This window comes from Zea mays, chromosome 3, assembly GCF_902167145.1.
Source record: "Zea mays cultivar B73 chromosome 3, Zm-B73-REFERENCE-NAM-5.0, whole genome shotgun sequence".
In the NCBI taxonomy this organism is placed as follows: Eukaryota; Viridiplantae; Streptophyta; class Magnoliopsida; order Poales; family Poaceae; genus Zea; species Zea mays.
In genome coordinates, this window is record NC_050098.1 from 137,898,645 (window position 1) to 137,970,391 (window position 71,747).

The following is a 71,747-nucleotide window of genomic DNA, read 5'->3' on the forward strand; positions in this document are numbered from 1 at the left end:
TATTGGTAATGCCAGACATCCACAAGGGATTTGATGTGTATTGCGATGCATCACACCTTGGACTTGGATGTGTGCTAATGCAAGAAGGAAAAGTGATAGCTTATGCCTCAAGACAATTGAGAAAGCATGAGAAGAATTATCCTACGCATGATTTGGAACTAGCTGCCGTAGTGCATGCTTTGAAGATTTGGAGGCACTATATGATTGGAAACAAGTGCAAAATCTTCACGGATCACAAAAGCTTGAAATATATATTCACTCAGAAGGAACTCAACCTCAGACAGAGAAGATGGCTTGAGTTGATTAAAGATTATGATTTGGAAATACAATATCACCCCGGAAAAGCAAATGTAGTAGCTGATGCTTTGAGCCGTAAGGGTCAAGTAAACAACATCACTACTCATTTGATGTCACAGGAATTGTGCTGGGAAATGGAACGACTCAACCTTGGATTTCTCAATAATGTAGAAGCAACGGTGATGGAAGTCGAATCTACTTTGGAAGAAGAGATTCGTAAAGGACAAGAATCTGATGAGAAAATTAAGGAAATTAAAGCTTTGATTGGTTTGGGTAAAGCCCCAGATTTCACGGAAGATGAACAAGGCACAATATGGTTTAAGAAGAGAATCTGTGTACCAGAAATCGAGCACTTGCGCCAACTTATTTTGAGAGAAGCTCATGATTCAGCTTACTCTATTCACCCTGGAAGTACCAAGATGTACCAGGACCTTAAAGAAAAGTACTGGTGGTACGGATTGAAAAGAGATGTTGCTACTCATGTTGCATTATGCGACGTGTGTCAGCGAGTTAAAGCCGAACACCAAAGACCAGCAGGATTGCTACAACCTCTCAAGGTACCGGAATGGAAATGGGAAGAAATCAGTATGGATTTCATAGTTGGACTACCCCGTACTCGAGATGGCTATGATTCAATATGGGTCATAGTAGACAGGTTAACTAAGGTAGCACACTTTATACCTGTGAAGACAACACACTCGGGAGCCCAGTTAGCAGAATTATACATGTCGAGGATTGTTTGTCTGCATGGAGTACCGAAGAAGATTGTATCGGATCGAGGAACCCAGTTTACCTCGCGCTTTTGGAAAAGACTTCATGAGTCCATGGATACCAAGCTAAACTTTAGTTCAGCTTATCATCCTCAAACGGATGGGCAAACGGAAAGAACAAACCAAGTCTTGGAAGATATGCTAAGAGCTTGCGCTCTAAAGCATGGTAGAAGCTGGGATAAAAGTTTGCCTTATGCAGAATTTTCGTATAACAACAGTTATCAAGCAAGTCTCAAAATGGCACCGTTTGAAGCACTATATGGACGAAAGTGTAGAACACCGCTTTATTGGAATCAGACCGGAGAAAGTCAAGTATTTGGTCCAGAAATACTCCAAGAAGCCGAGAAACAAGTACAGATTATTAGAGAAAATTTGAAGACAGCACAGTCAAGACAGAAGAGCTATGCTGATAATAGAAGAAGAGAGTTGATGTTTGAAGTAGGAGACTTCGTATACCTTAAAGTTTCACCGATGAGAGGAATGAAAAGGTTTAAGGTTAAAGGAAAACTATCACCTCGCTATATTGGCCCGTTCAAGATTTTGGAAAGAAAAGGTGAAGTAGCCTACCAGTTAGAGCTACCCGATAGATTATCAGATGTGCATGACGTATTTCACGTGTCGCAACTCAAGAAGTGCTTAAGGGTACCAGAAGAACAGTTACCCATGGAAGAACTGAATGTTAATGAAGATTTGACTTATTCGGAGTACCCAATCAGAATTCTGGAAACATCTCGCAGAATTACACGGAGTAAAGTCATTAACATGTGCAAAGTTCAGTGGAGTCATCATTCGGAAGATGAAGCCACTTGGGAAAGAGAAGATGAACTCAAAGCAGAATTCCCTCAGCTATTCTCGGAAGTTTCTTAATCTCGAGGACGAGATTCTTTTTAAGAGGGGTAGGTTTGTAACACCACAAAAGCCATCAAATAAAGATAATGAATTTAGTTGTTATATTAATTAGCGTAATAATTTTTTTTAGGTGATTAATTATTTATTTGCATTTTTGGGTCAGTTTTCTTTGCATGTGCTTGATTGATTATCGGATGATTGTTATTAACTTCCTTTTAAAAAGAAATCCTAGTAATTAGACAATAATTAAGAAATATAATAATTATTAGTCTAAAATCAAGTACTCCATTTATAAATATTTTTGGTAATTTTTTTATGACTTTTAGAGTTCTTTAAAAATGAACTTCGGAATTGGAAAAAAAAGAAAAAAAAACTAACCTAAACCTAAGGCCCAGCTAGGGGCCCATTTTGGCGCCGCGCGCACCCCTGCTGGCTTCTCCAAGCCAGCCGCCGCCAGCCTTCTCCCTCCCCTATCTCTCTCTCTCCCCTCGCTTCTCTCTCTCGCTCGCGCAGGAGCTCCAAGCGCCGCGCCCTACGCATTCTGCGCGCGCCCCAAGACCCCAAGCCGGTCCCGCGAGCGAGCAGCCGCGGCACCGCGCGAAACCGCCCAGCCGCGCGCACCCAGGCGCCTCTGCCGCGCGCGACCGACCGAGCGCGCCGCTTCTGCCGCGCGAGCCCGATGCCGTGATACCCGCGCGTCCGTTTCCGTTTCTTCGCGATTTATTGGAGCATCAAAACCTCCGTTTCTTTCTCCCCCCATTCCTCCCTTTCTCATTACGCAGGAAACAGTTACGGCGCCATTGATGGCCGTTCATGGCGCCGGTTGCCGCGCCTCTCCCTCTCCCGGCGTCCTCCCTCTCTTCTCTCTATTTAAGGTAAGACCGAGCGCCAGTTCCCGACCACTTTGAGCTCGACACCGCCGGAGACCTCGACGTCGTTCCCCGTCCTCCCCTTGAGCGCCGTCGACCTTTCCCCGCGTCGGCGACCTCCTCTGCTGCCTTGGCCGAGCCCTGCCCGACGAACTCGACCGCGGCTGACCCCTGCTGGTCCTCTGCTCGTCGTCGCCTCTGTTCTTTGTCGCCGGCAAGCAGCTCGTCGTGACGCCCGTGGCCGCCTCGACGTCATCCTCTGCTCCGTTCGACGACCCGAGGCCGTCCCTGCCTCCCCTGGGCCTTCGTACTCGTGCTGTGCCGTGTCACGCGCCAAAGCCGTCTGGTTGTCCTTCTTCGTGCCCAAAGCCCCACGGTCGTGGCTCTCTGCTTCTCTGGTATGTACATTCCAGTGGTAGAAGAAGGCGATCTTCTAGTCTACCCCCTGAAATATAAGTTGAATAGGATATCTAACCCCTGCAGCGATTCATTACTTTTAAATTTGTATATTTTGGAATCCAAATCATGTGTATGTGGAACGATTAACTTCATGTGTATGTGATAAGATATTTTAGTTAGTGTCTCTGCTGTCTTTCGAGTTTGTGCATTTTAATTTGGTTATACCCATTGAGAATTAATTTAATTATGGTTTGTTGGAGTAAAGGACTAAGGAATAGGTAGACTACATATTAGTAACAAAAAGCGCTAGATAAATAAGTATGCGTTCACCGTTGCTTACATTATGATTCTGACTTATAGACAAGACTCGCACGCTCATGCGCAATATAATTATATTGGTTATTCGCTAAGAAATAGTAAATATTTTATTGTCGTTGAAACAATATAGTCCAACGTAATCTAAATAGTAGAGATAAAATTTGTAGTTTAATTTAGTTCTTTAATACTATGGTTATGTGATTTATAAATAATATTTTAACAATTGATATAAGTTCCTTTTTGAAAGAAAGACTAAAACTAGAATGTGACCCGTGTTTTACGATAGAGATAATTATTTAGTAAATAAACTAGATTCCCTAGAATTTGGATTAAAGTTGTATCCATGATTTTAAATGAATTTATATAGTATGCATATCCATAGTCGAATTGTCATACAAGTTTTTCTAGTAAGATAATGAAACAAAGTAGTTAGTCATAGCAAATAAATTGATCGTTGATATGGTTAAGATTTATAGGGTAGATACAAATCATGTTTTGCATTCCTTCTTATAAATGTGATTTGTTTAAATGTATGTTTTATTGTATGATGTATGCTTCACCTATGTAATGGTGTATGTTTATTTATTGGTGAATGTTTTCTTTTGTATGTACGATGTGCGACGCTATTAGAAACTGATTGTGTGGTAGAGGACCCAAATACGTTTGAAGACGACACGCAGGACGATTTTGTGCAAGGCAAGTGGATTCTCCCTCTGCATATTCTGTTTGTACCTATTCACTGCATATAATAATGTTTACCTTTTTGATATATTGCATAATTTGATGGGATGTACCTAATTAAGGATTTCCTAGATTTACTACTTGTATTCCTTGTTTAACCTGGGAAAATAATTAAGCTGTGCAAGATTCATGCTACCGCTCAACTTAATGATTCTTAATGTCACTCTTTAATTGGTTTTAATGTTCCAAAAATGATTAATTGGCAATTATGACATTAACCCGATGGTTAAGATAATTTTATTACAAATTTAATTGGAACATGGAGTGACCACCCAGGATAACAGTGCAACCACGAGTGCTATCATGGCTCTGGCTTTGGTAAATAGCTCTATATGCTTAGTGCCTAGCAACCTTACCTGAAAGATGGGCAAGAGGGGGAGCGGTAGGTGCGGGCAGCCCACGTTAACATGGGGTCGTATTCTTGGCTAAGGTACTTCACCCAGGGGGCCACCACCATCGTCTTAGAAACCTTAGCGGGTTGCTTCGTATTAAGGTATTTTGTGAAAACCTCATAATGGATCCCTAGCCATTCACCTCGGCAGTGTCTAAGGGTCCGATCAACCCGGGCTAGATGGGATACATGACTTGTGGGTAAAGTTGTACCACCTCTGCAGAGTGTAAAACTGATATATCAGCCGTGCTCCCGGTTATGAGCGACCTGGACTCCTCACATGATAATTGAACTTGAAGATGGAATTAAATTGAGATCCGATGATCTGCCAATAATTTGCTTAAGTGGTTTCACTTAAGTGTTTTTGTTATATTCATATTCCTTTGTTTAATTGGGATATTTGGGATTCACTATTATTAGTAAGACAGGTGTTGATAATAAAATGTTGACCAACTAAAATGCTTACTGCTCAACCTTAGCTTCACCTTGTTATACCTGCATTAGTTTTTCCCCCACTTGCTGAGCCCCGACCATAAGTGAGCTCACCCTTGCTTAATTTTGATCAGAGGGTGATGTTGGAGACTTTGATGGAGATTTTATCGACGACGATGATTTCTAAGTCTAACGATGCGCCGGTCAACTTCCTGTGGAAGATTGCCCAGTTGTTTATTTCCGCTTACTTTGATGTGATACTTGTTTAAGACACAATGTCTCAGATGATGTAATAAAGTTTTATACTCTCTTTACGCCTTTATTGCATTGTCTTTTGATATATTACACTTGTGACGTCAACATATGTGTGGAAATGGATTCTGGCACACATATGGTATGCGCTCGGTTCTACCCCTTGGAACCGGGTGTGACAGGGTGCCATGGGGAGGAGGACAGGGAGCACCGGTCATGGGAGAGAAGAAAGGGGCGCTGCTCTTTCCTACTGCCGAACACCGCAGAGAAGGGGAGAGCGCCATGGGCGACTGCGAGCCTGGACCAGAGAAGGCCCGCGCCATGGCTGGAGCAAAGGGCAAGGGCGCTGGCCTTAGTGCTTCTTGCACGCAGGGGAAACATCAGGGGAAAGAGAAGCTCAGCTAGGGAGGGAGCATGGAGGGGGAGCCGGCTGAAGCAGGGGTGGCGCTGGGGAAGAAAGGGAGGTCGCCATGGCTGCTGGCCGATCCTCCCTACTGACTGCCGTGGAAAACAGGGAAGAAGGAGACGACGTGAGGAGGAAGAAGGCAGGGAGGAAAATGTTGTGGCGGCTGAAGGAAATGGAGGGGTGGGAGTGCAAAATTGCCAAAAGCAAGGGGAGAGGACTCATATTTATAGGCATGTGGTAGGGTTAGGGTTTTCTTAGTGGGCCTATTGGGCTGGGTTGGGCTTGGCCCAAAATCCCAAATCGGGCTGCGCTAAATATTTTCTGGAATAAAAATGCTCCTGCGGAATTCGTTTCTATGGAGAACAGAGCAAATTAGAGTTCCGACGAACGAACGATTGAGCGATTAACTTGACCGAGAATCTAATTTGATTTCGCTCGAAAATAATTCCTTACGCGTGATTCGAAAATAAATCGTCTTGAGATATGACCGGCTTTCGGATTTTTAGTCGGAGAAGGCGAATCGTGACATTTTAAAATCGCTGTCGATACGGGGTTTTGAATTCGGTTCGGACATAAGATATTTGGCTGAGTCGAGTAAGAATTAATTAGAGGACGACATATTGAGTATTCCGTCTGAGTGTACGGACTCAGATTAAAATAGTCAGACATCGATCGAAGTTCGAGGAGTTGGATTCGGACACAGATCAAACAACAGCCGTCGAGGGTTTGATTAAATGAGCTTCAGATAAGATTTATAATTCGAGACTGACTATCGAGTTTGCATTCGTTCCGAGAATAAAAGTTTTAACAGGCTCCGAATTTGGTCTTTTGTGAGACTGAATAACTCCGAATTCGGTGATATGTGTACGAATAGTCTGGCTAATCAGAGACATACGCGAGCAAGAAATAGAAATTTTCACTGAGCATCCGAGATTAGGATAATTCTTCTGACATAACCCAAAATAGACACCTGGGGTGTCACAATTATTCCCCACAACTTATTGAGCAATGGACGTATGTGTGCTCACCCTTGTTGTACTCACATTTTCCCCCAGGTCAAGGACAGGTACCATAAGATAAGGAGCATGAAGGATGTCGTGATGAGTTCGTGAGAGGTCTAGGCCATCGTCTCCCCGTTAACTATGGTTGCTGGATCATTGTCTTCGTATGATGTAATCATTTAACTATTTTATACAGAACCCATTATATATTAAAGATGTGACATTTATTTTTGTACCATGAGTCATCATATGTGTGAGACTTGATCCTAACACACATTTGAGACGCACTCGGGTTTGACCCTTAAATTCGGGTGTGTCAGTGAATCGCTCTGCAAATACATAACAAAAGATGGAACATCAAATTATGGCATGATTTGCGTGGACTGTCGGCCCGTTCTGTTCGCATTGATCCGCTCCATAAAGCTCATTGTCCTCTTTTTTGAGTTGGCTAAAACAAGTAATTAATGTGTATTGAAAGCAACTAAAAAGGAGATAAACCTGCCTAAAACATGATTTAGATGTTCATATGTCCAAGGTCGACACATACCACGTGCATGACCAAAGGCAAAGAGATAGGCTAGAGAGCCATCAGGACTACCCACACCATACACTGAACCTAGGGCTAGATAAATGGTGAATTGTTCATAAAAACATCCTAGATCTGATCAACAATATGTATCATAAGAATGACCCTCGGAACTGTAAGGATACGTGCTAGACACATCTACCATATCACACATGAAACGTGCAAGTAAGAGATCATAGATCATTACTACTAGACGTGCAGCGCAGCGTAAGATGAGTTGGAGCAGCGGTCCAACATAGGCGCACGTTGATGAAGAGGAAGTCACTGATCACAATCGTCTCCTCTCCCGCAGTTTATTAGCGCAACAGTCGCAACTATGCCTCCACTTAGTCCACACGTACGAGGAAGGAACGTCGTGCACCAGTGTGCTAGCACCATATGTGCAGTGAGGGTCTCGTGACTAGGTATGAGGAAAATGGTGGCTTGGGTTTGCATGTGTGGTGTGATGATGTAACTCTAGACCCCTTCCCATGTATTTATAGAGTGTGTTAATGGCATGCATCCATTAAACCTCTAATCCCAGTTGGACCCTAATCCAAATTGTGTATGATTGCTTCTCAGACATATCTCTAAAAATCTCCCACTTGCACTAGAGACAATAATATAGGCAAGTTCCAATGTTCCATCCCCTTAAGTGTGTGACCCATTAGGTTCATGTGCAAATGACAGTGAATGGAAACTTTCCAAACCACAAGTCATTAGCGGTACCTAGCAGGACATACTAGCTCCCAAATGTACATAAAGATCATATCAATCAAACCTTGATACATTCACATACTAATCCCTTTGTCACACGATATTAGTCAAGCTCAAGGCAAGATAAATGTGAAAGGGAAACATGCCCTTGGGCCATTTCTAAGTATTTTGGTGATTAAGTGTCCAACACAAGTGCCTAAGTGTTAAATTGTGCCAAGGACTCAAGAAGTGCAAATCAAGATTAAAGGTATGTTTCTAGACTTAGTACATTGTTTTGAAGACTAATGTATTGTGTCTAAGTGCTAGAAACAGGAGAAACAATTATGGAGAAGTTGGTTGTGTACAACCAAAAGGCTGCTCGGTCTGGGTGCACCGGACTGTCCGGTGGTGCACCGGACAGTGTCCGGTGCGCCAGGCTGGCGTCTGTCAACTGGCTGCTCTCGGGACTTCGACGGCGGTGTACGACTATAAATCACCAGACGGTCCGGTGGTGCACCGGACTGTCCGGTGAACCAACAGTCGGCCCAGCCAACGGTCGGCCGCGTAATCCGTGCGCGACGCGTGGCAGAGCCAACGGTCAGAAGGGGGCACCGGACTGTCCGGTGTGCACCGGACAGTGTCCGGTGTGCACCGGACAGTGTCCGGTGCGCCAACGGCTCTAAATCTACAACGGTCGGCTTCGCCAAAGAAGGAAAAAAATCTGCACCGGACAGTGTTCGGTGGTGCACCGGACTGTCCGGTGCGCCAGGCGACAGAAGGCAAGAATTGCCTTCCTAGAATGCTCTCAACGGCTCCTAGCTGCCTTGGGGCTATAAAAGGGACCCCTAGGCGCATGGAGGAGCACACCAAGCATTCTCCAAGCATTTCTAAGCACCAAGACTTCAATTCCGCGCATTCGATTCTTTGTGATAGCAACTAGAGCTCCATTTGAGTAGAAAACTCTTTGAGTTGTGTTGAGAGCTTGTGTTGTGACTTGTGTGCGTATTGTTGCTCTGATTTTGTGTCTTGTGTGCGTTGCTCATCCCTCCCTTACTCCGTGCTTCTTTGTGAACATCATATTATAAGGGCGAGAGGCTCCAAGTTGTGGAGATGAAACGGGATATAGTAAAGCAAAGCAAAACACCGTGGTATTCAAGTGGGTCTTTGGACCGCTTGAGAGGGGTTGATTGCAACCCTCGTCCGTTGGGACGCCACAACATGGAGTAGGCAAGTGTTGAACTTGGCCGAACCACGGGATAAACCACTGTGTCTATCTGTGATTGATCTTCTTGTGGTTATCGTGTCTTGCAAGAACTCCTCTCTAGGCACTTGGCTTTATTGTGCTAACTCCTAATCAAGTTTTGTGGCATTAAGTTTCAAGTTTTACAGGATCACCTATTCACCCCCTCCCCTCTAGGTGCTCTCAATTGGTATCAGAGCCGTTCTCTTCAAGAAATGGACTAATCGCCTAAAGAGATGGATCCTAAGGGCAAGGGGATGGTGGTCAATGATAAGGAGAAGGAGTCCTTCATCAATGATCCAAAGGATGACAAGCCTACTGACTCAGGCTCAGGCCACAAAAGAAAAGACGGGAGGAAGAAGAAAACAAGGCGCATCAAGGAGATAGTGTACTACGACAGCGACGGATCTTCCTCTTCCCAAAAGGACGACGACAACGACTACGAGAAAAAGAAGACGGTTAATTCAAACTTTTCCTTTGATTATTGTCGTATTCCACAAAGTTCCAATGCTCATTTGCTTTCCATTCCCCTCGGTAAACCCCCCACTTTGATGGAGAGGACTACGGATTTTGGAGTCACAAAATGCGTAGCCACTTGTTCTCTCTCCATCCAAGTATATGGGAGATAGTAGAAAATGGAATGCACTTTGATAGTACGGATAGTCCCATGTTCATTAATGAGCAAATTCACAAAAATGCACAAGCTACTACTGTTCTTCTAGCTTCATTGTGCAGGGATGAATACCATAAGGTGAGCGGCTTGGATAACGCCAAGCAGATTTGGGACACCCTCAAAATCTCACATGAGGGAAACGACGTCACCATGCTCACCAAGATGGAGTTGGTGGAGGGCGAACTTGGGAGATTCGCAATGATCAGGGGCGAGGAGCCAACCCAAACGTACAACCGGCTCAAGACCCTCGTCAACAAAATAAGGAGCTATGGAAGCACGCGATGGACGGACCACGACGTCGTCCGCCTAATGCTAAGGTCTTTTACTATCCTTGATCCACATCTTGTGAACAATATTCGTGAGAATCCTAGGTACACCAAGATGACGCCCGAGGAGATACTTGAAAAGTTCGTAAGCGGGCGGATGTTGATCAAGGAGGCTAGATACGTTGATGATGCGTTGAATGGCCCAATCCAAGAGCCTCAAACCATTGCGCTCAAAGCAACGAGGAGCAAGGAGGCGCTACCTAGCAAGGTGGCACAAGTTGAGGCGGCCGGGCTTAATGATGAAGAAATGGCCCTCATCATCAAACGTTTCAAGACGGCGCTAAAGGGTCGTAAGGAGCATCCCAACAAGAACAAGACAAAAGGGAAACAATCATGCTTCAAATGTGGTAAGATTGGTCATTTTATCGCTAATTGTCCCGATAATGATAGTGACCAGGAACAAGGGAACAAGAGGGAAAAGAAGAAGACTTACAAGAAGGCTAAGGGCGAGGCACACCTTGGCAAGGAGTGGGACTCGGATTGTTCGTCGTCCGACTCCGACAACGAAGGACTCGCCGCCACCGCCTTCAACAAATCATCCCTCTTCCCCAATGAGCATCACACCTGCCTCATGGCAAGGGAAAAGAAGGTAAGCACTCGTGATACTAGTACTTACGCTTCCTCAAGTGATGAAGAATCTAGCGATGATGAAATAGACTATTCATGTTTATTCAAGGGCCTAGATAGAACTAAGGTTGATAAGATTAATGAATTAATTGATGCCTTGAATGATAAAAATAGGTTATTAGAAAAGCAAGAGGATCTTTTGTATGAAGAACATGATAAGTATGTAGAGGCACAAAAATCCCTTGCTTTAGAAATTAAAAGGAATGAAATGCTTTCTTGTGAACTGTCTACATGTCATGACTCTATTTCTAGCTTAAAGAGCATAAATGATGATTTGAGTGCTAAGTTAGAAATAGCTAATAAATCAACATCTTGTGTAGAACATGTTGTAGTTTGCAATAGGTGTAAAGATTTTAATGTTGATGCTTGTAGTGAACACCTAGTTTCAATTTCTAAATTGAATGATGAAGTGGCTAGTCTTAATGCCCAACTTAAGACTAGCAAGAGTGAATTTGACAAACTAAAATTTGCAAGGGATGCCTACACGATTGGTAGACACCCCTCAATTAAGGATGGTCTTGGCTTCAAGAGGGAAGTCAATAACTTAACAAGTCATAAGGCTTCCATCTCCGCCAAGGAGAAAGGGAAGGCCCCTATGGCTAGTAGTGCTCAACAGAACCATGCTTTCATGTATCATGATAGGAGACATTCTAGGAACGTTTATAGAAGTTGTGATGCTTTTGATTCTCATGCCATGATTGCTTCTAGTTCTTCTATTATGCATGATAGAAATTTGGCTAGGAAAAATGTTGTTCATCATATGCCTAGAAGAAATATTGTTCATGTTCCTAGGAAAGTAATGAATGAACCTTCTACAATTTATTATGCTTGCAATGCTTCCTTTGCTATTTGTAGAAAGGATAAGAAGGTAATTGCTAGGAAATTAGGGGCCAAATGTAAGGGAGACAAGACTTGCATTTGGGTCCCTAAGACTATTGTAACTAACCTTGTAGGACCCAACATGAGTTGGGTACCTAAGACCCAAGCCTAAATTTGCCTTGCAGGTTTATGCATCCGGGGGCTCAAGCTGGATTATCGACAGCGGATGCACAAACCACATGACGGGGGAAAAGAGGATGTTCTCTTCCTACGTCAAGAACAAGGATCCCCAAGATTCAATCATATTCGGTGATGGGAACCAAGGCAAGGTGAAAGGGTTAGGAAAAAATTGCTATTTCATCCGAGCACTCTATTTCTAATGTGTTCTTAGTTGAGTCGCTTGGATATAACTTGTTGTCTGTGAGTCAACTTTGTAATATGGGATATAACTGTTTATTCACAAATGTAGATGTGTCTGTCTTTAGAAGAAGTGATGGTTCATTAGCTTTTAAGGGTGTACTAGACGGCAAACTTTATTTAGTTGATTTTGCAAAAGAGGAGGCTGGTCTAGATGCATGCTTAATTGCTAAGACTAGCATGGGCTGGCTGTGGCATCGCCGTTTAGCACATGTGGGGATGAAGAACCTTCACAAGCTTCTAAAGGGAGAACACGTGATAGGTCTAACTAATGTAACTTTCGAAAAAGATAGACCTTGTGCAGCTTGTCAAGCAGGTAAACAGGTGGGAAGCTCTCATCATGCCAAAAATGTGATGACAACATCAAGACCCCTGGAGTTACTTCATATGGACCTCTTCGGACCCGTCGCCTATCTAAGCATAGGAGGAAGTAAGTATGGTGTCACACCCGGTTTTAAAAAGGCAAACCGAATGCGAACCATGTACGTGCCAGGATCAGTTATTCACGTACACAGCAGTTACATAATATGGACATCATCACACAGTGCTCAAAATAGTATTAATAAGGGGAAATAATCGATTACATCATACGTCTGAGACGTCCATATAGTTCTTACAATAAATCAAAGTGCGGAAAAGAAACGTAGATAACGCGGCCTTCACAGGCAGCCGACTGGGGGTTGCCGCTAACCCACACCTAGAACTCGTCGTAATCTTGGAACTCCTGGAAGTCTCCTTCCACAGCTTCATCTTCGCCTGAGCAGTGGTTGCAATGCTGACAACCTGGGGGGGGGGTTTGGTGTGTAGAGCAAGGGTGAGTACACATCAACATACTCAGCAAGTATCCTGTTTGGCTGTAGTGGACTAGCTTTATGTGGGGATAAGTCAAGCAGTTGCTTTTAGTTGGTCAGGTTATTACTTACTAGTAGAAAGCCAGGTTTTAACATTAACCCAAGTTATTAACCCGATGTACCCTTTCCAAACGGAAAGAATACCACTTACCAGCACCATAATCATAACCAGAACCATCAATCTCATAACCACCTGTACCACAATGTCTCTGATCAAGTACCACTAATCATTGGAGCTCCCTTGGCCGCTCATAACCGCGAGCACGGCTGATATATCAGTTTCATAACACTCTGCAGAGGTTGTGCACTTTACCCACAAGCCGTGATTCCCATTCTGCCCGGAGATCATGACTCTCCATTGATCACTACCAAGGTGATCCAGCAGGGCATCACTACGAAGCCTTTACAAAGATTCCCCGGGGCTGTAGCCACCCGTTAGGTTTCCTAAATGCACCGCACTCCTCCCCAAGGGGCGAACCCAAACTTGGCAGAGCGAGCCGCATACACCGAGCCCCATTGACGGCACGACGGCTAAGTGAACTACACCCCGGATCCTCTAATTATTCAGCTAAGGGCACCCCATTCCACCCTCATGGTTGCACTGTTTTCCCGGGCGGTCATCCATAGAACAGGTCCTTACGGAGAGGCACTCGAGAAACCGCTCGAGTCCCCTTGAAAACCACAAGTATATCATAAAGAAGAACGGGAAAACAGCGTATCATAGATAATCACATCATGTTCATTGATTAGAGTTGAGCAATAGCATCAGACTAAGTAGTAATAATCCGACCCAAATAGGTAAACAAGGACATGGATAACAAAAGCTAGTCAATCCTTAGGTATAAATGTGTAATGCGGGAGGTGAATTAAAGAATGAATAGGACATAGATAGGTCAAAGGACACTTGCCTCCACCAAACGACTGCTGCTCAGGGGCTTCTCCGGCGAATTCCTCGGGCTCTTCGACCGGATCGTTCTCTATGCGAGCGCAAACATACATACATACATCCACATATTTAATACAAAAGAACAGTACACCATACAAGATAACAAATAAAGCGAATATGCATCAAGTATGACATTCGATAACGCATTTGTTATGGCTAGAAAGAAACGGGAAAGGTCTCGCAGGGGGGGGTTAAATCTTATGCACTAATGACACAATTGGTTCTTAACAAAATAATTCTGTTGCATATTTATATCTACTAATGGAAACCTAATCACTTTTAGTTGATCAACATTGCACAGGGTAAACAATTAACTACGTGAATCAATAACATAACGGAATTTTAAATTAAACTTCCTATTTTCCCATAGCATGAACAGTGATTAGCCTATTTAAAATACAGTAATTATGATCACAGAAAGTAAATAAAATAAAATAAAAAAAAAAAAAAAATAAAAAACAGAGGGGGGGGGGGCGGTTGAACCGGCCCTAGGGCGGTTGAACCGGCCCTAGGCGGTTGAACCGGCCGGGCAGGGGGCGGCTCAGGGGCGGGGCGGCCGAGCCGCTGGGCGCGCAGGGGCGCGGGGCAGGGCGCGGGGGCGGCCGAGCGGCCGAGCCGGCCAAGCCGGGGGCGCGCGCGGGGGGGGTGGGGCGGGCGGCCGAACCGGCCATGGGGCCGAGCGGCGAGGGGTGGGGCGGGCGGCCGAACCGGCCATGGGGCCGAGCGGCGAGGGGAAGGGGAGGGAGGAGAGGGGGAGGGAGGAGAGGGAGGAGGGGGGGGGGCTCACCGGTGACGGGGACGGGGCGGCCGAGCGGGGCGGCCGATCGGCGACGGGGAGGGGCGGCGGCCTAGGCAGGGGCGGCGGCTAGGGCAGGGGGCGGGTAGGGGGCGGCGGCTTGGGTGGGGAGGGAGAAAATGAGGGGGGAGAGGGAGAGGGTTAGGGGATAAGGGAAAGAGGGGGGGGGGCGGCTGGGCCTACTAGGCCCAAGAGGGGGGCGCCAGGGGGCGGCTGGGCCGGCCGGGGTCGGCCCACGGCGCGGGAGAGAGAGAAAAAAAAGGAGAGAGAAAGAGAGAGAGAAAAAAGAAAGAAAAGAGAAAGAAAACATTTTCGAAATCCGATCTTTCTACATGAATGCATTTGCACTTTCAAAGCAATCAAAAGAAATGCAAGGTTCGGCATGGTGCATCAAACAACATAAAGTATTTAGGGTTTTTATACGTACGGGAATTCCAAACCGAATCCCGCTAGAACTTTGGAAAAGGTCAAGGTTTAGCGAGGGAAAAAGAAAAAAAAAGGTAACGCCCGAATTTTGGCGAGTAAAGAAAAGAAAAAATTCAACTGCAAAATTCGGGGCGTTACAAACCTATCCCCCTTAAAAGAATCTCGCCCTCGAGATTCAGGGCTGGCTAGCAAAGAGCTCCGGGTACTTGGCCATCAGATCATCTTCACGCTCCCAGGTTGCTTCTTCCTCAGAGTGGTGACTCCATCTGACTTTGCACATTCTGACGGTCTTCCTTCGGGTGACTCTATCTGCAATCTCAAGGATCTGAGCTGGCTTCTCAACGTAGGTCAAGTCCTCCTGGACTTCAAGACCTTCCACTGGCAACTGCTCTTCCGGCACACGCAAGCACTTCTTCAACTGAGACACATGAAAGACATCATGCACAGCAGACAAATTCTCTGGCAAACTGAGCTGATAAGCCACTTCTCCTCGTCTTGCAAGAACCTGATACGGACCAATGTAGCGGGGTGCCAGCTTGCCTTTCACTCCGAATCTTCTGACTCCTCTGATCGGTGACACTTTCAGATAAACAAAGTCTCCGACTTCGAAACTCAGCTCTCTTCTTCTTGTGTCTGCATAGCTTCGCTGCCTTGATTGCGCTATCTTCAGATTCTCTCGAACCATCTTGATGTTCTCTTCGGCTTCAAGCAAAATGTCTGGCCCAAACACTTGCTTCTCTCCAGGCTGATCCCATTGCAACGGAGTTCTACAACTCCTTCCATAGAGCGCCTGAAATGGTGACATCTTCAAACTGGCCTGGTAACTGTTGTTATAGGAAAACTCTGCATAAGGCAATCGCTTGTCCCATCCGGACTGATCTTGCAACGCACAGGCTCTCAACATATCTTCAAGGATTTGATTGGTTCTTTCAGTCTGACCATCTGTCTGCGGGTGATAAGCTGAACTGAAATTCAGATGCGTGCCCAAGGCTTCATGCAACTGCTGCCAGAAATGAGAGGTGAACTGCGTTCCTCTGTCTGACACTATCTTCTTTGGCACACCATGAAGACAAACGATCCGAGACATATACAATTCTGCCAATACTGCACTGTTGTAGTTGGTCTTGACAGGTATGAAGTGGGCTGACTTGGTCAAGCGGTCCACTACTACCCAAATGGAATCGTAGCCGGCTCGAGTGCGAGGCAATCCGACTATGAAATCCATACCAATTTCATCCCATTTCCACTGAGGGATCTGCAACGGTTGCAACAATCCAGCAGGTCTCTGGTGTTCTGCCTTAATTCTTCGACAACTATCGCACATAGCCACATGCTCTGCGATTTCTCTTTTCATTCCGTACCACCAGAATTTCTTCTTCAGATCCTGATACATCTTCTCACTGCCAGGGTGAATCGAATAAGCTGTCTCATGAGCTTCCTTAAGAATCAACTCCCGAATGGACTGGACATTGGGAACACACAAGCGATCTTTGAACCATATCACGCCTTCTGCATCTTCTCGAAAGTCTTTGCCTTTGCCATCTAGAATCAATCGCCGAATCTCACTGATCTTCTCATCATTTTTCTGCGCTTCTTTGATTTCGCGCTCCAAGGTAGGTTCCAATTCAACTGTGACTCCTCGAGAATTGTTCAGAAATCCGAGACTCAACCTGTCAAACTCCTTGGCCAACTCATAAGGCATCGGACGAGCGACCATCAGATTGACTTGACTCTTTCTGCTCAAAGCATCTGCCACTACGTTTGCTTTGCCTGGATGGTAATGAATCTCCAACTCATAGTCTTTGATCAATTCTAACCATCTTCGTTGCCTCATGTTCAATTCTGACTGAGTGAATATGTACTTCAGACTCTTGTGGTCTGTGTAAACATCGCATTTCTGTCCATACAGATAGTGCCTCCATGTCTTCAGTGCGTGAACCACTGCTGCCAACTCTAGATCATGGATTGGGTAGTTCTTCTCATGAACCTTCAGCTGTCGGGACGAGTAAGCCACAACTCTTCCCTCTTGCATCAACACACATCCCAAACCTGTGTAACAAGCATCACAATACACCGAGAAGGGCTTGTGCACATCAGGCAAGACTAGGACAGGCGCTGTAGTCAACTTCTCTTTCAGCGCTTCAAAGGCCTCTTGGCATTTCTGGGTCCACTTGAACTCAACCTTGTTGCCTAGCAACGCTGTCATTGGCTTCGCAATCTTCGAAAACCCTTCAATGAATCGCCGATAATATCCGGCCATTCCAATGAAGCTCTTGATTCCTCGAGCATCCGTTGGCGCTTTCCAGTTTAGAATGTCTGCCACTTTCTTCGGATCCACAGCCAATCCTTCTTTGTTGATTATGTGACCCAAGAACAGGACTTCACTGATCCAGAACTCACACTTGCTCAACTTTGCATACAACTGGTGCTCTCGCAATCTCTGCAATACCATCCTCAAATGATCTGCATGCTCTTCTTCACTTTGAGAATAAACCAGAATGTCATCAATGAATACCACTACGAACTTATCAAGATAATCCATGAATACACTATTCATCAAGTTCATGAAGAATGCTGGCGCATTGGTCAAACCAAAAGACATCACTGTGAACTCATACAACCCATACTTGGTAATGAATGCCGTCTTCGGAATGTCCGAAGGTCGGATCCTGAGCTGATGATAACCTGACCTCAGATCGATCTTGGAGAACACACTGGCTCCTCTCAACTGGTCGAACAGATCTTCTATTCTGGGCAAAGGATACTTGTTCTTGATCGTGACCTCATTCAAAGCTCGATAGTCGATACACATCCTCTTATCACAACTGATAACTGCCTGATACTTATCTAGCCAATTCATCCCTAGGATGACATCTATTCCCTGAGTACCCATTACTATAAGGTTGGCGGGAAACGCTATCCCCCTTATTTCCACACTTACATTTAAACAAATGCTATCAGCTCGAATTCTACCACCGGCTGAATCAATTTGAATGGGGGTTGACATGGTAGTTATTGGAAGATTATGTGCTTCTACCCATGATGCAGTAATGAAAGAATGTGTTGCTCCAGTATCAAATAACACTTCTGCAATATGGGAATCGACTGGGAACATACCTACTGTCATGCCGGGGGTCTCCTGAACTGCTTCAGCTTCCAAGTGATTCAATCTTCCATGATTATAGCGCTGCTGAGAGCGATTGCCTGCTCCAGGCTGAGGCACATTCTGCTTTGCTGGGGCATTGGGGCCTGACTGCTGCTGGGCTGCCTTCTTCGGACATTGCATCACCCAGTGGCCTTGCTCTCCACAGTGGAAACATGCCCTGTTTCCAACTTGAGCTGGTGCTGCCTGACTGTTCTGCTGATTTGCTGGGGCAGGAAGACGAGGTGCTTGCTGATTCTGCTTCTGAAACTGACCTCCTGACTGATTGCTCTGACGGTTCTGGTACTGATTCTGAGGGTACTGCCTTTGGAACTGCTGATACTGCTGACGCTGCTGATGCTGCTGAGGTGGACGCTGGTTCTGCCTGAACTGCTGAGGTTGATTGCCTGAGAAACGGGGACGGCTGCTGCTTCCAGGCTGGGGTCCACTGATCTTGCGCTTACGATCTTCCATCTCCTTACGCTTCCTTTCTGTCATGATTGCTCTGTCAATCAGGTGCTGGAATGTCGGGAAGGTGTGATTCATCAGCTGATACTGCAGAGGGTCAACCAAGCCTCTCAGGAAACGGTACTGTCGCTTGGCGTCGGTGTTGACATCTTCGGGAGCGTAGCGAGACAATTGCAGAAACCTGTCCCGATACTCACTGACAGACGATGACCCTTGCTTAAGGGCCAGGAACTCCTCCTTCTTCACTGTCATCAGACCTGCAGGCACATGGTACTGACGAAAGCTACATCTGAATTCTTCCCAGGTGATGGTGTCGGGGTTGGCATGGGTGGCGAGGTAAGACTCCCACCATGACTGGGCTGCTCCTCTCAACAGACGGGGACCATACAGAACTTTCTCCCTGTCATCGCACTGAGCGGTATGCAACTCCCGCTCCACAGTGCGCAGCCAATCTTCAGCATCCATGGGGTCAGAAGAATGAGCGAACGTTGGTGGATGACCTCTCATGAATTCAGCACGCTTATCTCTAGGCATCTGAGGCATCTGAGGCTGGGGTGGTGCTTGCTGCTGCTGCTGCTGCTGCTGCTGAATGGCGGCCAGAGTCTGACCGATAGCTTGAACTGCCTGAGTCTGCATCAGAAACATCTGCTCAATCGACATCGGGGGCGGGGGCGGCAGGTGCTGCTGCTGGGGCACCTCATCCTGCGGAGCGGCTCGCTCCTGCTGAGCACGCCTTCCTCCTCTACGCCTGTTCTCTGACATCTGCAGAACGCAACCACACATCAGAACTGATCTGGCAAAGCTTGCAGCATAAGAAAAGAGTATAGAATTCTCCAACAGCACTGAACAGATGAGCATCTTCACTGATCTCCAACACAGACCACACAGCTTCTCAGATAAAGAGGAAAGGAGAATAGTGGGTTTCCCAACTATATAACTAACTTTATTGACATAGTACGTAAACCAAAATGCAGGGGATACCCACACTCTGGTGACAATCATTACAAAGATCCAAACCAAACATAGTTCATCATGACAAACATAGGTGCACAGGATATAGCAAACTACCCTGTCTAACTAAAACTAACTAAGATCGAGACTAACGCTAAGACTGAAGCTTCCATGTATATATTTATTTCGTATTAATTACAAGATCCAACTCTAACGATCTATGGTTCTAGAGTTATCTTGGTCTTGCAGGCGGGATTGCCATAAGACTGGTGTCCACGCTGAGGTGAGCGGTACGGGTGCTGAGTCCCAACGGGAGCGGGGGAACCACCATCCAGAAAACGACGTTCCGCGCGCTCAGCCCGCAGCAGGGCGATCTCAGCACGAGCCCTACTCAGCTCGTCTAATGCATGGTCCAGCTCCGTGTTTAGCACGGCGGCTAGGTTGACTGTGCTGCTCAACCTAGGATTGCCCTCACCGACAGGTGAGACAATCACGCCTCCTGTGCTGCCAGATGGACGGCGGGGGTAATACTTCAGGTCAAGACCGTCAGCTGCCCCACCGAAAACCGAGCAGTAGTGCGAAAGCGCACGCCGTGCAGCATCTTGCATGGCTGCCTCAGCTGAGTCCCGCTCAGAGATAGAATAGTGCTCTGAACAGGCCTCTGCACCCTGGAGACTGTCCTCCGGGCAGCGCACCAAGCAAGTCGCCTCCCAGCGGTCCGGGTAGACCCCGCGACTATGCTGGTAGACCACACAGCGATACTCGACGGACCAAGTATGCCGGTCAAATGCCCGACGTAGCAGGGTGTCGAGCGCATCATGGAAGTGACACCCGCGAGCAGCGTCGCGAGTGATGGGTCGAGCAACCCATCCTTCCGGCTCAGGGTTGGCAGAGAAGTCGGTGTCGTGGCTCGAGCTGTCGTCGCCTCCTCCGTCGTCTGGGTCTCCTCCAGCAGCTACTCCAGAAGCTGGGGCGCCCAGTGGTGGTGCAGGGGGCGGCTCCAGAGAAAGCACAGGGGAGCAGCTCCTCACAGACTCTATCTCCTGGTGGAGCGAGAGGGAAGAGCTCCGCTGCTCCTGTCGTCGACGCTCCTGCTCCTCACGCAGGCGGTGGTGTAGTCTCTCCAAGTGGCTGGACTGTCCGGCCACGGGACGGCGAAGCGGACGCTCAGCAAGGCGGGAGGGTAAGAAGGGGATGACTGACTTTCGTGCAGTGTGTCTAAGTCGAGCCATCTACAAAAGACATCGCAAGCAAAAGGGTGAGAACAGAATTAATATGACCAGCAAGTAATAAGTAAATGAAGGATCAGAATGAAACATAATTTTCAGCAAGGTATAATATGTAGTAGAACATAGGTTTGGTCAGTAGGACCAACTTTTGAAGGGATATCAAAGTCAAGGAAGAGACGGAGGTCTATAGTCCTTAGAACGACCATTCTACTCTAGGTTAGCGGTCCTACAGTCAGCACGGCTTTGATACCACTTATGTCACACCCGGTTTTAAAAAGGCAAACCGAATGCGAACCATGTACGTGCCAGGATCAGTTATTCACGTACACAGCAGTTACATAATATGGACATCATCACACAGTGCTCAAAATAGTATTAATAAGGGGAAATAATCGATTACATCATACGTCTGAGACGTCCATATAGTTCTTACAATAAATCAAAGTGCGGAAAAGAAACGTAGATAACGCGGCCTTCACAGGCAGCCGACTGGGGGTTGCCGCTAACCCACACCTAGAACTCGTCGTAATCTTGGAACTCCTGGAAGTCTCCTTCCACAGCTTCATCTTCGCCTGAGCAGTGGTTGCAATGCTGACAACCTGGGGGGGGGGTTTGGTGTGTAGAGCAAGGGTGAGTACACATCAACATACTCAGCAAGTATCCTGTTTGGCTGTAGTGGACTAGCTTTATGTGGGGATAAGTCAAGCAGTTGCTTTTAGTTGGTCAGGTTATTACTTACTAGTAGAAAGCCAGGTTTTAACATTAACCCAAGTTATTAACCCGATGTACCCTTTCCAAACGGAAAGAATACCACTTACCAGCACCATAATCATAACCAGAACCATCAATCTCATAACCACCTGTACCACAATGTCTCTGATCAAGTACCACTAATCATTGGAGCTCCCTTGGCCGCTCATAACCGCGAGCACGGCTGATATATCAGTTTCATAACACTCTGCAGAGGTTGTGCACTTTACCCACAAGCCGTGATTCCCATTCTGCCCGGAGATCATGACTCTCCATTGATCACTACCAAGGTGATCCAGCAGGGCATCACTACGAAGCCTTTACAAAGATTCCCCGGGGCTGTAGCCACCCGTTAGGTTTCCTAAATGCACCGCACTCCTCCCCAAGGGGCGAACCCAAACTTGGCAGAGCGAGCCGCATACACCGAGCCCCATTGACGGCACGACGGCTAAGTGAACTACACCCCGGATCCTCTAATTATTCAGCTAAGGGCACCCCATTCCACCCTCATGGTTGCACTGTTTTCCCGGGCGGTCATCCATAGAACAGGTCCTTACGGAGAGGCACTCGAGAAACCGCTCGAGTCCCCTTGAAAACCACAAGTATATCATAAAGAAGAACGGGAAAACAGCGTATCATAGATAATCACATCATGTTCATTGATTAGAGTTGAGCAATAGCATCAGACTAAGTAGTAATAATCCGACCCAAATAGGTAAACAAGGACATGGATAACAAAAGCTAGTCAATCCTTAGGTATAAATGTGTAATGCGGGAGGTGAATTAAAGAATGAATAGGACATAGATAGGTCAAAGGACACTTGCCTCCACCAAACGACTGCTGCTCAGGGGCTTCTCCGGCGAATTCCTCGGGCTCTTCGACCGGATCGTTCTCTATGCGAGCGCAAACATACATACATACATCCACATATTTAATACAAAAGAACAGTACACCATACAAGATAACAAATAAAGCGAATATGCATCAAGTATGACATTCGATAACGCATTTGTTATGGCTAGAAAGAAACGGGAAAGGTCTCGCAGGGGGGGGTTAAATCTTATGCACTAATGACACAATTGGTTCTTAACAAAATAATTCTGTTGCATATTTATATCTACTAATGGAAACCTAATCACTTTTAGTTGATCAACATTGCACAGGGTAAACAATTAACTACGTGAATCAATAACATAACGGAATTTTAAATTAAACTTCCTATTTTCCCATAGCATGAACAGTGATTAGCCTATTTAAAATACAGTAATTATGATCACAGAAAGTAAATAAAATAAAATAAAAAAAAAATAAAAAATAAAAAACAGAGGGGGGGGGGGCGGTTGAACCGGCCCTAGGGCGGTTGAACCGGCCCTAGGCGGTTGAACCGGCCGGGCAGGGGGCGGCTCAGGGGCGGGGCGGCCGAGCCGCTGGGCGCGCAGGGGCGCGGGGCAGGGCGCGGGGGCGGCCGAGCGGCCGAGCCGGCCAAGCCGGGGGCGCGCGCGGGGGGGGGGTGGGGCGGGCGGCCGAACCGGCCATGGGGCCGAGCGGCGAGGGGTGGGGCGGGCGGCCGAACCGGCCATGGGGCCGAGCGGCGAGGGGAAGGGGAGGGAGGAGAGGGGGAGGGAGGAGAGGGAGGAGGGGGGGGGCTCACCGGTGACGGGGACGGGGCGGCCGAGCGGGGCGGCCGATCGGCGACGGGGAGGGGCGGCGGCCTAGGCAGGGGCGGCGGCTAGGGCAGGGGGCGGGTAGGGGGCGGCGGCTTGGGTGGGGAGGGAGAAAATGAGGGGGGAGAGGGAGAGGGTTAGGGGATAAGGGAAAGAGGGGGGGGGGCGGCTGGGCCTACTAGGCCCAAGAGGGGGGCGCCAGGGGGCGGCTGGGCCGGCCGGGGTCGGCCCACGGCGCGGGAGAGAGAGAAAAAAAAGGAGAGAGAAAGAGAGAGAGAAAAAAGAAAGAAAAGAGAAAGAAAACATTTTCGAAATCCGATCTTTCTACATGAATGCATTTGCACTTTCAAAGCAATCAAAAGAAATGCAAGGTTCGGCATGGTGCATCAAACAACATAAAGTATTTAGGGTTTTTATACGTACGGGAATTCCAAACCGAATCCCGCTAGAACTTTGGAAAAGGTCAAGGTTTAGCGAGGGAAAAAGAAAAAAAAAGGTAACGCCCGAATTTTGGCGAGTAAAGAAAAGAAAAAATTCAACTGCAAAATTCGGGGCGTTACATATGGTCTTGTTATAGTTGATGATTTTTCCCGCTTCACTTGGGTATTCTTTTTGCAGGATAAATCTGAAACCCAAGGGGCCCTCAAACGCTTCCTAAGGAGAGCCCAAAACGAGTTTGAGCTCAAAGTGAAGAAGGTAAGAAGCGACAATGGGTCCGAGTTCAAGAACCTTCAAGTGGAGGAGTATCTTGAGGAGGAAGGAATCAAGCACGAGTTCTCCGCTCCCTATACACCACAGCAAAATGGTGTGGTAGAGAGGAAGAACAGGACGCTACTAGACATGGCGAGGACGATGCTTGGTGAATTCAAGACGCCCGAACGGTTTTGGACGGAAGCCGTGAGCACGGCGTGCCATGCCATAAACCGGGTCTACCTTCATCGCCTCCTCAAGAAGACTTCATATGAGCTTCTAACCGGTAACAAACCCAATGTGTCTTACTTTCGTGTATTTGGGAGCAAATGTTACATTCTAGTGAAGAAAGGTAGGAATTCTAAGTTTGCTCCCAAAGCTGTAGAAGGGTTTTTGTTAGGTTATGACTCAAATACAAAGGCGTATAGGGTCTTCAACAAATCATCGGGTTTGGTTGAAGTCTCTAGCGACATTGTATTTGATGAGACTAATGGCTCTCCAAGAGAGCAAGTTGTTGATCTTGATGATGTAGATGAAGAAGACGTTCCAACGGCAGCAATGCGCACCATGGCGATTGGAGATTTGAGGCCACTAGAACAAAAGGAGCAAGATCAACCTTCTTCCTCAACAACGGTGCATCCCCCAACTCAAGAAGATGAACAGGTTCATCAAGAGGAGGCGTGTGATCAAGGGGGAGCACAAGATGATCATTTAATGGAGGAAGAAGCACAACCGGCACCGCCAACCCAAGTTCGAGCGACGATTCAAAGGAATCATCCCGTCGACCAAATATTGGGTGACATAAGCAAGGGAGTAACTACTTGTTCTAGATTAGTTAATTTTTGTGAGCATTACTCCTTTGTCTCTTCTATTGAGCCTTTCAGGGTAGAAGAGGCCTTGCTAGATCCGGATTGGGTATTGGCCATGCAAGAGGAGCTCAACAACTTCAAGAGAAATGAAGTTTGGACACTGGTGCCTCGTCCCAAGCAAAACGTTGTGGGAACCAAGTGGGTGTTCCGCAACAAACAAGACGAGCACGGGGTGGTGACAAGGAACAAGGCACGACTTGTGGCAAAAGGTTATGCCCAAGTCGCAGGTTTGGACTTTGAGGAGACTTTTGCTCCTGTGGCTAGGCTAGAGTCAATTCGCATATTGTTAGCCTATGTTACTCACCATTCTTTTAGGCTGTTCCAAATGGATGTGAAGAGCGCTTTCCTCAACGGGCCAATCAAGGAGGAGGTGTACGTGGAGCAACCCCCTGGCTTTGAGGATGAACGGTACCCCGACCACGTGTGTAAGCTCTCTAAGGCGCTCTATGGACTTAAGCAAGCCCCAAGAGCATGGTATGAATGCCTTAGAGACTTTCTAATTGCTAATGCTTTCAAGGTTGGGAAAGTCGATCCAACTCTTTTTACTAAGACTTGTGATGGTGATCTTTTTGTGTGCCAAATTTATGTCGATGACATAATATTTGGTTCTACTAACCAAAAGTCTTGTGAAGAGTTTAGCAGGGTGATGACTCAGAAATTCGAGATGTCGATGATGGGCGAGTTGAACTACTTCCTTAGGTTCCAAGTGAAGCAACTCAAGGACGGCACCTTCATCTCCCAAACAAAGTACACGCAAGACTTGCTAAAGCGGTTTGGGATGAAGGACGCCAAGCCCGCAAAGACTCCAATGGGAACCGACGGACACACCGACCTCAACAAAGGAGGTAAGTCTATTGATCAAAAGGCATACCGGTCTATGATAGGGTCTTTACTTTATTTATGTGCTAGTAGACCGGATATTATGCTTAGTGTATGCATGTGTGCTAGATTTCAATCCGATCCAAGGGAGTGTCATTTAGTGGCAGTGAAGCGAATACTTAGATATTTAGTCGCTATGCCTTGCTTCGGGATCTGGTATCCAAAGGGGTCTACCTTTGACTTGATTGGATATTCAGACTCCGATTATGCTGGATGTAAGGTCGATAGGAAGAGTACATCGGGGACGTGCCAATTCTTAGGAAGGTCCCTGGTGTCATGGAATTCTAAGAAACAAACTTCTGTTGCCCTATCCACCGCTGAGGCCGAGTATGTTGCCGCAGGACAGTGTTGCGCGCAACTACTTTGGATGAGGCAAACCCTCAGGGACTTTGGCTACAATCTGAGCAAAGTCCCACTCCTATGTGATAATGAGAGTGCTATCCGCATGGCGGATAATCCTGTTGAACACAGCCGCACAAAGCACATTGACATCCGGCATCACTTTTTGAGAGACCACCAGCAAAAGGGAGATATCGAAGTGTTTTATGTTAGCACCGAGAACCAGCTAGGCAATATCTTTACCAAGCCTCTAGATGAGAAGACCTTTTGCAGGCTGCGTAGTGAGCTAAATGTCTTAGATTCGCAGAACTTGGATTGATTTGTAGCATACATGTGTCTTATGCTTTGATCATGTTCCTTATGCATTTTGTTGTTTATCTATGGTGCTCGAGTTGTACAAGCACTCCCCGGACCTCACAAGTCCATTTGCAAATGATGCACATATTAAGGGGGAGATGTGCTACAACTTGACTCTTTGAGACTAACCATGTGCTTGAGTATTCGTAAGATTAGTCTCAAAGGTGGATTGAAAGGGAAAGGTGGACTTGGACCATGCAAGACTTCCACTACACTCCGATGAGAGGGTAACTTATTCCAAGTTCATCTCCATGCTCTTATTGCCTTTCTATTCTTAATTGAAGATTTTGGTGAGGCAATGGGGTTCAAGGGCCAAGATTGATCCCGTTTTGGTGTTTGATGCCAAAGGGGGAGAAAATAAGGCCAAAGCAATAAATGGATCAGCTACCACTTGAGAATTTTCAAAATAGTAGAATAGAGCTTGTTGGTTGGTCAAAAATCTCTTATTGTCTCTTTTGTCAAAAATTGGCCTCTTGTGGGGAGAATGGTTAATTATGGGAAAAAGGGGGAGTTTTTGAAATCTTTGATCAATTTCTCTTAGAACAACTCTCTTTATGTCTCAACAAGTGTGTTTGACTTAGAGATAGGAAATTGAGGTTGATTTGCAAAAACAAACCAAGTGCTGGCAAAGAATGATCCAAATATGCCAAATTTGAATCAAAACAAATTTGAGTTTTCATGTGCATTGATGTTGCACTTCTTTTAGTTGCTTTTTATTGTGGTGGCATAAATCACCAAAAAGGGGGAGATTGAAAGGGAAATATGCCCTTGGGCCATTTCTAAGTATTTTGGTGATTAAGTGTCCAACACAAGTGCCTAAGTGTTAAATTGTGCCAAGGACTCAAGAAGTGCAAATCAAGATTAAAGGTATGTTTCTAGACTTAGTACATTGTTTTGAAGACTAATGTATTGTGTCTAAGTGCTAGAAACAGAAGAAACAATTATGGAGAAGTTGGCTGTGTACAACCAAAAGGCTGCTCGGTCTGGATGCACCGGACTGTCCGGTGGTGCACCGGACAGTGTCCGGTGCGCCAGGCTGGCGTCTGTCAACTGGCTGCTCTCGGGACTTCGACGGCGGTGTACGGCTATAAATCACCGGACTGTCCGGTGGTGCACCGGACTGTCCGGTGAACCAACAGTCGGCCCAGCCAACGGTCGGCTGCGTAATCCGTGCGCGACGCGTGGCAGAGCCAACGGTCAGAAGGGGGCACCGGACTGTCCGGTGTGCACCGGACAGTGTCCGGTGCGCCAACGGCTCTGAATCTCCAACGGTCGGCTTCGCCAAAGAAGGAAAGAAATCCGCACCGGACAGTGTCCGGTGGTGCACCGGACTGTCCGGTGCGCCAGGCGATAGAAGGCAAGAATTGCCTTCCTGGAATGCTCTCAACGGCTCCTAGCTGCCTTGGGGATATAAAAGGGACCCCTAGGCGCATGGAGGAGCACACCAAGCATTCTCCAAGCATTCCTAAGCACCAAGACTTCAATTCCGCGCATTCGATTCTTTGTGATAGCAACTAGAGCTCCATTTGAGTAGAAAACACTTTGAGTTGTGTTGAGAGCTTGTGTTGTGACTTGTGTGCGTATTGTTGCTCTGATTTTGTGTCTTGTGTGCGTTGCTCATCCCTCCCTTACTCCGTGCTTCTTTGTGAACATCATATTGTAAGGGCGAGAGGCTCCAAGTTGTGGAGATTCCTCGCAAACAGGATATAGTAAAGCAAAGCAAAACACCGTGGTATTCAAGTGGGTCTTTGGACCGCTTGAGAGGGGTTGATTGAAACCCTCGTCCGTTGGGACGCCACAACGTGGAGTAGGCAAGTGTTGAACTTGGCCGAACCACGGGATAAACCACCATGTCTATCTGTGATTGATCTTCTTGTGGTTATCGTGTCTTGCAAGAACTCCTCTCTAGCCACTTGGCTTTATTGTTCTAACCCCTAATCAAGTTTTGTGGCATTAAGTTTCAAGTTTTACAGGATCACCTATTCACCCCCCCTCTATGTGCTCTCAAAATGTCATCCTTTTTACCGCTTAACCATTCGGTCGATCAAATAGTGGATTCAATTCATGACTAACATTTAGTCATTCTGATTAACTATTTAACCATATTAGCATGACCATGCACTTTCCAATCCAACTATCTGGAGGCGGTGATGCAAAAGTTGGAGGCGGCGTCCCTAAGGCGAGCATCTGGATGCTCGTTTGTTGTGCCACTTCCTATAAATGAGATGCAAAACAGTATTTAGGAAATACTAAATGACACAAGTTTCTAGTTGTTATTAATAAGGTAGTAGTTCAACTTACTGAGAGGAAAGCCTGGGGCGGATATATTCCCATAATACTAGTGTTAGGGGTCCTCTTTGGGCTAAAGGTCCTCAAAACATTAATTTGTCAATTACTTTTAAGTTTGTTCCAGGTATAACAGAGCGATTATCGTAGGCTACCTTCATTTGGGAACGACACACAACCAACACACAAAGAGAAAGCTACGAGCTTCACCTCCATGGTGTGAGCATGCGACGAGGAATCAACAAGAATGCAAGATGAAATCCTCAATACTTTCTCAACACGACTATGGAGGAAAAGACGACAATGTCCTTAGTTGACCTTGTAGTTCACGTGTATAGGACTGAGGGCATGATTGTAAATTTTACAAAATACGTTGAGATTTAAAATACACTGGTTACGGTCGGTACAAATTGCAACATATACCCTTAACTTCAAAAATTCAGACAAGTCGTACATCCTCATAGAAATTAGTAATAATATATAAATATTTATAAATTCATGAAGGATTAAAGCATATTTCACAAAGCATCAAAGCAATATCTCAAAAATATAAGTGATAAACATTGTGCATATATACATATAGTTAGAAAGTCACAACGCAATACATTACAAAACAAAACTATCCAATCGAAAATATGTTGATAACCATAATAAACACTGAACAATTATCATACATCAAACTATGGAGCATAAGAAGTCACAATCAAAATAAGACAATGTAATATAGCAATATAATCATTATCATGTATTTAAATAAAGCACTAGCAAATCTAGTAGCATATGACTATATAATCAAGGTATATATGATGACATGACACTTGCATTCAAAGCTTACTCCTACTACTTAACATAGTCAACATAGTTGGCGTCCTCCTGGTCCTTCTCAAATTACCAAGCAAATTATGAATATGTGTCAAGGATAATAATTGGTAAGAGACTATAAATAAGAACAATACCGTTTTTAAACAGCTCTAAACTATATACAATAATAAGATATATCTTGATTTTAGGAAAATAATAAAATTAGTTTCATATTTTCTAAATTAAGATGAATTTATTATCAATTTACAAAGATCGACTTAGAATTAATATTTTTCTAAAAAATACCAAATTCGTTACCACGTCAAAGTACTGAAATACAATTTTTTTAACGATTTAGTTTTCTATTTTCGGTAATTGTTTCCATTTCCATTTAACCCTTAATTTTGGTAAAATTTCGAAAACCATTCTCAAAAAATAATGTTTTCATTTTCAACCCTGTCTATACCTCCAGACTTTGATTATGTGGCTCCTGTGGTATCCAAAATAGAAGAACCTCTGTTCCTCTTTGCACAAGAGAGGCCAACAATAGTTCTAGTTCTAGTTAGGGATGGTAATTGGACCCATGGGTATGGATACCTACGGGTTTCGTACCCGGTGGACATGGATACGAGTTGGAAAACTCACCCGTGGATCCTATCGGGTCGAGTACCCGAAATACGTCGGGTAGGGTACGGATAGTATATTTTATCCATGGATATCCACTAGCTAGATACCCGAAAGATTTATTCACAATTTTACATGTTATGTTTTTGGCCCATGAAGCAAAGAAAAAAGCCCACCCGCCAGCAACCTGCGCCTAGCCGGCGGCCCGGCACTCGGCAGTCGCCACCCGCCACCCTAAATCTCTAATTCCCACTTCCCAGTTCCCAGCCGCCAGGCCGCCAGCGCCCCACCCAGCCCCAGCCACCGCCCGCCAGCAGCGCAGGCGCACAGCCCGCTGGCGCTGCCCCGCTCCCGCGGTCCCGCCCGCCCCGAGCTGCGCGGCTAAGCCACCAAGCTGTGCGCCCGGCCTGCGGCGTCCCTTGTCCCTGTCGGCCGTCCCCGAGCTGTGCCCTGCACACCTGCGCCGTCCGCCGTCCCCGAGGCCCGAGCTGCGCCCGCGCCGTCCCCGAGGCCCAAGCTGCGCGCCTGCGCCATCCCCGAGATGTGCCGTCCATCGGCCGCCCGCCCGCTGCCCCGCTCCCGCCCGAGCTGCGCGGCTGCGCCTCCGAGCTGGTGGGTATGGATATATTTTACATGCAGATTTATATTTTACAGTAGCATATCCACCGGATATCCGATACTCGACGAATACCCGGTGGGTACGGGTACAGGTCCATTTTTTTACCCGATTGACTTGGTGGGTATGGATATTTGTATAAGGGCCGAGTATGATATCGGGTCGGATATTATCATACCCAAACACAACCCGACCTGCTGCCATCCCTAGTTCTAGTACGTCTCTCTGTAAGTTACCTGTGCAAACCTTCTACTCAAAACCAGATCATACTTCCATAACCAAATAGTCCAACAAATAGTTGCAGCAGCAATATCTAATATTTAAGTTCCTTAGTAAAACATTAAGCCAAGACCCAAAAAAATGGATATATTGTTTGCAGGTTCAACATCGAAGCAATGAAATATTGAATTATGTCCATGCAACTACATAAGAAACACTTTAGTGTCCCCTTTCTATTTTCTTTTAACTAAGTTCCGTTTCATGAGAATTACCCCATTTCTTAGGTTTCATAAGAAAATTTTCTATTTTAAAAAGGATTTTCTGTTTCCATATCATTGAATTATTTGACAAAGATCTGCTTTATTTGCATCAAGTTATTATAGAAAGATTGCACGAGTAGGAGCTCCTTTGTTCACATCCCATATTCCCATCTAAACTTGTCACTTTCTTCAACTAGAGATATATTAGCCACCTTTGAACCTAGCTTAAGCCAAGACATCAAAATAGCCCCTACTAACATGCTTCCAAAGGAGATGTTGAGATGGATGCTATTCAAAACACTTGCCCTTTTTCGAATAAAAGGCTTACTTTCTTTCCACTTATCGTCCTAGGATCTCACGCGTTGACCATTTTGTGTTCTAAAAGAACAAAAAGAGAATAACTACAATCCTAATCCATGTAGCCTCGGGCAGGTTTTGTAGATGGGCCGAGGCCCGGGTCTAATTGAGATGGTGCTAATTGAGATGGGGCGGCTAAATAATAAGATATTATTGGACCAGGGTTCGTCTAGTTATTAGAAAACAAATGCTCCTAATATACAATCTCTATATATAAACATATAAACAAATTACATTAGAAGATACTTATTGGGTATTTTATTTTTCTGATGAAAATTTAGTTTGTATCATATCAAATGATTAAATGGCAATTACGACTATTTTTAACTAGGTTCTTCTCACTAAAGTTTAGTATTTCTAATTAGCATCCAAATATTTAATGTGACAGAGACTAAAATTTAACCCATGTAAACAACCTTTTACTATATTCTCTTTGTTTTATAAATTCTTCATATAATTTTTTTTACATAAAATTTCTTGTATCGTATTTGATCTATATTTAACGTCCGTGCGTGAGCACTGACGTATGTACAAATCAAAATACAAGCATATTACGACCAACGATAACATGTCATCCTCGAAATTGGCTCCTTGTAGCCACCCCCGAGAAGCCGATACTTTCTGGATAGCTCCATCTTCTATATTCTACTCAAGGCAAGGAATTAGGAGCAGACCGAAGACCTGGGGCTCACCTGCTACTCAAAGTCAAGAATCCACATGATTTTGGCTTCACTGCGCCTAGTGCTGTATCTCTAGAGCTGAAAAAAAAAACTTAAAGCTCGTGAGCCGAACTAGGTCAGCCACCAAGTCGCACCGAGTCGAGCTCGGCTCGGTTTGTTTCCAGCTCTATGTATCGGGTTGCCGTTGATTGAGGAGGAGCTGAGGGCCCTAGCAGCCGAGAAGCCCATCCTGTACAACGGCTGTCTCAGCTCCTGCTCTCAGTAGAGATGACAATAGATACCCGAAATTCGATAGGTTTTTACCCCATTAGTGTATGGGTTTGATCAAGTTTCATATCTATAAATTTATTAATGGACATAAATCTATACTCGATGATTTTATGGTACGACCATACGAGTTTGTTCCTATAGTACCCAAACCGTGGTGAACCCGTATTTACATTGTACTTAATCTCAAAGTCTGTCTCTTATATTTTTTCACTTAACTTAATATCTCGGAACCCCTACAACTAATTTTAGTAATTAATTATTAGGTTTAGAGATTGTAACTTGAGTTTTATTTGTCTCTTCCTATGTTGTCCTCTGCAACCAGACTCCCCATCACACCCACCCCCGAGAAGTCGAGACTTTCTGGATAGCTTATGGGTCCCAGCTGGGAGTCACGCAGACTTGGCAAAGAACCGTCTTTCTGTTGAATTCAACTCTGCTCTAGCTAGCAGTGCAGCTCCATCTTCTATATTATACTCAAGGCAAGGAATTAGGAGCAGACCGGAGACTTGGGGGCTTCACCTGCTGTATCTCATTACCATCTGCATCTGGTTGCCCGTTGATTGAGAAGGAGGAGCTGAGGGCCATGGCGACCGAGAAGCCCATCCTGTACAACGCCTGGATCAGCTCCTGCTCCCACCGTGTTCGCATCGCACTCAACCTCAAAGGTGACTGGTTAGATTGCTCTTTTGGTTGGTTTTTAGGGATAACCGAGCTTGCTCTACTTGATGCTAACCTCGAGGGTCTATCCTCTTTTTTTTAGTCTAAGATGTTTCGCAAGAATCACATCCAGGCTCGTCTATTTCTGGACAATTTCTGAAGTTCGCTCAGCTAGGGATTAGCGATGACTACCGATGCTAGCAATTCTGTTGTATTTCTTGGTCTGTTAACTGTGGCTAGTTAATTGTCCCAAGAATATTTTGCTTTCAAGTCCTTGTCGCTTGACAGAACAAGAACCACTATATGCAACCTTTTTGTTTTCACTACAGTAAACGACAAAATTTCCGACGGCTAAAGCCGTCGGACATAAGAGCTAAACCGTCGGACATAAGCTATGTCCGACGGCAGTGTCTTATCTCCGACGGTTTTAAGCGGTCGGCGTTAAAGCGTCGGAAATAACATTATGTCCGACGGCTGCCGTCGGACATAGTTTATGTCCGACGGCCCCATCCGACCGTCGGCGATAAGGCGGAGTAACGGTTTTAACCGCTGCCTGGGCCCACAACTGCTATGTCCGACGGCTTAAAGCCGTCGGACATAACGTAGAGCCTATGTCCGACGGCTTTAAGCCGTCGGACATAACTTACAGCATATGTCCGACGGTTTACACAAAAGCCGTCGGACATAACGTTTTTCAGAATTTGCAGAAAAATCTGAATTTTAAAAAATCTGACATTTGCAAATACAAAACAGAATTCATACACATATACACATTCACATTAACAAATATACTCACATAAGTATACACATTCACAAATATAATCACATAAGCATTCACATTCACAAAATTTAACATAACAACATAGTTCCAAATGGTTGCAATAAGTGTTTACATAAACATAGTTGTCCAAACTCCAAAATGAACATTATTCGACGGGTAGGCTTTCACATGAAAGGTTTCAACAAGTGTTTTACATCAGTATCACTCATATCCATCGCCACCTCCTCCGGCTGGACTATGCGTGCTGAAAAGATTGTTCACCCACGAATGTGTTGGGTCGTCCTGACCAGACCCATCTCCAGGTGCGGCAACTGAAGCGGGTGGTGTCTGAAATCCCTATAACACAAGCACATGAAATAGTAACCACTCAGTTGTTCATTTAAACACATAAGACATCTATGAACATGTCACACACGCATATGTGTACATACCATAGGGAATTGTGACGGAGGCGGAGGCGGTGGTGGAGGCGCCAACATTGGCATTGGCAGTGCAAACTCCGGAGGCGGCATCCCATATGTCGGCATCGGGACGCCCGCTTGTTGGGCTAGTTGCTACAAATTATATACAAGTCATTGTTGAGCTAATAAGATACACATCAAGTGTTTTACAAAATAAGCTACAAAATGTTACTTCAGCTTACCGAGAGAAGAGCTTGATTTTGGGCCTGGAGGTTTGCATAATACTCGTCCCTCTTCTTCTGGTACTCGGCTTGTTGCCTCTGGTACTCAGATTGTTGCCTCTGGTACTCCAATTGTTCCCTCAAGACTGATTGATGGTACTCTGCCTGTTGACGCAACACTGCCATCTCCATGTCGTGGGCGGATGATCGTGAACGGGACGACTGTGAAGACGACGATGTGGACTGTCGTCCACGGCGTCTTAGCTCTCTGGAATCAATCGTAGAATCAAAAATACCCAACCTACAAGAGTGAACCATGCACTTAGTATAGTAACTCATGCCTCAGTTGAATCGCAAGCATATGATGCCAATTTTGTAATCCAAATTAAATAATCTCACCGTCCGTGGGCTTGTCCTCCTCCGCTAGCATATGCTGCCTGAGGGTCGATTGGCTGGCTCCTCCAATCGTACTCCTGCCCATGGCGTTGAACCATCTCCTCCCCATACGAAGCCTGGAGGCAAACAATATCAAATATAAGTGCATAACCCCTATATATGCCATTGCAAACAATATCAAACACATAATAGAGTATCAAAAACTCACTAGACGGTCGGTGGCTGTCTGAGTGCATAACACATCAGGATTCTGAGGATCAGAACCCCTATGCCCTTGCATATACACCTCCACATCCGTGGGCGTACGACCGAATTTGACTTCCTGTACATAAAAGTTACAATGACACATTTCTATGTAATTCAAAAGTTACAACAAACTGTGACTTACCATTCGCTTAGCCAAGCGCACATGACCATCACCACCGTAGTTGTGGAACGACTCGGTCCCACGGTTTCCCCTGTTCCTTTCGGAAATGGCACGAAACTCAGGGGAAGCCCACCATCTGCACAATGCCCGATAACCCTCCGATCGGGTGGCCATCCACGGCACCGACACCTACATGAAATTTTTTAAATAAAGCAAGCAAATACATGGCTTCGTGCGATTTGAGAGGCAAGAACCTGTTTACCTCTAGGTATTGCTCCTCCGTCAAGTAAATTGATGACCACTCGGCCTTGGTATTTGGCATCGGTCGATCATCAGCATTTGCTCTGTACCATGCCTTTATAGCCTGAATTCGTGCATAGTACATTGCATCTGCAACGACATCGTTCGCGTTATACTCAAACACGTAACGAGCGTTCATATCATATGATCCATCGTCCGGCAACTTGTACCGTTTCTGCAAAAAAAATTAGTGTTATCATAAAAGCAAACATGTATGGAATAACTAAAATAGTATAAATAATTCATACCCAGAATGCATCCCAAACTAGTGCCTGTGTGTTGCCAAACGTTCTACAGACACCATAGCGATAATGCTCCCAAGTGGTGGCGGGGACAGACTCGCCAGTAGGCAAAGTCACAACACCAGGCCAGTGCAGACGAACAAGATTACCAAGCACCATGTTCACCTGCCTGTAGTGTCCTGTGCCTGTGAACGAGTCGTCGATCCAAGACCTGGAAATAGTATACACAATGTGGAAATTAAAACATAACTTTCAATAACATTTAAGCAAAGACATGTCACTCACTTTCCACTAGGCTTTATCAAAACCCGAGATTCGGGTGGAAGCTCTGGAGGTGGTCCAACAAAATGCAGCTTCCTCATTCTCCTAACTCGAGAAGTTCCAGACCCAGCTGCGGAATCTCCACCAGCCCCAGAATCCCCAGCATCGTCTCCAGCATCATCTCCACCATCATCTCCACCATCATCTTCAACATCATCTCTTGCATGATCCTCTACCACTGGTTCCTCAATTTCAGCATCCTATGAAACAAATACCGTACATCATACAATATTAAGTAACTCAAATAATGTAATTTAACAACTAACTTACATCTTGTGGAGGCAAATGTTCTGCCAGCGCTCTCCGTCTGCTCATGGTAGAACCTGAGCCCTGAAAAACTGAATCCTCACCCCTCGAGCTACTCCTCGTCCCAAGCAAACTACGAGCAAAAGACTTCATTTTCTTTGACATCCTATTTTAACAACAACAAGTTAGTACATAAATCGACAATAAAATATGCAACAAAATCATAAAATATGCAATAAAATAATAAAATATGCAATAAAATCATGTTCCATACTCGTCAATCGTAATCGTAATCAAAATCAGGATCTAGTTGCTTTCGTCGATTTAATGGACGCCAAGTAGCTTTCTTCTTTCTCGTCACTCGTTTTCGTTTTGGAGGAACCTCTACATCATTTTGATCACCTAATAAAGATTCTTCCAACATTTCAGTTTGTACATTAAACGTGCTTGTAAGTTCTTCGTCTTGGAAAATCTCAGCAGCCCCCACTTCGTGCTCGATTTGACTTTCAACATAACCAGCATCACCAGGAGCATATAGTCGTTCACGAGGATTAACTTTGTACACTACCCTCCAATCAACCAAACCCTTTTTCTTAGATGGATATGTCATATAATACACCTGCTCGCATTGGTGGGCAAGGATTATAGTGTCGTGGCCTTTTAATCTGTCGTTGTGTTTGACTTCCACCATGCCATATTGATTTTCTCGCGTTGAGTTTGGAGAAAACCAATCACAATCAAAGAACACCACTTTGAGTTGTTTATCTCCAAAAAACTTGTACTCGATTATATCATTAATGACTCCATAATAATTAGTCACCTTCCCTTCATCATCGACAGCTCTAGTTACAACTCCGGAATTTGTCGTGGCTGCTAGAGGATGATCATCTTCGAACCTTGTGGAACGGAATCTAAAACCATTGACATCATACCGACCATAACATCTGCCAGTTACTGCTCCTAGGGATAATTGTCGAAGGTCCGGGTGTATATTGTCATTTTTATCTACATAATCTCGAAACCAACACAAGAAATTAAGTCCCCCATCTTTTCCCTCTCGACGAATCTGGTCACGTTCACAGCCAGAGATGCAATTTTCAGAATCAAATTCCCTGTTAGTACAAGGAAACAAACATTTTAGTCTCACAACAAAAATTCTAGCGGCAATGACTAAAATAAAGTTTACACTTACAGGAGAAACTGACTCATCTCTTCCATGTTGTTATACATGTAGAGTAAAGCAGTCTTCCATTCGTCGTTGGTGAAACAGTATGTTGTGCTGGGTCCTACAGTTTTGCCCCTCCATTGAAAAATTTCAATATCACTGATAGGGGGCTCGTCGACATGATACCGCAACGTATGGGCATTGACATTGTGTTCCTCTGCAAAGTACAGGCCCGTGAACGATGCTATCTCTTTATATTTGAATTCTTCAGCGATGCACCCTTCAACTCGTCTCTTATTACCAACCATTGCACGTAGCTTCTTTAGTGTCCTTTCGATGTGATACATCCATCTATATTGCACAGGACCTCCTACCTTAGCTTCGTATGGTAGGTGAACAAGTAGATGTTGCATCGGATTGAAGAAACCTGGTGGAAATAGTTTTTCAAGTTTGCATACCAAAATCGGTATTTGTTGCTCAAGCTTCTCCATCATCTCTTTCTTTATTTCTTTGGCACAAAGATGTCTATAAAAGTAGCTTAGCTCCGCTAATGCTTTCCATACATCATTTTTTACAAAACCACGAAACATAACAGGAAGGAGTCTTTCCATTATTATGTGGTAGTCATGACTCTTCAACCCAGAAAACTTGCCCGTCTTCAAATTCACAGACCTTCTAAAGCCCGCGGCGTAACCATCTGGGAACTTTAAGTTTTTCAACCATTTCATCAATTGTTTCTTCCTTTTAGGTTTAATACTGAAAGGAGCACGTGGCTTCTTCTGATTCTCTCCTATCTCCATAGTTGGTCTTCTACAGATTAAGGCCAAGTCTTTCCTTGCCTTAGGGTTGTCTTTTGTTTTGTCAGTGATATTCATGCAAGTGCTGATAATGCTTTCACCCATATTTCGTTCCTGGTGCATGACATCAATGTTATGCATTAGAATCAAGGCTTTCATATAAGGGAGTTCCCATAGACCACATTTGTGAGTCCAATTATGCTCGGTTCCATAACCTTCAAAACGATTTCCATGTTCGTTTAGTTTCAAATCATTAAGTCTCGCGAGAATCTCTGGACCACTTAGACGCTTGGGTGGTCCCCTCGTCACAATCGTGTCCTTTTTAAAAGCGTTCCTATCGAACCTGAACGGGTGATCCTCTGGCAAAAAACATCTATGGCAATCGAAGTAACATATCTTTCCACCAAACTTTAGTCGAAAGCATGAAGTGTCTTCAACGCATATCGGACATGTCAAAATCCCATGACAACTCCATCCAGCAAAGATACCATAAGCCATAAAATCATGAATAGACCATAAAAACGCGGCTCTCAGGTTGAACTTCTGTTTCTTGTAACAATCGTACGCCTCGACTCCTGCCCACAAAATTTTCAATTCTTCAATCAGGGGCCTCATCATCACATCGATCTTTGTTCCAGGATGATCCGGACCAGGTATTACAAGACACAAGAAAATAAATTCATATTTCATGCAAAGAGCTGGTGGAAGGTTGTATGGAACAGCAAAGACGGGCCAACATGAGTACGACGTTGCAGTTAGATTGAATGGCGAGAAACCATCTGTTGCCAAACCGAAGTGAACATTCCTCACTTCATCAGCAAAGCTGGAATCAAAAGCATCTAGTGCCTTCCATGCATCTGTATCAGCTGGGTGCACCATGACATTTCGATTCTCACGTACCCCTTCTTTGTGCCACCTCATGTGTCTGGCTGTATTCTTGGAGATGAACAAACGTTTCAACCGAGGTATAAGAGGCATGTAACGAAGCTGCTTACGTGCAATCTTCGTAGTCACGGTCAAACCATCGTCGTTTTCAACCTCAACGAATCTACGCTCACCACATACAGTACACTCCTTCTCACCTGCGGTCTCCTTCCAGAAAAGCATACAATTATTTTCACAGACATCGATTTTTTCGTAGTCCATACCGAGGCCAGATAACAGCTTTTTAGACTGATACATGTCCTTTGGCATCTTGTGATTCTCCGGAAGTACATCACTGATCAAGTTCAAAAGTTCCTTGTAACAGTTGTTTGAGAATGCAAACTTAGACTTAATAGCCATAAGTCGAGTCACAAATACAAGGACGGTCACTTTTGTGTGCTCATGCAATGGCTCTTCGGCAGCTTTAAGGAGCTCGAAGAACTTCTGAACCTCAGGTGTAGCTGGATCCTCAAACTCGGTGGGTTGACCGGGGTTCTCCGAATCGACGATTAGAAGCTCATGGCGTACATCGTCAAGCATCTCTTCCATCCTATCGTAGTCCTCCTCTTCATGTGACTGAACTTCCGATACAGTACGAGGAGGTGGGTCCTCACCGTGGTGCACCCACACCTCATAGCCTGGCATATAACCGTTCTTGCAAATATGTATAGACATAGTCCTCCTGTCAAGGAAATTAATGTTCCGACACTTGCTACAAGGGCACCTAACATCGGTTCCAGTCTCTGACCGAGCAAAAGCATGGTCGAGAAAAGCATCAGTCTTGGCAACCCACTCACTTGATAGAGCACCTCTTTTCTTCCAACCTTCATACATCCATCGACGATTCTCCTCCATACTAGATACGAGACGTTAACTTAATTAGATAAGTAATGCACGGACAATCCGTTTTTACGAAGAAATCACGCCCCTACATCTGTAGGAAAGGATAGGTCCTAAACCCACCCAAGCGTGACCGACGAGCCCGTATTTATGACAAGACATGTGGTCGTGCGAAATTTCGGCAGCATAACCCCGCTGTTCTCCAATCGCACGCCTAAAAATGGTGCAATTGGAGAACACAGGGGTTATGCTGCCGAAACTAAGCAGGAGCACATGCCTTTGTCATAAACACGGACTCTGTCGGTCACCCCGAGGCTGTCCAATAAAGGGACAATTCCGGCCCAACATACCTCACATGTGTCGCATGTAAGGTGTGTTGGGCCGAAACGGGTGACGTCTAGGTTTCGTTAACTTAATTAGTTATGATTACTAATTAACCACACTAATACAATAGCCACTAATTAACCAAACTAATACAATAGCACTACAAAAAATCATTTCACGGGAACCTAAATCAAATAAAACAACCTTATTTCCGAGGGCTTAATAATTACCCTCGGAAATTAAGAGTTTAAATTATATAGACACCACTACATAACATTATTACGGGTGACAAATCATATAAACTGACCTTAATTCCGAGGGCATAATAATTACCGTCGGAAATTAAAAATTAAAATTATCTAAGCACCACTAATTAAATTTAGGCCCTCGGATATAATAAAATAAACTACAAAACAATATTAATATATACAAAATATTAATAATACATCAATACCTTACGGCGGGCGGGCGGGGCGGGCGTCGACGGCGGGCTGTGCGTGGCGGCCGACGGCGGGGCGGCGGGCGGCGGGCGGCGGGCGGCCGCGGCGGGGCGGCGGACGGCCGCGGCGGGGCGGCGGGTGGCCGGGCGGCGGGCCTCGACGGCGGCGGCGGCGAGCGTCGACGGCGGCGGCGGGGCGGCGGGTGGCCGGGCGGCGGGGCGGCGGGCCTCGACGGCGGCGGCGGCGAGCGTCGACGGCGGCGGCGGTGAGCGGGCAGAGAGAGAGAAGCGAGAAGCGAGCGCGCGCGCGTGAAAATGAACCGCGCCGGGACGGTCCGTGTGTTAAAAAACCTTATGTCCGACGGCTAGTCACGCGGCCGTCGGATATAAGCTTATGTCCGACGGCCTCGTGACTAGCCGTCGGACATAAGTCTTTATGTCCGAGAGCCCCTGTTGGCCGTCGGACATAAGATAATATCCGACGGCCTCGTAGGAAGCCGTCGGAGATAGCGTGACCGTCGGAACTTTCTTCGTTTACTGTAGTGTTTAGTGTATGTGCTCCCATTGCTCTTGTCAGTCGTGCTAGATCTTTTTTTTTGTTTAACGAACCTGATGCTATGTCAATTTGTTCAAACCTCTTTCCAGAACTGACTAACTCAAGCTGTGATATGCTTTATTATTACTCTAAATCTTGCAAGCTGAATTTCTTGGGGTTTTTTTTCTTAATCATGAAGGTGTGGATTACGAGTACAAGTCGGTAAACCCTAGGACAGATCCAGGTAATTGCAACAACTTGAAACAATTCGTGTATTGTGGTTGGCATCTCAATTCTCGCGTTTACAATCAATAATCAGGACACAAATGTGTTCTAGAAACTTTTGATGTTACTTTTTGTGGAAAGTTTATGGTTTAATGGGAATTCCATCACTATGTCTTCCTCTTCATAGATTATGGAAAAATCAATCCAATTAAATATATTCCAGCATTAGTAGATGGGGGCATAGTCGTTTCTGATTCTCTTGCCATCTCACTGGTGAGTTCCAAATGTTGCTTCAGCAGATTTTCATTTTGCAATTATGTAAATGTTCTTTTGGAATGCCATTGCATGCATTTCATTGACAAGCTATCGGATTGAGCAGTATTTGGAAGATAAGTATCCTGAGCATCCACTCCTGCCTAAAGATCTCAAGAGGAAAGCTCTTAATCTTCAGGTCATGTCCAGATCAAAGTCTCTCGTAGTATCTTGTTCGCAGAAGTAAAATTGAAATCTAACCAACAATTTATATGTGGGGGAATTCCATCAAAACATTGCATGCCAGGAACCTACATTGGTTTCTTGCATTTACCTTTGTTATCGTATCTATACTTGCTAAATATATTGATGATGTTGCCAACTGAAGAGGTCAACACTCTCTTATCATCATTTGGCATGTCATTTCCAATGAGTCTTTCACTTTCTTGGTACAGATTGCAAACATTGTTTGTTCAAGCATTCAACCTCTTCAAGGCTATGCTGTTATTGTGGGTATCACTAGTACCTAGCTACAGCTGATGAGACTTTGAGCATGCACAACATCTATTTACATAACTACTTTACAGGGTCTGCATGAGGGTAGGATGAGCCCAGATGAGGGCCTTCATATTGTTCAAAGTTATATTGACAAGGGATTCAGAGGTGTGATTTTCTGCAACTTGATCTTTGCAAACAAAAATTGTCTCTTCCTTTTCCAATACATAGACTCAAGTTTTGTTTTCAAATCTAGCAATGCAATTTTGGGGGAAATTAAGCTACTTGTTGAAGGTTGAGCACTATAATGCACCTTCAATCCGAAACAAGCAAAAATGTACATTATGTCAGGTTCATTCTTTCAATATTACTTACAATGGTGATTTCGCTTCAACTGCTTCTGTCAGCGATCGAAAAGCTGTTGGAAGGATGTGAGAGTAAATATGCTACTGGAGATGATGTCCAATTGGTTTGCTTTTCTACCCAACCCTTCAATATTACACTGTTTTTTGCTTTGATCAATCACATAGAAATCGTCTACATAGTGGCATCATCATATCAATCGTGCATAGTTTTTTTTTCTCCAAACTACATTTCGACAAAATTTCTCATTAGTCTCTTGACGTCCAACTTTGAGAAAGTGTCATCTTACTTGAATTTTATTAAGAATTAATGTGCTGCAAAACAATTTGGCATAATTTGTGTTTCCTCTGTTAAGTGGTCTGACTGAGCTAGTCTGAAGTTTTCATATTTTATGCTCATGGACAGGCAGATGTGTTCCTTGAACCACAGATACATGCCGGCATAAATCGCTTCCAAATCGATATGGTAGTTAACGTTTCATCTGCTATTCCATGTAGAAAAAAATGGATATTGGATTGAGAGTGGGCCACGGCCACCCAATTTATTCAGAAACTAGCTTCAATAAGTTCTTGCTTTCTTGCAGTCGATGTACCCAATCTTGGAGAGGCTCCATGATGCATACATGCAAATTCCCGCATTCCAAGCCGCGCTTCCTAAAAATCAACCAGACGCACCTTCATCATAATCATCAAGATTATCTCAATAATTTGCATGTCATTTTGTAATAATTTGGATAGGGAGCCACTGCTTCCTCCATCCCGTTGTGGATCAAAAGGGTGAACGATTGGCACTTACCTGCATGGTCCAATACCTATTATATTTCTTAAACAGATACTATTTACGGCTATTGTAATTTAAGCCCAATACCTGCATGGTCCGTTTTCTACCACGCATAAGATATATCAGTTGTAGGGAACAATGACGTCTAACGGTCTAAGAGGTAGAGTAAATTAGGCAGTATAATTTATTTCTAATCATATAGCATCCATTTTCTCCTAGTCAAAATCTAGTCAAAATGTATGCAAAAAACAAGTCATCTTATCTGCAAAAATGGTTTTGATTAACTATTGCTATCTTAAAAACTAGATCGGGAGTGAAAGATCATTCTCCTGGTATTATTATTAGAGCAACTCCAATAGTTATGTATAATTATACTACCTAAATCTTAGATTTAACAAGTCCTTAAATAATATAGGAAACAAAAAAAAACCCATCTCCTCCAACAGTTCTCTATATATTACTTTCTAAATATGTTAAAATTTAACATGTCACCTATTTGAGTGGGGCCATCATCGATGACATATTCAATTTGGTAAGTTGTGTTGACCTTTTGATTTACGGTTGCAATTGTTTATTTATTTATTTCCGATATGTGCACGTGCGGCTATTGTATTAGCAATTATTTAATCTCTATCTGACTATCGTTGTCCGACGCATGGGCTCTGTTAATATATCTTTACTACAAAGTGAAAAGGCAGCGAAATACAAAAAATACCGTCACATTTTTTGTTTAGGGAGTTGGTAAATGGTTGCTAAATGTAGAGAGAAAATAAGATTAAATGAGAAGTAGCTAAATTTATGAAGTTCATTTAGAGAACTGTTGGAGACGAGTTTTTAGTTTAGTTACCTAAATTATTGATTTAGGGAGTTTTTTAGAGAACTATTGGAGTTGCTCTTAGGAAGAAAACGAAACATAGTCTCGGGCGAACCCAGAACCTAGAGATGCTACTCGGAAATCTTAACCATTACACTAGAGGTCTTTTCGCAATTGTTGCTATTTTACCACAAAAATTATAAAACCTAAGTTTTAAACATATCCACTAGTCTACAACTAAGATATGAAGATAAAACACATAAATAATTGGACACAATATAAATTTAGAAGCTTAAATACGATAAACTCTCCTTGATGCACTGGTATTTTATTAGCCGATCCAGGAGTAGAGAGACAGCTTTCCTTTTTATTATTATTTTTTTTATTTTCAGTTTTCAAATATTTACCAAATCAAATATCTCTTCAAACAAGCAAAATACCGCTCCAACATACAGTGCACATCATAATTGTATTTATTTTTATTTTTGCCACATTATTTATTTTAGGAAAATATATATTAAATGCACAAAAGTACTCCACTTTCAATAACTCGTTTGGAGAACTTTATTTAAGGCATATTTGGTTCACTACCTCAGTTGCCACACTTTGCCTAACTTTTCTGTCTAAGTTTAGTTATTCAATTTGAACGACTAACCTTAGGCAAAGTGTGGCACATTTAGCCATAAACCAAACAGGCCCTTAGTTTTCAAATTATGAAGTTTGGGTATTGCACAAGAAAGTTCCACTTGTAAGAAAATGCATAAATGTAAATGCACAACAGTAGTAGACAAAACCAATCTGGGCAAGGGAGATGACAACCATTTTTTTACGCGAGGTTCGGTTACTTGCCAACAACTTAATCCCCGTTGCGGAGAATCTTTAGGTGAGTGATTCATGCACTAACAATCCTCTCAAGCTTGACCCGTAACTTTGGTGTTGCAAGAATCAATCTTAAAAAAAAACTCTAACTAGCCATGGGCATTCCACTCGAGTTGTGCTTCATGATTTTGCATGGGGTGAGAACAAGACCCCTCACCAATTAATTGAATCAAGACATCAAACAATCACCAACGTAGTCCTTGAGTTCCTCTCCAAGGCCATATAGGTCGTGGCAACCACAAAAAAAATAACAAGAATTCATAGTCCGAACAATGAACTAGTGACACTAGATGCAAATCAACCAAGCAAAAGCACTAGATCTCTCTCTACCTCGATGAGAAAACAAGCAAGGGAGTGAGTAGGAGGTGTCCTCAAGGGCTAACAAGTGTTGGTTTAGTTAGAATGCCAAGAGAGAGCCCAAAGGGTCAACAAACACATATTTATAACATCCCACAAAAACTAGCCGTTGGAAAGGCAGAAAAAAGCTTATGTGGTGTAAATAGAAAATTCTAGTAACCATAGAAGAAGCAGCACCAGAGAAAGGACCATGAGGATCTAATGAGCAAGCAATTATTGCCCAAATCATCACTAATGGCGCTCATGATCACTTAGGTCATGTTTGAATGCATTAGAGCTAATAGTTAGCTGCTAAACTATTAGCTCTAGTGCATTCAACCCCCCCCCTTAATGTTAAAACACAACTTTCCTATCTGTAGAATAATGAAGTGCTTGATATATTGATAAGAGATGGGGAACAATATATAGACTCACATGAAACCTTAACCCTAATGGGCCGACAGCCCAACAGTGGCGCCGACCCACACACACATAGTCTAACATCCCCCCAGTCGCAACGGGGGCACCACACACGATGAGACTGGAGTAGAAGTCGCAGGTAGAAGCCGACGGGTTGAATCCCCCCACAGTCGCAGCGTCGTGAGGATGTGAATGTTGTGGCTAGAGCAGAGACCGGTGTGTGCGCCAAGGAGGCGATAGCCCCTAGATGCCGAGGTAGCCGAAGTCAAAGTGGTCGCGGTCGGGAGACACGCAGCAGAAGCTTGTTCTTCGGGAGGGGTCGACGTTCGAGCGTCAACGATCGGCGAGGGCGACACAACAAAAGGGCACTACCAGGTCGACCTTCTTGCTTCTTTGATCGTTCTGATGTCGAGGAGCCCAGGGAGGCCCGACGGTAGCGCACGCATTTGCGCCGGTCATGGTGCAGTGACGGATCCGAACGTGATGGCCACGGCAGTGACGGATCCGACCGGGAAGACGCGTTCTGGCCAAAGGGATGGTAGATCGAGCCGGGAAGGCCGCGGTAGAGACGGATCCAACATATGGGATGAAGGGGAGGGCGACGGGGCGGTTCCAGTCAAGCAGGAGCCTGTGCCGGTCCTAGGAAGAAAGGTTGACGCCGACGACGGGAGAGGCGCGAAGAGATAGGCGTTGCTAGGCGGCTCAGGCGAGGGCAGGGGGCGAGTTGATGGCGCCGCCGATCCTAGAACTGGCCAGCCAAGGGGGAGATGAAAGAGAGCCGCGACTAGGAAGGTGGCGCCGCGGGCCTAGACTAGGTAAAGGCCCTCGACGGCAGCGCGACTTGCAGTCGGGCGGCGCTTCTGCGGGCAAGGGGGGGGAGGGGGCTAGGGCGACAACCTCCATGGCCAGCGAGGAGAGGAGCTCAGTGGAGGCCGGCGAGGAGGCCGACGGAGGATGCAGTCGAGCCTAGCTGCCACCGCTGTTGGCCGAGGATGTGCGCGCACGCCGGGGCCAAGGCCGCCGCACCCATGCTTGGGTTGCGCGTGGTCGGCGCATGGCTGCCCGCTCCAGAGTGCTCCTCGCATGTGGCCCCCGCGCCCGTACGCCGCCGGGGCCGGGCAGATGCGCCTGCGTCGTGGCCAGGCCGCCGCATCACGCGTCGGGTCGGGATGGCCGCGTCCGCGCCGCTGTGCCGCCGGTGGGTCCGCGCGCTGGGACGCCGCGCCGTCTGGGCCCCCCCACGCCACCGAGGCCGGGGGCTGCACCCACCATCGGGGCCGCCGGCTATTGAGGGAAGGGGGACGGGCATGGGGGAGCCACCTCCGAGAGGGAAGGATGAGCCTCCTGGGCGGCGCCGTGAAAGCATGTGGCTGATGTTGGCCTAGGAGCAGAGGTGGCCAGTGGCTAGGGTGGGAGGAAGGAAAACCTGATCCTCTAATACCATGTAGAATAATGAAGTGCTTTATGTATTGATAAGAGATGGCGTACGATGTATAGATTCATATGAAACCCTAACCCTAATGAACTGGCAGCCCAACTGTGGTGCCGGCCCACACACACATATAGTCTAACACTATCATCACCCTCGACAACCTTGTAAATTTGGAGATAGATAGATATAAGTTATATCAAGCTATTTGAAAACATTGGTCTGAACTTTGGTGCTCTCTCCATTCTTTTTTATTTGTCGTGATTTAGTTTAAAAATGAACTACCGGAAGACAAATATTGGAGAATGGAGTTAATACTATTTTCTTCTCTGAAGAAGTCTGAAATCGGATATCTAAAATATCGTATTTGGCAAATTATAGCTCACCAACAACTGCATAACTACATCCTTGATCTTGATATAATGAACAACCCAGAGTCAACTGGCAAACGTGCAATTTGTCATGGACCGTAGCTATCCATTTTTATTTTTTTTGTCACTCATGGCGTAACATGATACCAATTCTGTCCACAGCTATTGGCCATTTCTTGGCGTGACATCGTACCCAATCCCATTTGACAGTAACATGTTTAGGCTGACTTCACAGCCGAAATGTCCGAACTGCTCCAAGAGAAGAGAAGAAAAGGCACCGGACATTGGAAAAACTTCTCTGTTTACTGCTTAAAAATACATAATTATTTCACTAGAAAGCTTCAAGCGTTGAACTTCCGAGAAGTTATCCAATTTGAAGCACAATCACCACAAAATATAACAAGACTAGTTGAATAGCACTAACAAAGTACAAAAATGGAGCCCATTAAAAATTAACCACTGAACCACTTAGCGGTAAAAAATCCAAGTGCTGCAGGCTAAAGTGTGAATCATGGATCAATTTCTTATTCCAGTTACATTGTAGGGATGACGCAATTGACTTTGACTTTTGTACTACATCCCATGAAGGAGTAGCGGTCGGGTTGGAGAAGAGGAACACGAGATTGCATCTTTCCTAAATGCATGATGCATGCAAAGCCTTTGGAAAAATGATACTAAATGGGGCTGTATACGTGGCCGGCACGGCACATACTCACAAACGCACGGCTTACAAAAGCACATCTAATTATGGTTATATCGTGTCAGCACGTAAGCCCAGCCATCGACCCACGACACGCCATCGACCCACGACACGGCCCACAATTAATTATGTGTATCAGGTCAATCTAAATAGTCTAGAATATTTTAGTGTGCTAGACCGACTCATATACATACAACAATAATACATAGACAGAAAGTACATAATATATATATGGCCAAACTAAAACTAAGCTGTTTTATTTGGTCAGAAAGAAAAAAGTACAACTAGGTCAGAAATAATATCCAGTTCTCTGTTCGGTGTTTAGTTGAGTACTATACAGACATACAGAATACATATACAATGATCATCATCACTATTCTCATCTAGGTACTGGTTCTCGAAGGCCTGTTGAAGCTCTGAATTCTCCAAGTTGTGCTGGTTCTATGGACTTTGAGTACCTTAGTTAAGTGTTGAGTCTGTTTAGTGGGCTTCAATGAACTTTAGTTAAATGGGTCGTGCTAGACCGACACGTTGGCTTGACTTGAGGTCCAGACACGGCTCACACGTTGGGCCGTGTTGATCCAAGTCCACAATTAGGTTAGGCCATTTCTAAAATTGTGTGTTTTGGATCGGCCTATTAGACACAACACAAATATACACCTATATATAAGAGGATACAAAAGTATGAAGTATCTTTCCATATTTTGTAAGACGATCATAGAAGAAGCTTGAATATGGGGAAGGAAAAGCTGATAACAGACTGAGTCTAACAAAAAAAGAAGGTTGATAGCACATATTTATATTTGGGCAGATTATCACGGTGTTCTAGGCCCGCCCATTTGATAAAAGAAAAGAAATTACTCCACCCACAAGTAGGGGTGGGCGTTCGGGTTATCCGAAAATTTCGGGTCGGGTAATTCGGGTATTTAAAATTTCGGGTTTTGAAAATCGATACCCGAAATTACAACGGGTTTTACAATACCCGAAACTTTGGTTACCCGGAATTTCGGGTTCGGGTATTCCCGAACTACCCGAACTGTTGTCTCAACTTCATAAAACACATGCACCCTATTAAATTAGTATAAAAATATAGTTTGATTAATGATATACATGAACATAAAAAACACAAGCAATCTACAATCACAAGTTATGCACAGTTATACATAATTATAGATGCACAAATTAATAATTAAGAATGACATGAGTACATGACACATGAAAGTTCGGGTAATTCGGGTATCCGATTATGATACCCGTATTACCCAAGATAATTTCGGGTTTTGCAAGTTGGTACCCGAAATTCTTAAACCAAATTCGGGTTTCGGGTTCGGGTATTCCAGATTCAGGTTACGGGTTTTTGTCCACCCCTACCACAAGGCGAACTCGGAACTCCAGAGCGCCGAGATCCGCTGACTCAGCCCCCCCATTTCCCACCCTCGTGGATGACGCCGGTATTTTTACCGAGGTATCCGGAACCACGCAAGGTTCTGACTAATCCTCGTTGGTGCTCCTACGCAAAGGGAAGCCCACGCGAGGGCCAAGCACCTCGGTCGAGTATCTCCGTAGAGAGCCACAGGCCTTCTCCACGCGCAAGTGGTGCTCTTCTTCCGGCTCCTCTCGGACGCTCCCTGCCGTCTCCACTATCGAGCTTCCGGCTAAAAACGCTGCGGACCACGTTCCCTTCGATACACGGTGGCGGCCGTGACACAAACGCGGTTGTCACGGTCTCGCAAGACTCTCGCCCCACTCGATACAATTGCTATGGCTCGCGCAAGAGCCGAAGGGTTGGTGGTTTATCTAAACTCACTCAACTAACTAAGATTCACCTAGAGCAAGCGCTAGAGTGGTCTAACTAACCTAAGCACTTCGCAAAGAACCTACGCTAATCACTGAGTGATTCTATTAAGCACTTGGGTGTAAGAGCACTTGAGAATGTCTACTATATCCCTTGATATGTCTCCTGGGCTCCCACACTTGGAAATGGCCGGTTGGGGGTGTATTTATAGCCCCAACACAAAACTAGCCGTTGGAGGAAAGCTGCTGCTTTCTGTGGTGCACCGGACAGTCTAGTGGGTTCATCGGACAGTCCGATGATCCTGTCCGGTGCGCCTAGCCGTTAGGTTTGTCAGAGCAGGTGATCGTTGGCACGCAGGCTTTATGCACCGGACAGTCCAGACTTCACATCGGACAATCCGGTGGTCTTTCCTCCACGGTGCCACCTGGAACTAGTCGTTAGGGCTACTGTTCCTGGTACACCGGATAGTTTGGTGCTCCTCGCACACACAGTCTGTAGGAAACACATCTTCTTTTCTTGGACTTTACTTGATCTTCATAATGTCTTCTTTTGAGGTGTTGCTTTTCTCAATGTCTTGGTCCATGTTACTTTAGCATCCTGTGAACTACAAACACAAACACTAGCAAACACATTAGTCCATAGGTTATGTTGATCATTAAACACCAAACTCTATTAAGCCAAATGGCCCGGGGTCCATTTTCCTTACAATCTCCCCCTTTTTGGTGATTGATGACAACACAACCAAAGCAAGCAAATATTATAAAAATTTGATTGAAAAATATGCAATCTACTTGCTAGGATGCATGATTGTCCCCACAATGTGATATTACAGACTTAAGTCTCCCCTAACTCCATAGTTCACTTACTTCCTTTTTTAGACCAAAGAACCAAAACCATTTGAAGAATTAAAATTTTAAATTGGTGATGTTTGGTGTTTGGTACAAATTTCATTGCTTTGGTCCCTAAACATCTCCCCCTTTGACATCAACCACCGAAAAGAATGACATTAAAGACATATAGGAAGCAAATAAGACTTGCCCTCATAACGAATTGTCAATTAATACCAGTTTAAGTACTAAATTGTTACTCCCCCTAAATGAGTGTTCTCCTTTAGAAAGAATTTTCTCCCCCTTTAGAGACAAAGAAATACTCCCCCTGACAGAGAACTTCTACTTAGGAAAAAGCATGTGAGAAATCGAGGTGCAAGACATGATTTGAATAGACTAACTTCCCTTATGCATAGGTAATAAAATATGAGTCAACAATATATGCATTTTAGCAACATGGGAAGTATAAGATATGAAATATAGTCTAATCAAATATTGGAGAAGACATGTAAATTATACTGAATGTAGTCTCAAAGATACCAATTGAAAGTCAATGGCGAACCAATTGAAGACCAATGGCAGACTTATGAGACATGAAAGTTCTTTGAGATTTTGGAGTGGAAGTTTGTTGTCTTTCTCCGGGGACTTTATTTTCCTTACAATGAGACTACTACATGAAATAGACTCGAAAACGGTATTAGTCTCAAAGTCTTAGATTATAGATTAACCTTCTCCTGAAAGTGTGCATACAAGTTTTGAATACTTGTAGGAGACATGCACTTTGATTTGATATCAAGAGGGATAGATTATCCATAACCCGAGCTTTGGCACATATAAGTTAAATGATACTAATTGTAGGATATAAGATTTTGAAGCATTAGTGTCATTTACTTAGGGATGTTAAATAAGCTATGTGCCATGCTTAATTAAACAATTTTAAACCATGCAGGTTTGCTCAAAAATATGAAATGAGAACGAGCAATCCTACCATGTGATTTACCTAGTATGCATGCATTGTTAATCTAAAGTACAAAATGAAATACTAGGCATGAAATGGTAAGCTAGATATAAGAAAATGAGATGTAAATCTAAAAATAAGGAAAACAATAAATATAGTTACCTTAGTTATGGGTGGGGAAGTTTGGGTCCAAAATATTTGCTAACCCACTTGGCAATAAACTTGATCCAATATGATGTGTCCCATGATATACATCCCATCTTTGCCAAGTCTCCAAATTTCCCGTTATTTTTCGGACTACTCACTTCCCTTTCGGGATCCAAACCTTCATGGTGCTTTTCATGGTTGAAATTATTTCCTTTGGCACCCAGATGCGTTTGGCCCCCTTTCTTTTGTTGGCTTGCTTGTTGGCCTTGATTGCTATCACTTTTCTATTTTTTTATTCTTGATCAAATATGGTGTAGCAGCCTTTTTGTTCACCTTGTTGATGTAGGTGTTGGAGATTTTGCTTGATGGCTTTTGCTTGAGCTTTTGCTTTTGCTTATCCCCGGTCATCGCCTTGCATTGGAAAGACTTATAACCTTCCTTGTGGCATAACCTACAAATCACAGTTTCGTCCTCCACAGGCTTGTTCACTCCCGCATTTATATGGTATTCAGAAACCATATAAATCTTCCACTAAGACTCGTCTAACCCATTATTCAGATTATTATAACCTCTTAAATTTTCCACTAAGGCTTATTCAGATTATTATACAACTGAAATACTATTCACCATATAAGAGAAAAACAAAACAAAACAAAACATAGCGTGGAATACCTACAACATCCAAAATATTCCACCAGTCTATACGCTGAACATAACTGCATGTGCCTGCAATTCTTTTGCTCTTTTGTCTGGGCCGAAGACTGAGTGAGTGCACATGCGTTTGCACCCTTTCCCCTACCAGAAACAAAAGTAAGAGCTAAAATTGCGCAAATTGAGAGCTATTTAGAAACTTGTCGCATTGAATAATTGCGACCCAGCACCCAACCATTAAATTAAGAGCTAAAATTATTGCAAATCCTGTCATTTTCTTGTTGCAAGTTGCATGCTGTTGACTCCATCTGGTCGTCCCCTATTTTCTTTTTTTTTTCTCAAATCTGATTCAAAGACTTCGTACGCTTGCTACTTATTGGATGAGCTGGGACGACATGTTCATTGAATTCATACATGTAGGAGATGATGAACTATATGGATGGATATCTTGACCAGTTCAATGAATATACAATTCAAGGCTCATTTCCTACCTTACATGCCTGCCAACTAATATGACCTACTGCACTTCTGCCAAAGCTTCTTGCCTTCGAAGGAGGAAGAAGAAGATGATGAGCAGCTAAGAAGAATTCGGCAACATCTCCATGAACTCTCCAAAAATGGAGCTTTCTCCATGGCTTGTGTTCTCCTTGGGTTTCCTTGCGCAGGCTCTCGTCATCTTGGCTGACACGAATGCACAAGACGGTATGTTCCAGTTTTTCCGTCCCTTGTGTCCTTGTTATTTCTGTGCTCACTTGCTCATTCTGTTGCTCTTCTGTGCAGCTTCTGGGCTGAATGGGATTCAAGATTCCTGGAACAAGAAGCCATCAAACTGGAGGGTGGGCACTGACCCATGTGGAGATAAATGGAACGGGATAAGCTGCACCACAAGCCGGGTCACGGCTATGTTAGTATCAGCAGCTAGAAGATATTATCACATACGGTCGTTTCCTTCTAGTCATCCATTTTATAGATGAGCAATTCATCACTCATTCTGCTGCTGTTGTTGTTGTTGTTTCGTGGTGGCTGTTCCTGCAGAAGACTCTCGAGTTTAGGATTGTCAGGATCCCTTTCAGGCGACATCCAGTCCCTGTCCGAATTGCAGACCTTGTATGAAACATTCCGACTTTTACAGTCTGATTTGATTTGATTTGATTTGAGTCTCCATACAAGCACATGAATTGGAATTTTTAGCATTTGTTTCAAGCATGTGAGGTGATTGCTTCCTGTTTTTGTTTTTTGGCAGGGATTTCTCCTACAACAAGGACTTGGGCGGTCCTCTTCCTGCGTCCATCGGAAGCCTGAGTAACCTCGAAAACCTGTGCGCAACCAAACTTTTTAAGGAGTTCCAATCGTCCACTGATTTCAATATTTTCACTGCCTGGATTGTTCCTTGACTTATTTGCTCTCCGACTCCTCCGCAGGATTCTTGTCGGTTGCAGCTTTTCTGGAGAAATACCGAAAGAACTCGGACAGCTCACCAAGCTTAGATTTTTGTAAGGAGACCAAACCAACCTGAAACCTTTGTGTCTATGCCTTTGATCTATTAGCAACCATAAACAAACAAGGATATAATCATTTTTTGGGATTGTATCTTCTGTTGAACAAAAAGCTTTTACCTATCTATATCTATCCAACTGTCACTTGGGAAATCAACTTTAGTTTGTCCTCTTTGGTCAGAACAGAAAGGAAGTAAAATTGAGGTCTTACGTTCTGTATATGCTTGAAAATCAAACAAGTTTATGCGCTTAGGTCCAGGCAGCACAATGTGATCTTTAGCTTTTTGACTGCCACTACAATAGGGTAAAAAAAAGAAAAGAAAAGAAAGATTTGGTCATTGTATTCCATCGCTGCAGATCTTTGAACTCAAACAAGTTCAGCGGTTCCATTCCGGCATCACTCGGAAGGCTCTCGAATCTATACTGGTTTGATCTGGCTGACAATAAGCTCTCCGGAGGACTCCCGGTGTTCGACGGCACGAATCCCGGGCTGGATAACCTGACAAATACAAAGCACTTGTATGTACCAGTTCCAGTCCCCAGAATTAAGTTCATTGACATTATATTGGGATCTGACATTTTGATCCCCTTGAAGAGTTGTGGTTCATTTGATGGCCGTTTCTTCGCAGCCACTTCGGGGTCAATCAGCTCTCAGGAACAATACCGAGCCAGATTTTCAACTCAAATATGACGCTGATACATGTGTAAGTGAGAGGAAACTCATACGACTTGGTCGTTTTTTGTTATGAAGGCTAGCTCAGGCTTGTGTTCTGTATGTATGCAGGCTTCTTGACAACAACAACTTCACCGGACGCATTCCTCCTACTCTGGGCCTTCTCAATACACTAGAAGTCATGTGAGTACAAAACCTGCATGGCATGGCATGGCATGGAAAAGAAAATCTACAAAACTTGAGCCCAACAACCTCACAAAACTTGCAGGCGTTTTGATAACAACTACCAGCTGACTGGGCCGGTTCCTAGCAACATCAACAACCTCACAAAACTTGCAGAGCTGTGAGTGTTGTTGTTTCATTCACTTCTGTCAGTATCAGTAGGACTAGTAGCAGGAAGCTATAACGATTTGTCATCTCTTTCGATCGATTCTTTCTGTCGGTCCACACTAGCCATCTGGAAAACAACCAGCTGACTGGTCCACTGCCAGACCTCACAGGGATGATCGCGCTCAGTTTTGTGTAAGTGAATTCGCTCGAGAGCTAGTTTCTCCTTTTCTTGAGCCCAAGACATGAGTAGCTTGTGAAGCTGTTGCAACTCTGTGGCAGGGACATGAGCAACAACAGCTTCAATGCATCTGGTGTTCCTTCCTGGTTCACCACTCTGCCATCTTTGACCTCACTGTAATTCTGTCTCTCTGCACTCCTCCTACTCAAGTCCAGAACCTGTGTCTGAATCTTTGTTTGTCGGTTACATTACATACAGGTACCTTGAAAACCTGCGTGTCACAGGGCAGCTGCCCCAAGCCCTGTTCAGCCTTCCTGCAGTTCAGACACTGTGAGTCAGTAGTGTTTCCTTCTCCAAAAAAAACGAGCTGACCATGTAGAAAACGATCGATCATATATAGAGTTTGCAGGAGGCTCCGGGGAAACCGTTTCAACGGCACGCTAACTATCGGATCAGACTACAGCACTCAGCTCCAGCTAATCGATCTGCGAGACAACCAAATCAGCCAGATAACTGTCGGCGGATCACAGTACAACAAGCAGCTCATGTAGGAAGAGAGGAACCGAGCTCATCATGTAGCAAGCAACAGCTTATTTTGCAGTTCATCGTTCGTTCCTCACAAATCGCACGCGTGCATCTGCTGTCTTCTTCCACAGACTAGTCGGGAACCCCATCTGCAGCCCGGGGACGGGGAGCAGCGAGAAATACTGCGCGTCGCCGGGGCAGTCCAACCAGGCGGCGCCGCCGCCGTACAGCACCCCGATGAACTGCTCGGGGCTGCCGCCGCCGTGCCTCTCGGACCAGCTCGTGAGCCCAGGCTGCGTCTGCGCCGTGCCCTACAGGGGCACCCTGTTCTTCAGGTCGCCGTCCTTCTCTGACCTCAGCAACGGCTCGTACTGGGGCCAGCTGGAGACCGGCATCAGAGCCAAGTTCCGGAGTCTCAGCGTCCCCGTCGACTCGGTTGCGCTCCACGATCCGTCCGTCAACTCGGTCAACAACCTGCAGCTCGCGCTGGAGGTGTTCCCCAGCGGCAAGACCCAGTTTAGTGAGCAGGACATCTCTGACATCGGGTTCATACTCAGCAACCAGACGTATAAGCCACCCTCAGTATTCGGTCCGTACTATTTTCTTGGCCAGCCGTACAGCTTTGCCAATGGTAACAACAAGATCATTCATTTTCATTCACGAAAGGAAAGTAGTTACACCTCCTGCTGCTTTTTTTACTATTTACTGCTTTTTTTTCATGGACGTAGTGGTGCTAATACCTTCCAAATCGAAGGCGAACAACCGCTTACCTCTGATCGTCGGAGCCTCGGTGGGTGGAGCGGTTCTTGTTGCAATAGTTCTTGCTCTTGTTACCATCGTCGCAAGGAGGAAGAAGAGACCAAAGCAGAACGAAGAGAGGAGCCAGTCTTTTGGTTCGTACTTCGTAGTACTGTACCCTTGTTGCCATTTTGCCTTTATTTGGTTCACAGTTTCTCTGTAGTGCTTGTTACTGACAGGAGTAGAGTTCTATCTATAATGTAACCACAAGTCCACAACCATGAACCATCTCTGCTGCTGCTACAGTTTCTTGGGACATGAAGAGCACGAGCGGCAGCAGCGTCCCCCAGCTGCGCGGCGCGCGCACGTTCAACTTCGACGAGCTGAGGAAGATCACCAGCAACTTCTCGGAGGCGAACGACATCGGCAACGGCGGCTACGGGAAGGTGTACAGAGGGACCCTGCCTAGCGGGCAGCTGGTGGCCGTGAAGAGGTGCCAGCAGGGGTCCCTGCAGGGGAGCCTCGAATTCAGGACGGAGATCGAGCTGCTCTCCCGGGTGCACCACAAGAACGTGGTCAGCCTAGTGGGCTTCTGCCTGGACCAGGCGGAGCAGATCCTCGTCTACGAGTACGTCCCCAACGGCACGCTCAAGGAGAGCCTCACGGGCAAGTCCGGCGTGCGTCTGGACTGGCGGCGGCGCCTCCGGGTGCTGCTCGGCGCCGCCAAGGGCATCGCCTACCTCCACGAGCTAGCCGACCCGCCTATCGTGCACCGCGACATCAAGTCCAGCAACGTCCTCCTTGACGAGCGCCTCAACGCCAAGGTCTCCGACTTCGGCCTCTCCAAGCCCCTCGGAGAGGACGGCAGGGGACAAGTCACCACGCAAGTCAAGGGCACGATGGTCAGGCTGGCATTGCCTGCTTCATTCATCAGTCATCACACACACACACACAACGAACTAATTCACTCGTTCAGACAAGCTAACGTTGATGGATGTGATGTTGCAGGGCTACCTTGATCCTGAGTACTACATGACGCAGCAGCTTACGGACAAGAGCGACGTGTACAGCTTCGGCGTGCTGATGCTGGAGATGGCCACGGCGAGGAAGCCGCTGGAGCGCGGCCGGTACATTGTCAGGGAGATGAAGGTGGCGCTGGACCGTACCAAGGACCTGTACGGCCTGCACGACCTGCTGGACCCGGTGCTGGGCTCGTCGCCGTCCGCGCTGGCCGGGCTGGAGCAGTACGTGGATCTGGCGCTGCGCTGCGTCGAGGAGGCCGGCGCCGACCGGCCATCGATGGGCGAGGTGGTCGGCGAGATCGAGCGGGTGCTCAAGATGGCCGGCGGCCCGGGGCCCGAGTCCGCGTCCAACTCCATGAGCTACGCCAGCCGGACGCCGCGTCACCCCTACGGCGGCGACAGCCCCTTCGACCACAGCAACAGCGGGTTGCCGTCCGCGAGGGTTGAGCCCAAGTGAATCTACAGCGCGCGCCGCGAGTACATGCGGAAAAGCTTCACTCTTCAACAAAAGCTAGCTCTGAATGTACAGGGTATTGTAATTATTAGTGTTATAATTTTGGTTACTATGATAGGTGTGCGATTGGATTAAGAACTGATTTCTTGATAACGATTGTTTACATGATAATTTTGGTTGCTATGTATTTAAGATAGATATGCAATTGGATTGTTGACATGCTAATATATTTCATGTATGTCATCAAATACACAAATGATTATTTATGTTCAAATATTAGACAATTTCACAACTAATTTTGAAAGAGTAAAATACGTTGGTGGTCCCTAATCTTATACCGTTGTACCATCTCGTCCCCTAAACTCTCAAAGCGCACATCTAAAGTTCATAAAGTTGTAAAGTTGTATCGTCTTGTCCCTAAACTTGTAGTGTTGTATCGTCTCGGTATCTAAACTCTCAACATACATATTCTTGTCCTTCTATTTGTATGGTTGTGTGTCATCTGTGTCTCTACACTTGTTTTGGTGTCATCAAAGGTCTAAACTATTTGGACATGTGATGACACAAAAAACAAGTCTATGGACCCAGATGACACAACCATACACGTATAGGGACTACAAATGTGCATGTTGAAAGTTTAGGGACAGGGATGATATAACTTCACAAGTTTAGGGACCTTAGATGTGCACTTTGAGAGTTCATGGCCCGTGATGATACAACGCTATAAGTTTAGGGTCCGCTAGTGTATTTTACTCATTTTGAAATGTAGATACATTATGACAGTATAGCATATCTCTACTCCTATATAGCATCAGTTTCCATTGTTTCCACTATCATCGTGTTTCACACGTGAAGCGCGTAGATTTGTTTCATTGGTCGTGTCTCGCGTAATAAACATGGAGGGATAATAATGTTGGTACCTAGATAAGCCTTATATCTCGCCAGATCCATGCTCCTACCTAGACGTGTTCTCCAACTGACCGCTCGTCGTCGCGGTGCTCGCTTTCGCCATCTCACAATCCATCAAGGTCCTCACCACCTGGTATACTCTCTCCCCCTCTCCACGCAGGCTTGGTCAGTGTCTGGTGAAAGGGAAATGTGCCCTTGGGCCTTTTCTATAAATGTTTTAGTGATTAGATGCCCAACACATAGTATTTTGGTTCATATGTGCTAAGTGCTAAAGAGATGAAAATCAAAGAATCAAGGTATGACTCTGGCCTTAGTGAATTGTTTTTTGGTACTAACATATTTCTCTAAGTGCTAGGAACCTTGACAAATCAAATGAAATTGGATTGGAGAAGTTTGGCTAAGTCTAGCCAAACTTGCACCAGCCTTCGGTGCACCGGACTGTCCGGTGTGCACTGGACAGTTGCTCTCGGGAAATCGTCGAGGGCGCTGCGGCTAAAATTCACTGGACTGTCCGGTGAGCCAACAGCGCCCGCGCCAACGGTCGGCAACGCGATCAGCGGGCAACGCGTGGCCAGAGCCAACGGTCACCAGGCCGCACCGGACTGTCCGGTGTGCACCGGACAGTGTCCGGTGCGCCAAGGGGACCAAAGGCTCAACAGTCGGCTTCGCCAAAAAAGGAAAGAAATCAGACACTGTTCATATTCGGTGGTGCACCGGACTGTCCGGTGCGCCAACCGACAGAAGGCAAGAATTGCCTACCAAATGGAGATCTAACGGCTCCTAGCTGCCTTGGGGCTATAAAAGGGACCCCTAGGCACATGGAGCAACACACCAAGCCTCCATTGAACATTCTAAGACGCCTAGACTCCGCAAACATGCATCCGGATCATCGTGACTGAGATTTGAGCACTTGTTGTGTTGTGAGCTTGTTGCACTGTTTTTGTGTGCTCAATTCTTGACTTGTGTGTGTGTCATTGCTGCGACTAGCTCTTGCGTGTGTTTTTTCCCTCCCTTACTCTTGTGGTTTTCATTGAGATCAATCTTGTAAGGGTGAGAGGCTCCAACTTGTGGAGATTCCTCACAAACGGGAAACATCTACTAAGAAAGAAAACGTGGTACTCAAGTTTGTTCATTGGATCACTGGAGAGGGATTGAGTGCAATCCTTGAACGAAGGAGGTCACCACAATGTGGAGTAGGCATTGGCTGAACCACGGGATAAAATCACCGTATCTCTTGTGTCACTTTTTATTGTGATTGGTTTCTCTTCTTGAGTTCACGCTATAGCATCTTGGTTTAATATTACTAACATTTTCATAACCAAGTTTGGACTGTTTAGTTTTGTAATTTATAGGATCACCTATTCACCCCACCCCCCTCTAGGTGATCTCACCTGGACCTGAGCTACCTCCCTAAAAGGATATGCCCCTCCCCTGCACGTGAAGGTATAAGGAGAACCGATGGGACACGAAGCAGTTGGTGAGCTCCTCAGGATGCCGTCCTCACACTCGGCCATTGTCACTGTGCTCGTCATTGTCAACGACCTGCAGGAGGGTTTTGCCAGCTCAATATTCGCCACCACCACCATCTTTGTCAATGCGCTCTGCTTTGCCTACCACACCATCATTGTGCTCGCCTTCGTCGGCCTCCTTATCGCAGAGGACAATGGGTCCAGCATCGCAGGCCTGCCTGCCTTCCTCCTAGAGTACTATAAATGGGAGTCGTCACAATTAACCCTAGGCACCTATTACATCAGGCTACCAGTCTATGACATCTCACTATCATCTTGTGCTAGGGCATGATGACTTCTGTTGTTTGGCCTTATTGACTAGAGGTTTTAGTTGTTGCTTCTCTACAAGCATATTCAACAAGTTGAACTGGAAAGGGATGAAGCTATGCTTCCTCTGAATGTTTTCAGCCATCCAATTCTTGAACTTCTCTTATTCCTTGATGATTCTCTATGACGGTTTCAATTGCTGATATCACCTCGTAAGCGACTTGTTCAAGGATTATGTGGCAGAATTCCTATTCATCTTCTAAGAAATTTGATCCCTTCACTTCTCCAGTTCCTCTAGCTCTGCACTACACACCTCTTTTATATTCTTGATGACGGCCATGAGATTGAACTTGATCTCACTATTTGAGTACCACACGATTCTTTCTTGAATAATTGGCTGCACCATCCATAGACAATCAAGGTTATCAACACCACCACACTGCTCAAGTTTTATAGGCGCTTCCTTCGACCCATCCAGCTCATACAAGACACCTTTAAAAGGTAAATAGCTTATGAAATGATAAATATCATCATCCTTAGTCGTGGCACTATGCTCATTAGAAATAAATGGCTCTGACCTTGCAAAGCTAAAAGTCGCCTAGAGGAGGGGTGAGTAGGGAAAACCTAAAATTTATCACTTCAACCAATTCTCAAACCTCGGTTAGGCATTAGTGTTGGGGGCCTTTGTCTTTCGAAGGTCCTCAAAAAACACACTTAACAAATTCTCAAATCCATCCAGCATGCTTTTAAGTGTTACAGGAGCTTCGACATTAAGTACCTTCAGAACAGGATGAGGACAAGGACGAAGATGTTTAGCTTCGTCACAACATCATATGGAAACGAAGGTGAACAATGCCAGGAGAAGGTGTTTATGATTCTATACGCAAGACGATATGGGCAGAAGTCGATATAGCCCTCTCATCATTTTGTATATCATATGTGCAAATCTTGTGGGCATATTTGTAATTTCATACAAAGTTGTATGATCCCCTATAAATAGATGAAAAGTGTCCTGCATAAAGTACCTTTTGATGGGCTGGATAATTGCCACGTGTAATCTCTTTCCTAGAACACATTCGTTCTTATTCACTTTGTAGAACCGAAGGTACGATTGTAAATTTATTATATGAAAGGGGAGAAGTGTGATGTTGAAATTTCTAAGATGAGTCAACATGTTTAACTTCTTTATATTCCTTGTATATTCATTTACATACTCTATTAAAAAATTATTCTATTAAAGTCTCAACCTTCATCTTCAAAGGAGTTATTTCGAAGGAATAGTTGTTTAAAGGCGAAGGATGTTTACCTTTTTAACATTGTGTTGCCTTGTTTTCAACTGTGTACATCAATTGAGAATAAGTGACCAATAGTTAGAACGATAAATAAGGCGACCCGAACCACAAGTTGAGTAGGGTATTACGCTCCAACGGCCCAAACCACTCTAAACCCGTGTGTGTTCTTGTGTTCATCCATCTCATCAGGCTAACCCTAGGCTGCCCTGTTCTTAGGATAAGGCGGGTGCAGTCCACCACTTAGCTGAAGTTTTCTCTCCGATAATGCCTATTAAACAAATATGTTAGTATTGCAGATGTTGTTTTCAAATCTACGAACACGACACACTAACAAGCACCAGATTACAAATAACATTCTCATCCTAATCCTAAATATTGGTCCTAATGCTGACGTTGCCGATGCGATCACATAGTTTCTAGAACTTCATGTGTCCCAGCAGCTTCATCAAAATGTCACCAAGTTGATTCTTTATTGAGATCTAATCGATGACAATCTACCCACTATCCACACGACCTCTTATATAATGTAATTTAGTATTTATATGTTTGGAACGATCATGATGGATGGGGTTCTTACTTAGATTGATGGAAGAGCATCGACACTCTAGATTATGAACTAATGAGGTATTTTAGGAGTCGAGCCAACTAGAAGACCTAACAAGCACACAGAGCTTTGGTAATGTATTCGGCCTCACACAAAGAAAGAGCCACCACCTTTTGCTTACATTGCCGGTAGGCTGGACCATGGTGTGTTTTATGGGAGAAGAGGTTCCCGACATTTGATCGACTTTAGTGACAAGGATTAGGTCAGTGATAAGGATGACAGAAAGAGCACCAGCGACATTCTATACTACCACGATGATAGTTCCAACACATGGCAATCAAGCAAGCATGAGGTGGTGGCCCTTTTTCATGTGATGCTGAATACATTGCTGCAACTCTGGGTGCCGATGTCTGGCCGACTTGACTATAGAAGGACCTCATTGGTTTAGTCTAGAGCACCAATGCCTGAGGTGGACAACAAGTCTGTCATTGATCTGAGTAAGAACCTTGTCCAACATGATCATTCCAACATATGCACACCAAATTCTATTAGACCAACTCCAATAGACATCGTAAATGTCTCTATATCCGTAATTTACCCACCCACATGAACTGTTCAGGTTCCCGGCAGACTCCATATCAGACGACGCAAAATAGGTGAAGCTCGATTCGCTCCCTTTTCCTGTGCTTTCTCTCTCCTCTCCCAACCAATTTGTCGTCTTCCTCATGTAGCAGGTGCCACCAATGGGTGCGAATGATTCCAACCACAGTCTCCAGCAGCGGACGCCACCGACGAGCTCCAGAGGTGGGAACAGGCACAGCACCTCTGGTGCCCCTTGGTGAAGAGGAGGCATCGCTGTCATAGTAGATGATCTTCTTAATGCGCCTCTTCTTCTTCCCCTCCTTTCTCTTGTTGTTTGAGCCTAAGTCAGTGGGCCTATTACCTTTTGGTTCATCAACATAGAGGGTCTCCTTCTCATTGTCGTTGATCAATATCCCCTTTCCTTTAGGATCCATCTCTTCAGGCGGTTAGTCCCTAAATGAATAGTACGACTCTGATACCAATTGAGAGCACCTAGAGGGCGGTGAATAGGTGACCCTGTAAAAATAAAGTCTAAACAACACAAACTTGGTTTATAATAAATGTTAGTGAGACCAAAACCAAGATGTTGTGAATAGAGAGGAGAGAACTCTTCACTTGATTGTCCCTTTAGAATATGTATTGAACTTAGGAATAATAGCGCAAGTGAATATATGAGAACTCTATGGAAGAAAACAATCACAAAGAAAGATGCCCAAGTGACACGGTGATTTTATCTCGTGGTTCGGCCAATGCCTACTCTACGTTGTGGTGACCTCCTTCGATCAAGGATTGCACTCAATCCCTCTCAAGTGATCCAACGATCAACTTGAGTATCACAGTTTTCTTCCTTTTATCAAGTGTTTCCCTTTGTGAGGAATCTCCATAAGTTTGGAGCCTCTCACCTTGAAGATTGATCACAATTAAACCACAAGAGTAAGGGAGGGAATAGAAACACACACAAGAGCTAGAGTCGCAGCAATGACACACACACAAGTCAAGAAACGAGCACACAATACAACACACTGAAGTCGCAGCTCAGAGAAATGCTCAAATATCAAACACAATGAACCGAATGCGAGCTTGCGGAGTCTAGGCGTCCTAGGATGTTCAATGAAGGCTTGGTGTACTTCTCCATACGCCTAGGGGTCCCTTTTATAGTCCCAAGGCAGCTAGGAGCCGTTGGAGCTCCATTTGGAAGGCCATTGTCGCCTTCTATCCGTGGACGCACCGGTCCGGTGCACCACAGGACAGTGAACAGTGCGTGATTTACTTCTTTTTCTGACGAAGCCGACCGTTGCAGCCACCAGCCCCGTGGCACATCTGACAGTCCGGTGGCACACTGGACAGTCCCGTGGCACACCGGACAGTCCGGTGCGATCTGGTGATCGTTGGTGAAGTCCATGTGTCGCCCACTGATCGCGCAACCGACCATTGGAGTGGGCACGTCTACCACACTGGACAGTCCAGTGAATTATAGCTGCGGCTCTCCCAACTTTTTTCGAGAGCAGCCAGTTCGTCGAGCGCGGGACACTATCCGATGCACACTGGACAGTCCGATGCGCCATAGGCTGGTGCAGGTTTGGCTGGACTTGGCTAAACTTCTCCAATCCGATTTCTCTCGATTTGACAAGGTTCCTAGCACTAAGTAGAATATGTTAGTACCAAAAACAATTTATGGAGGCTAGAATCATACCTTGATTTTCCATTTGCATCTCTTTGACATTTAGCACAAAACAATATGTGTTGAGCATCTAATCACCAAAACATTTATAGAAATGTCCCAAGGGCACATTTCCCTTTCACATAGCTCTATTCGTACTTTCTTGAGTATTGTTGCTATGCAAGATCTTGAGCTTGAACAGTTAGATGTGAAGACTGCTTTCTTACATGGAGAGTTGGAGGAAGAAATTTATATGGATCAGCCTCAAGGTTTTATGGTTCATGGTAAGGAGAAGTTTGTTTGCAAATTGAAGAAGTCACTTTATGGTTTGAAGCAGTCTCCAAGGCAGTGTTACAAGGATTCATGCTTCACCTATCTATTTGTTGTTATATGTTGATGACATGTTGATTGCTGCCAAGAGCAAGAAGGAGATCGCTATCTTAAAGGCACATTTAAGTAACGAGTTTGAGATGAAGGACCTAGGAGCGCTAGAAAATTTTTTAGCATGGAGATTGGGAGAGACAGGAAATCTGGTTTGTTGTTCCTCAGTCAGCGCAATTATATTTAGAAAGTTTTGCGTCGTTTGAATATGCATGATTCTAATCCAGTAAGTACTCCCATTGCTCCTGACTTCGAGTGGTCATCTGCTCAATGTCCAACCAAAGATGAAGATTTAAAGTATGTCAAAGGTGCCTTATTCTAGTGTCGTTGGTTCTTTGATGTATGTTATGGTTTGCTCATGTCCTGATTTGTTATATGCTATGAGTTAGGTTAGCAGATACATGGCTAATCCTAGTAGAACATATTTGGAAGTTCTTAAGTGGATTTTCATGTACTCATGTGGTACGTCTAATGCTTGTTTGTAGTTTGGCAAGGTCAAAGAGGAACTTGTTGGATATGTTGATTCAGATTATGGAGCAGATTTGGACAAGAGAAGATCATTGACAGGTTATGTATTCACAGTTGGTGGATGTTGAGAGCACCTAGAGGGGGGTGAATAGGTGATCCTGTAAAAACTTGAAACTTAAAGCCACAAACTTGATTAAGTGTTAGCACAATGAAATCAAGTGGCTAAGGAGAGCTCTTGTGAACCACAATTGACACAGTGAGAACAAGCACAAGAGACACAGAGATTTATCCCGTGGTTCGGCCAAGTACAACACTTGCCTAGTCCACGTTGTGGCGTCCCAATGGACGAGAGTTTCACTCAACTCCTTTCAAGCGATCCAATGATCAACTTGAATACCACGGTGTTCTTTTTCCTTTACTCTTTCCCGTTTGCGAGGAATCTCCACAACTTGGAGCCTCTCGCCCTTACAATGAGATGATCACAAAGAAGCACAGATGTAAGAGTGGGAAGAGCAACACACACAAGCCTCAAAGCACGAGCACAAACATGCACACAAGTCACAACTTGAGCTCTAAGATCACACACGGAGTTCTCAACTCAAGAGGAGCTCAAATTGCTATCACAACGAATCAAATGAGCTAGAGAGATGTCTTGGTGCTAAGAGATGATCAAAGAATGCTTGATGTACTCCTTCATGCGCCTAGGGGTCCCTTTTATAGCCCCAAGGCAGCTAGGAGCCGTTGAGAGCAATCCAGGAAGGCAATTCTTGCCTTCTGTCGACTGGTGCACCGGACAGTCCGGTGCAGATTTCTTTCCTATTCTGGCGCAGCCGACCGTTGAAAAATTTGAGCCGTTGGCACACCGGACAGTCCGGTGCCCCCATCAGACCGTTGGCCCGGCCACGCGTCACGCGCGGATTGCGCGGCCGACCGTTGGCTCGGCCGATCGTTGGCTCACCGGACAGTCCGGTGAATTTTAGCCGTACGCTGTTGACTTGATTCCCGAGAGCGGCGACTTCGCCGCAGTCGACTCACCGAACAGTCCGGTGATTTATATCCGTACGCCGCCGTCGAGACCCGAGAGCAGGCAGTTCACCAGACGCCAGCCTGACGCACCGGACACTGTCTGGTGCACGACCGGACAGTCCGGTGCACCCAGACTGAGCAGAGTCTTGGCTGCTCGAGCTAAGTCTTTTCCATTTGTCTTTTCTCTGATTCTAGCACTTAGACAAATATGTTAGTACACAAAAACCAATGTACTAAGTCTAGAATCATACCTTTGTATTGATTTGCACTTTGTCCACCATTTGACATAGTTTAACACATAACCATTTGTGTTGGACACTTAATCACCAAAATACTTAGAAATAGCCCAAGAGCACATTTCCCTTTCAATCTCCCCCTTTTTGGTGATTTATGCCAACACAACAAAGAGCAACATATAGAAGTGCAACATCAATGCAAATGAGAACAAGAATTTGTTTTGATTCAAATTTGGCATATTTGGATCATTCTTTGCCACCACTTGGTTTGTTTTTGCAAATCAAACTCAATTTCCTATCTCTAAGTCAAATTCACTTGTTGAGGCATAGAGAAAGGTATTCCAAGAGAAATTGATCAAAGATTCAAAAACTCCCCCTTTTCCCATAATCAAACATTCTCCCCACAAGAGACCAACTTTTGACAAAAAGAGATACTTAGAGTATTTTGACAAAACAAAAGTTCTAACTCTACTATTTTTGAAAATTCTCAAGTGGTAGCTGATCCATTTGCTTTAGCCTTAATTTCTCCCCCTTTGGCATCAAGCACCAAAACAGGATCATTTTTGGCCCTTAAACCCCATTGCCTCACCAAAATCTTCAAATAAGAGTAAAAGGCAATAAGAGTATGGAGATGAACTTGGAGTAAGTTACCCTCTCATCAGAGTGCAGTGGAAGTCTTTCATGGTCCAAGTCCACCTTTCCCTTTCAATATATCTTTGAGACTAATTTAAGAAAACTCAAGCACATGGTTAGTCTCAAAGGATCAAGTTGTAGCACATCTCCCCCTAAATATGTGCATCACTCACACATGGACTTTTGAGATCCGGGGATTGCGTTGTACAACTTGATCACCATAATTAAGTAAGAAAATGCATAAAGGAACATGATCAAAGGCATAAAACACATGAATGCTATAAATCAATCCAAGTTCCGCGAATCTAAGACATTTAGCTCACTACACAGCCTGCAAAAGGTCTTCTCATCTAAAGGCTTGGTAAAGATATCGGCTAGCTGGTTCTCGGTGCTAACATAAAACACTTCGATATCTCCCTTTTGCTGGTGGTCTCTCAAAAAGTGATGCCAGATGTCTATGTGCTTTGTGCGGCTGTGTTCAACACGATTATCCGCCATGCGGATAGCACTCTCATTATCACATAGGAGTGGGACTTTGCTCAGATTGTAGCCAAAGTCCCGGAGGGTTTGCCTCATCCAAAGTAGTTGCGCGCAACACTGTCCTGCGACAACATACTCGGCCTTAGCGGTGGATAGGGCAACGGAAGTTTGTTTCTTAGAACTCCAAGACACCAGGGACCTTCCTAAGAATTGGCACGTCCCTGATGTACTCTTCCTATCAACCTTACATCCAACATAATAAATGGTCGGGGTACCGTTCATCCTCAAAGCCAGGGGGTTGCTCTACGTACACCTCCTCCTTGATTGGCCCGTTGAGGAAAGCGCTCTTCACATCCATTTGGAACAACCTGAAGAATGGTGAGCGGCATAGGCTAACAATATGCGAATTGACTCTAGCCTAGCCACAGGAGCAAAAGTCTCCTTAAAGTCCAAACCTGCGACTTAGGCATAACCTTTTGCCACAAGTCGTACCTTGTTTCTTGTCACCACCCCGTGCTTGTCCTATTTGTTGCGGAACACCCACTTGGTTCCCACAACGTTTTGCTTGGGACATGGCACCAGTGTCCAAACTTCATTTCTCTTGAAATTGTTGAGCTCCTCCTGCATGGCCAACACCCAGTCCGGATCTAGCAAGGCCTCTTCTACCCTGAAAGGCTCAATAGAAGAGACAAAAGAGTAATGCTCACAGAAATTAACTAATCTAGAGTGAGTAGTTACTCCCTTGCTAATATCACCCAATATCTGGTCGACGGGATGATTCCTTTGAATTGTCCCTCGAACTTGAGTTGGAGGGGCATGTTGTGCTTCTTCCTCCATAACATGATCATCTTGTGGTCCCCCTTGATCACACGCCTCTTCTTGATGAACCTGTTCATCGTCTTGAGTTGGGGGTTGCACCATTGTTGAGGAAGAAGGTTGATCTTGCTCCTTTTGTTCCTGTGGCCGCACATCTCCAATTACCATGGTGCGTATTGCGGTTGTTGGAACGTCTTCTTCATCTATATCATCAAGATCAACAACTTGCTCTCTTAGAGAGCCATTAGTCTCATCAAATACAACGTCGCTAGAGACTTCAACCAAACCCGATGATTTGTTGAAGACCCTATACGCCTTTGTATTTGAGTCATAATCTAACAAAAACCCTTCTACAGCTTTGGGAGCAAACTTAGAATTTCTACCTTTCTTCACTAGAGTATAACATTTGCTCCCAAAAACACGAAACTATGACACATTGGGTTTGTTACCGGTTAGGAGTTCGTACGATGTCTTCTTGAGGAGGCGATGAAGGTAGACCCGGTTTATGGCGTGGCAAGCCGTGTTCACGGCTTCCGACCAAAACCGCTCGGGGGTCTTGGACTCTCCAAGCATCGTCCTCGCCATGTCAATGAGCGTCCAGTTCTTCCTCTCTACCACACCATTTTGTTGTGGTGCGTAGGGAGCGGAGAACTCGTGCTTGATTCCTTCCTCCTCAAGGTACTCCTCTACTTGAAGGTTCTTGAACTCAGACCCGTTGTCGCTTCTTATCTTCTTCACCTTGAGCTCAAACTCATTTTGAGCTCTCCTTAGGAAGCGCTTGAGGGTCCCTTGGGTTTCTGTTTTATCCTGCAAAAAGAATACCCAAGTGAAGCGGGAAAAATCATCAACTATAACAAGACCATACTTACTCCCTCCTATGCTTAGGTAGGCGACGAGTCCGAAGAGGTCCATATGAAGTAACTCCAGAGGTCTTGATGTGTTCATTACATTCTTGCTGTGATGAGCACTTCCCACCTGTTTACCTGCTTGACAAGCTACACATGGTCTATCTTTTTCGAAAGTCACATTTGTTAGTCCTAACACATGTTCTCCCTTTAGAAGTTTGTGAAGGTTCTTCATCCCCACATGTGCTAGACGGCGATGCCACAGCCAACCCATGCTAGTCTTAGCAATCAAACATGCATCTAGACCGGCCTCCTCCTTTGCAAAATCAACTAAATAGAGTTTGTCGTCTAGTACACCCTTAAAAGCTAATGAACCATCACTCCTTCTAAAGACAGACACGTCTACATTTGTAAATAAGCAATTATACCCCATATTACATAATTGACTAACAGACAACAAGTTATATCCGAGTGATTCTACTAAAAACACATTAGAAATGGAGTGCTCGGATGAAATTGCTATTTTTCCTAGTCCTTTAACCTTGCCTTGGTTCCCATCACCGAATATGATTGAATCTTGGGAGTCCTTGTTCTTGACGTAGGAGGTGAACATATTCTTCTCCCCCGTCATGTGGTTTGTGCATCCACTGTCGATAATCCAGCTTGAGCCCCCGGATGCATAAACCTGCAAGGCAAATTTAGGCTTGGGTCTTAGGTACCCAACTCTTGTTGGGTCCTACAAGGTTAGTGACAATAGCCTTAGGGACCCAAATGCAAGTTTTATCTCCCTTGCATTTTGCCCCTAATTTCCTAGCAATCACTTTCTTATCCTTTCTACAAATTGCAAAGGAAGCATTGCAAGCATGATAAATTGTAGAAGGTTCATTACTTGCTTTCCTAGGTACATGAACAACATTTCTTCTAGGCATATGATGAATAACATTTTTCCTAGGCATATCATGCATGAAAGCATCTAGGCCCCTGGTTGGTTTTAGTGATTAATGACAACGTAACATTATATGTAACTAACGTGTGTTTTGCAGAGATAAATGGTAAGTTAGGTCGCATGACAGGTAGAAGTACTACAACGGTGAAAACAATCCCGGAGATAAGAACTCAAAGCGACGGCTAAAACGACGAAACAAAAGGTGAAGGTCTACGGAGTCCGAGTGTCAAGGAGATGTGGACACTCGCGATTTAGTTAGGTCTTTTATTCTCTTTTAGCCGTACTATAAAGAGGGGTTGTCGATGAGTAGTTTGACCAAGAGAGTTCTAGTGTAGTGTTGGTGCACAATCACACTCATACACAGTGCTAGGTGTCACTCTAGAACTCACACTCAAGTTAGAACGAAAACCGATTTGAAAATCAGCTGAAAACAAGAGTTAGTGTTTCTGGCCTTGGGGCACCGGACTGTCCGGTGTGCATCGGACTGTCCGGTGCACCCTCTGCCAGACGGGGCCAGGCTGGTCCGCGGCAGAGGCTTCCCCTTCCCAGAAACCCGAGAGCGCAGCTTTCAGAGTTGAATTTTAGTGGCACACCGGACACCGCACCGGACTGTCCGGTGTGCACCGGACAGTGAACTGTTCACTGTCCGGTGAGCCATAAGTCCAACGGCTAGCTGTCAGAACTAGCCGTTGGAAACGACCGTTGGCGCACCGTTGGCGCACCGGTGGCGCACCGGACTGTCCGGTGCGCCATTGCGCAGTGAAATGCCTGTAACGGCTAG

The 71,747-nt window shown here is 45.1% G+C and overlaps 3 protein-coding genes and 1 pseudogene across 5 annotated transcripts; 2 read left to right on the forward strand and 2 right to left on the reverse strand.

Moving 5' to 3' along the window:
- The first annotated feature begins 32,890 nt into the window (after positions 1-32,890).
- Positions 32,891-43,739, forward strand: LOC541833 (GST 18). 2 transcript variants are annotated; one of them, NM_001111514.2, is made up of 9 exons: positions 33,065-33,224; positions 41,715-41,759; positions 41,928-42,013; positions 42,120-42,191; positions 42,448-42,501; positions 42,580-42,655; positions 42,895-42,956; positions 43,256-43,315; positions 43,434-43,714. In NM_001111514.2, exons 1-9 carry the CDS (start codon positions 33,143-33,145, stop codon positions 43,533-43,535), a joined length of 639 nt encoding a protein of 212 aa, NP_001104984.2. In that variant the 5' UTR covers positions 33,065-33,142; the 3' UTR covers positions 43,536-43,714. The 2 variants fall into 2 exon arrangements, 1 of the variants encoding a protein (NP_001104984.2); XR_563543.4 differs by having other exon boundaries at positions 32,891-33,224; positions 42,895-43,315; positions 43,434-43,739.
- On the reverse strand, positions 33,996-34,545 carry LOC103650609 (classical arabinogalactan protein 9-like). Its single transcript, XM_035966313.1, has 2 exons — positions 34,429-34,545; positions 33,996-34,333 (listed from the first exon to the last, which is right to left on the reverse strand). The coding sequence occupies exons 1-2, from the start codon at positions 34,522-34,524 to the stop codon at positions 34,199-34,201; spliced, it is 231 nt and encodes a 76-aa protein (XP_035822206.1). The 5' UTR covers positions 34,525-34,545; the 3' UTR covers positions 33,996-34,198.
- Positions 43,740-53,278: 9,539 nt separating the features above from the next.
- On the forward strand, positions 53,279-58,639 carry LOC100383452 (uncharacterized). 2 transcript variants are annotated; one of them, XM_023301918.2, is made up of 17 exons: positions 53,279-53,659; positions 53,738-53,861; positions 53,993-54,064; positions 54,201-54,275; positions 54,379-54,450; positions 54,811-54,972; positions 55,083-55,157; positions 55,238-55,309; positions 55,395-55,469; positions 55,580-55,648; positions 55,736-55,810; positions 55,893-55,964; positions 56,035-56,181; positions 56,291-56,790; positions 56,888-57,052; positions 57,204-57,799; positions 57,906-58,639. In XM_023301918.2, the coding sequence occupies exons 1-17, from the start codon at positions 53,560-53,562 to the stop codon at positions 58,374-58,376; spliced, it is 2,922 nt and encodes a 973-aa protein (XP_023157686.1). In that variant the 5' UTR covers positions 53,279-53,559; the 3' UTR covers positions 58,377-58,639. The 2 variants fall into 2 exon arrangements, with proteins under 2 accessions (XP_023157686.1, NP_001344074.1); NM_001357145.1 differs by having other exon boundaries at positions 53,359-53,659; positions 56,044-56,181; positions 57,906-58,578.
- Positions 58,640-61,061: 2,422 nt separating this feature from the next.
- Positions 61,062-63,746, reverse strand: LOC103652207 (ubiquitin carboxyl-terminal hydrolase 2-like; annotated as a pseudogene).
- Positions 63,747-71,747: the final 8,001 nt, after the last annotated feature.

What these genes read in the sequence shown, in the direction of transcription:
- LOC541833 (NM_001111514.2), top strand. Translation starts at nt 33,143, where the DNA reads ATGGCGACCGAGAAGCCCATCCTGTACAACGCCTGGATCAGCTCCTGC. An exon ending in AAACCCTAGGACAGATCCAG is followed by an intron (nt 41,760 to 41,927) that starts GTAATTGCAACA and finishes TCCTCTTCATAG; the next exon opens with ATTATGGAAAAATCAATCCA. An exon ending in TTCAAGGCTATGCTGTTATT is followed by an intron (nt 42,502 to 42,579) that starts GTGGGTATCACT and finishes ACTACTTTACAG; the next exon opens with GGTCTGCATGAGGGTAGGAT.
- LOC103650609 (XM_035966313.1), bottom strand. Translation starts at nt 34,524, where the DNA reads ATGCCGACATATGGGATGCCGCCTCCGGAGTTTGCACTGCCAATGCCA. An exon ending in CTCCGTCACAATTCCCTATG is followed by an intron (nt 34,334 to 34,428) that starts GTATGTACACAT and finishes CTTGTGTTATAG; the next exon opens with GGATTTCAGACACCACCCGC.
- LOC100383452 (XM_023301918.2), top strand. Translation starts at nt 53,560, where the DNA reads ATGAACTCTCCAAAAATGGAGCTTTCTCCATGGCTTGTGTTCTCCTTG. An exon ending in TGACACGAATGCACAAGACG is followed by an intron (nt 53,660 to 53,737) that starts GTATGTTCCAGT and finishes TCTTCTGTGCAG; the next exon opens with CTTCTGGGCTGAATGGGATT. An exon ending in CTCACAAAACTTGCAGAGCT is followed by an intron (nt 55,470 to 55,579) that starts GTGAGTGTTGTT and finishes GGTCCACACTAG; the next exon opens with CCATCTGGAAAACAACCAGC.